The sequence below is a fragment of the Leptodactylus fuscus genome, unplaced genomic scaffold (genome assembly GCF_031893055.1).
Source record: "Leptodactylus fuscus isolate aLepFus1 unplaced genomic scaffold, aLepFus1.hap2 HAP2_SCAFFOLD_854, whole genome shotgun sequence".
Taxonomy (NCBI): Eukaryota; Metazoa; Chordata; class Amphibia; order Anura; family Leptodactylidae; genus Leptodactylus; species Leptodactylus fuscus.
The window spans coordinates 1-53735 of NW_027440898.1; the positions used below are offsets into that span (position 1 = coordinate 1).

General features: G+C 48.8%; 1 protein-coding gene across 2 annotated transcripts; it reads right to left on the reverse strand.

Moving 5' to 3' along the window:
* Positions 1-7: 7 nt before the first annotated feature.
* LOC142188917 (thialysine N-epsilon-acetyltransferase-like) lies at positions 8-33017 on the reverse strand. 2 transcript variants are annotated; one of them, XM_075262061.1, is made up of 7 exons: positions 32943-33017; positions 26499-26571; positions 26359-26410; positions 26199-26282; positions 24521-24622; positions 590-630; positions 8-416 (listed from the first exon to the last, which is right to left on the reverse strand). In XM_075262061.1, the coding sequence occupies exons 2-7, from the start codon at positions 26559-26561 to the stop codon at positions 240-242; spliced, it is 519 nt and encodes a 172-aa protein (XP_075118162.1). In that variant the 5' UTR covers positions 26562-26571; positions 32943-33017; the 3' UTR covers positions 8-239. The 2 variants fall into 2 exon arrangements, with proteins under 2 accessions (XP_075118162.1, XP_075118161.1); XM_075262060.1 differs by having other exon boundaries at positions 32924-32953.
* Positions 33018-53735: the final 20718 nt, after the last annotated feature.

Genomic DNA, 53735 nt, shown 5'->3' on the forward strand with positions numbered 1-53735 from the left:
TGCTCCGCCCCTGCGCTGGTCTCCAGAAGCTCCGCCCCTGCACTGGTCTCCAGAAGCTCCGCCCCTGCGCCGGTCTCCAGAAGCTCCGCCCCTGCGCTGGTCTCCAGAAGCTCCGCCCCTGCGCTGGTCTCCAAAAGCTCCGCCCCTGTGCTGTTTTTCTTTTTTCTGGGTGGTTTAATTGTGAGGGGGATTCGGCATTGATCACACACCCCCATGTCTATCAGTGGTCCAGCCCAAGGTCACTGGGGATCCTCGATTGCCATGTTCCTCAGTGCTTCCTCTGGGAAGATCATGACTTGGTAGCCGGGCTCTTCTGTCAGGTTCTCGGCCCCCAGGGAATGGTACAGGCTGATGGCCGGAGTGTTCCACTTCAGCACAGAGAGGTGGATATGAGAGCAGCCGGAACGCACACCTTCCTGAAAAGTCACATGGGAAAAAGTCATTACATTGTGGTCAGCACCAACCTCCCCCCACCCCTGAGACAGATGGATCATCCCCCTGTGAACATCATATAAGTATAGCCAATAACCAGATACATCGTCCACCACTGGAATATACCATCAGATACCACAATAAGACCGCTACTCGCCTGCGCCACCTTCTTCATCAGTCGCCGCCCCAAACCGTGACCTACAATAGAAGATACCAAACAATCACCACATCAATCCACGAAAACCTCATTAGTCAGCGACTAACAAGTACAGGACCTAGGGACAAGAACTGCACACGGACACCACTGTGTAGTGAGGGGTGTTACCGGGGAGTATTGTACAGTATAGTGAGGGGTGTTACCGGGGAGTATTGTACGGTATAGTGAGGGGTGTTACCGGGGAGTATTGTACAGTATAGTGAGAGGTGTTACCGGGGGGTATTGTACAGTATAGTGAGGGGTGTTACCGGGGGGTATTGTACAGTATAGTGAGGGGTGTTACCGGGGAGTATTGTACGGTATAGTGAGGGGTGTTACCGGGGAGTATTGTACAGTATAGTGAGGGGTGTTACCGGGGAGTATTGTACAGTATAGTGAGAGGTGTTACCGGGGAGTATTGTACAGTATAGTGAGGGGTGTTACCGGGGAGTATTGTACAGTATAGTGAGAGGTGTTACCGGAGAGTATTGTACAGTATAGTGAGGGGTGTTACCGGGGGGTATTGTACAGTATAGTGAGGGGTGTTACCGGAGAGTATTGTACGGTATAGTGAGGGGTGTTACCGGAGAGTATTATACAGTATAGTGAGAGGTGTTACCGGGGAGTATTGTACAGTATAGTGAGGGGTGTTACCGGGGAGTATTGTACAGTATAGTGAGGGGTGTTACCGGGGGGTATTGTACAGTATAGTGAGGGGTGTTACCGGGGGGTATTGTACAGTATAGTGAGGGGTGTTACCGGGGAGTATTGTACGGTATAGTGAGGGGTGTTACCGGGGGGTATTGTACAGTATAGTGAGGGGTGTTACCGGGGAGTATTGTACGGTATAGTGAGGGGTGTTACCGGGGGGTATTGTACAGTATAGTGAGGGGTGTTACCGGGGAGTATTGTACAGTATAGTGAGAGGTGTTACCGGGGAGTATTGTACAGTATAGTGAGAGGTGTTACCGGGGGGTATTGTACAGTATAGTGAGGGGTGTTACCGGGGAGTATTGTACAGTATAGTGAGAGGTGTTACCGGAGAGTATTGTACGGTATAGTGAGGGGTGTTACCGGGGAGTATTGTACGGTATAGTGAGGGGTGTTACCGGGGAGTATTGTACAGTATAGTGAGGGGTGTTACCGGGGAGTATTGTACAGTATAGTGAGGGGTGTTACCGGGGGGTATTGTACAGTATAGTGCGGGGTGTTACCGGGGAGTATTGTACGGTATAGTGAGAGGTGTTACCGGGGAGTATTGTACAGTATAGTGAGGGGTGTTACCGGGGAGTATTGTACAGTATAGTGAGGGGTGTTACCGGGGAGTATTGTACAGTATAGTGAGGGGTGTTACCGGGGAGTATTGTACAGTATAGTGAGGGGTGTTACCGGGGAGTATTGTACGGTATAGTGAAGAGGTGTTACCGGGGAGTATTGTACGGTATAGTGAGAGGTGTTACCGGAGAGTATTGTACGGTATAGTGAGGGGTGTTACCGGGGAGTATTGTACGGTATAGTGAGGGGTGTTACCGGGGAGTATTGTACAGTATAGTGAGGGGTGTTACCGGGGAGTATTGTACGGTATAGTGAGGGGTGTTACCGGGGAGTATTGTACAGTATAGTGAGGGGTGTTACCGGGGAGTATTGTACAGTATAGTGAGGGGTGTTACCGGGGAGTATTATACAGTATAGTGAGGGGTGTTACCGGGGAGTATTGTACAGTATAGTGAGGGGTGTTACCGGGGAGTATTGTACAGTATAGTGAGAGGTGTTACCGGGGAGTATTGTACAGTATAGTGAGGGGTGTTACCGGGGAGTATTGTACAGTATAGTGAGGGGTGTTACCGGGGAGTATTGTACGGTATAGTGAGGGGTGTTACCGGGGAGTATTGTACGGTATAGTGAGGGGTGTTACCGGGGAGTATTGTACGGTATAGTGAGGGGTGTTACCGGGGAGTATTGTACGGTATAGTGAGAGGTGTTACCGGAGAGTATTGTACGGTATAGTGAGGGGTGTTACCGGGGAGTATTGTACGGTATAGTGAGAGGTGTTACCGGGGAGTATTGTACGGTATAGTGAGAGGTGTTACCGGGGAGTATTGTACGGTATAGTGAGGGGTGTTACCGGGGAGTATTGTACAGTATAGTGAGGGGTGTTACCGGGGAGTATTGTACAGTATAGTGAGGGGTGTTACCGGGGAGTATTGTACAGTATAGTGAGGGGTGTTACCGGGGGGTATTGTACAGTATAGTGAGAGGTGTTACCGGAGAGTATTGTACAGTATAGTGAGGGGTGTTACCGGGGAGTATTGTACAGTATAGTGAGGGGTGTTACCGGGGAGTATTGTACAGTATAGTGAGGGGTGTTACCGGGGAGTATTGTACGGTATAGTGAGGGGTGTTACCGGGGAGTATTGTACAGTATAGTGAGGGGTGTTACCGGGGGGTATTGTACAGTATAGTGAGGGGTGTTACCGGGGAGTATTGTACGGTATAGTGAGAGGTGTTACCGGGGAGTATTGTACGGTATAGTGCGGGGTGTTACCGGGGAGTATTGTACAGTATAGTGAGGGGTGTTACCGGGGGGTATTGTACAGTATAGTGAGGGGTGTTACCGGAGGGTATTGTACAGTATAGTGAGGGGTGTTACCGGGGGGTATTGTACAGTATAGTGAGGGGTGTTACCGGAGAGTATTGTACAGTATAGTGAGAAGTGTTACCGGAGAGTATTGTACAGTATAGTGAGGGGTGTTACCGGGGAGTATTGTACGGTATAGTGAGGGGTGTTACCGGGGGGTATTGTACGGTATAGTGAGGGGTGTTACCGGAGAGTATTGTACAGTATAGTGAGGGGTGTTACCGGAGAGTATTGTACAGTATAGTGAGGGGTGTTACCGGAGAGTATTGTACAGTATAGTGAGGGGTGTTACCGGGGAGTATTGTACAGTATAGTGAGGGGTGTTACCGGGGAGTATTGTACAGTATAGTGAGGGGTGTTACCGGAGAGTATTGTACAGTATAGTGAGGGGTGTTACCGGGGAGTATTGTACAGTATAGTGAGGGGTGTTACCGGGGAGTATTGTACAGTATAGTGAGGGGTGTTACCGGAGAGTATTGTACGGTATAGTGAGGGGTGTTACCGGGGAGTATTGTACAGTATAGTGAGGGGTGTTACCGGGGAGTATTGTACAGTATAGTGAGAGGTGTTACCGGGGAGTATTGTACAGTATAGTGAGGGGTGTTACCGGGGAGTATTGTACAGTATAGTGAGGGGTGTTACCGGGGGGTATTGTACAGTATAGTGCGGGGTGTTACCGGGGAGTATTGTACGGTATAGTGAGAGGTGTTACCGGGGAGTATTGTACAGTATAGTGAGAGGTGTTACCGGGGAGTATTGTACAGTATAGTGAGGGGTGTTACCGGGGAGTATTGTACAGTATAGTGAGAGGTGTTACCGGGGAGTATTGTACAGTATAGTGAGGGGTGTTACCGGGGAGTATTGTACAGTATAGTGAGGGGTGTTACCGGGGAGTATTGTACGGTATAGTGAGGGGTGTTACCGGGGAGTATTGTACAGTATAGTGAGGGGTGTTACCGGGGGGTATTGTACAGTATAGTGAGAGGTGTTACCGGAGAGTATTGTACAGTATAGTGAGGGGTGTTACCGGGGAGTATTGTACGGTATAGTGAGAGGTGTTACCGGGGAGTATTGTACAGTATAGTGAGGGGTGTTACCGGGGAGTATTGTACGGTATAGTGAGGGGTGTTACCGGGGAGTATTGTACGGTATAGTGAGGGGTGTTACCGGGGAGTATTGTACGGTATAGTGAGAGGTGTTACCGGGGAGTATTGTACGGTATAGTGAGGGGTGTTACCGGGGAGTATTGTACAGTATAGTGAGGGGTGTTACCGGGGAGTATTGTACAGTATAGTGAGGGGTGTTACCGGGGAGTATTGTACAGTATAGTGAGGGGTGTTACCGGGGGGTATTGTACAGTATAGTGAGAGGTGTTACCGGAGAGTATTGTACAGTATAGTGAGGGGTGTTACCGGGGAGTATTGTACAGTATAGTGAGGGGTGTTACCGGGGAGTATTGTACAGTATAGTGAGGGGTGTTACCGGGGAGTATTGTACGGTATAGTGAGGGGTGTTACCGGGGAGTATTGTACAGTATAGTGAGGGGTGTTACCGGGGGGTATTGTACAGTATAGTGAGGGGTGTTACCGGGGAGTATTGTACGGTATAGTGAGAGGTGTTACCGGGGAGTATTGTACGGTATAGTGCGGGGTGTTACCGGGGAGTATTGTACAGTATAGTGAGGGGTGTTACCGGGGGGTATTGTACAGTATAGTGAGGGGTGTTACCGGAGGGTATTGTACAGTATAGTGAGGGGTGTTACCGGGGGGTATTGTACAGTATAGTGAGGGGTGTTACCGGAGAGTATTGTACAGTATAGTGAGAAGTGTTACCGGAGAGTATTGTACAGTATAGTGAGGGGTGTTACCGGGGAGTATTGTACGGTATAGTGAGGGGTGTTACCGGGGGGTATTGTACGGTATAGTGAGGGGTGTTACCGGAGAGTATTGTACAGTATAGTGAGGGGTGTTACCGGAGAGTATTGTACAGTATAGTGAGGGGTGTTACCGGAGAGTATTGTACAGTATAGTGAGGGGTGTTACCGGGGAGTATTGTACAGTATAGTGAGGGGTGTTACCGGGGAGTATTGTACAGTATAGTGAGGGGTGTTACCGGGGAGTATTGTACAGTATAGTGAGGGGTGTTACCGGAGAGTATTGTACGGTATAGTGAGGGGTGTTACCGGGGAGTATTGTACAGTATAGTGAGGGGTGTTACCGGGGAGTATTGTACAGTATAGTGAGAGGTGTTACCGGGGAGTATTGTACAGTATAGTGAGGGGTGTTACCGGGGAGTATTGTACAGTATAGTGAGGGGTGTTACCGGGGAGTATTGTACAGTATAGTGAGGGGTGTTACCGGGGAGTATTGTACGGTATAGTGAGGGGTGTTACCGGAGAGTATTGTACAGTATAGTGAGGGGTGTTACCGGGGAGTATTGTACAGTATAGTGCGGGGTGTTACCGGGGAGTATTGTACAGTATAGTGCGGGGTGTTACCGGAGAGTATTGTACAGTATAGTGAGGGGTGTTACCGGGGAGTATTGTACAGTATAGTGAGGGGTGTTACCGGGGAGTATTGTACAGTATAGTGAGGGGTGTTACCGGGGAGTATTGTACAGTATAGTGAGGGGTGTTACCGGGGAGTATTGTACAGTATAGTGAGGGGTGTTACCGGGGAGTATTGTACAGTATAGTGAGGGGTGTTACCGGGGAGTATTGTACAGTATAGTGAGGGGTGTTACCGGAGAGTATTGTACCGTATAGTGAGGGATGTTACCGGGGAGTATTGTACAGTATAGTGAGGGGTGTTACCGGGGAGTATTGTACAGTATAGTGAGGGGTGTTACCGGGGAGTATTGTACAGTATAGTGAGGGGTGTTACCGGGGAGTATTGTACCGTATAGTGAGAGGTGTTACCGGGGAGTATTGTACAGTATAGTGAGGGGTGTTACCGGAGAGTATTGTACAGTATAGTGAGGGGTGTTACCGGGGAGTATTGTACAGTATAGTGAGGGGTGTTACCGGGGAGTATTGTACAGTATAGTGCGGGGTGTTACCGGAGAGTATTGTACAGTATAGTGAGGGGTGTTACCGGGGAGTATTGTACAGTATAGTGAGGGGTGTTACCGGGGAGTATTGTACAGTATAGTGAGGGGTGTTACCGGGGAGTATTGTACAGTATAGTGAGGGATGTTACCGGGGAGTATTGTACAGTATAGTGAGGGGTGTTACCGGGGAGTATTGTACAGTATAGTGAGGGGTGTTACCGGGGAGTATTGTACAGTATAGTGAGGGGTGTTACCGGGGAGTATTGTACCGTATAGTGAGAGGGTGTTACCGGGGAGTATTGTACAGTATAGTGAGGGGTGTTACCGGGGAGTATTGTACAGTATAGTGAGGGGTGTTACCGGGGAGTATTGTACGGTATAGTGAGAGGGTGTTACCGGGGAGTATTGTACGGTATAGTGAGGGGTGTTACCGGGGAGTATTGTACAGTATAGTGAGGGGTGTTACCGGGGAGTATTGTACGGTATAGTGAGAGGTGTTATCGGGGAGTATTGTACAGTATAGTGAGAGGTGTTACCGGGGAGTATTGTACGGTATAGTGAGGGGTGTTACCGGGGAGTATTGTACAGTATAGTGAGAGGTGTTATCGGGGAGTATTGTACAGTATAGTGAGAGGTGTTACCGGGGAGTATTGTACAGTATAGTGAGGGGTGTTACCGGGGAGTATTGTACAGTATAGTGAGGGGTGTTACCGGGGAGTATTGTCGGTATAGTGAGAGGTGTTACCGGGGTTATTGTACGGTATAGTGAGAGGTGTTACCGGGAGTATTGTACGTATAGTGAGGGGTGTGTACCGGGAGTATTGTACAGTATAGTGAGGGGTGTTACCGGGGAGTATTGTACAGTATAGTGAGGGGTGTTACCGGGGAGTATTGTACAGTATAGTGAGGGGTGTTACCGGGGAGTATTGTACAGTAGTGAGGGTGTTACCGGGAGTATTGTACAGTATAGTGAGGGGTGTTACCGGGGAGTATTGTACAGTATAGTGAGGGGTGTTACCGGGGAGTATTGTACAGTATAGTGAGGGGTTACCGTTGTACAGTAGTGAGGGTGTTACCGGGAGTATTGTACAGTATAGTGAGGGGTGTTACCGGGAGTATTGTACAGTATAGTGAGGGGTGTTACCGGGGAGTATTGTACAGTATAGTGAGGGTGTTACCGGGGAGTATTGTACAGTATAGTGAGGGTGTTACCGGGAGTATTGTACAGTATAGTGAGGGTGTTACCGGGAGTATTGTACAGTATAGTGAGGGGTGTTACCGGGAGTATTGTACAGTGAGTGTACCGGGTAGTTACCGGGAGTGAGGGGTTACCGATTGTACAGTATAGTGAGGGGTGTTACCGGAGAGTATTGTACGAGTATACAGTATAGTGAGGGTGTTACCGGGGAGTATTGTACAGTAGTGACGGGTTGTTACCGGGGAGTATTGTACAGTATAGTGAGGGTGTTACCGGGGAGTATTGTACAGTATAGTGAGGGGTGTTACCGGGGAGTATTGTACAGTATAGTGAGGGGTGTTACCGGGGAGTATTGTACAGTATAGTGAGGGGTGTTACCGGGAGTATTGTACGGTATAGTGAGGGGTGTTACCGGGGAGTATTGTACGGTATAGTGAGGGGTGTTACCGGGGAGTATTGTACGGTATAGTGAGGGGTGTTACCGGGGAGTATTGTACGGTATAGTGAGGGGTGTTACCGGGGAGTATTGTACAGTATAGTGAGGGGTGTTACCGGGGAGTATTGTACAGTATAGTGAGGGGTGTTACCGGGGAGTATTGTACAGTATAGTGAGGGGTGTTACCGGGGAGTATTGTACAGTATAGTGAGGGGTGTTACCGTGGAGTATTGTACAGTATAGTGAGGGGTGTTACCGGAGAGTATTGTACAGTATAGTGAGGGGTGTTACCGGGGAGTATTGTACAGTATAGTGAGGGGTGTTACCGGGGAGTATTGTACAGTATAGTGAGGGGTGTTACCGGGGAGTATTGTACAGTATAGTGAGGGGTGTTACCGGGGGGTATTGTACGGTATAGTGAGGGGTGTTACCGGGGGGTATTGTACGGTATAGTGAGGGGTGTTACCGGGGAGTATTGTACGGTATAGTGAGGGGTGTTACCGGGGAGTATTGTACGGTATAGTGAGGGGTGTTACCGGGGAGTATTGTACGGTATAGTGAGGGGTGTTACCGGGGAGTATTGTACGGTATAGTGAGAGGTGTTACCGGAGAGTATTGTACGGTATAGTGAGGGGTGTTACCGGGGAGTATTGTACGGTATAGTGAGAGGTGTTACCGGGGAGTATTGTACGGTATAGTGAGAGGTGTTACCGGGGAGTATTGTACGGTATAGTGAGAGGTGTTACCGGGGAGTATTGTACAGTATAGTGAGGGGTGTTACCGGGGAGTATTGTACAGTATAGTGAGGGGTGTTACCGGGGAGTATTGTACAGTATAGTGAGGGGTGTTACCGGGGAGTATTGTACAGTATAGTGAGGGGTGTTACCGGGGAGTATTGTACGGTATAGTGAGAGGTGTTACCGGGGAGTATTGTACGGTATAGTGAGGGGTGTTACCGGGGAGTATTGTACGGTATAGTGAGGGGTGTTACCCGGGGAGTATTGTACGGTATAGTGAGAGGTGTTACCGGGGAGTATTGTACGGTATAGTGAGGGGTGTTACCGGGGGGTATTGTACGGTATAGTGAGGGGTGTTACCGGGGGAGTATTGTACGGTATAGTGAGGGGTGTTACCGGGGGAGTATTGTACGGTATAGTGAGGGGTGTTACCGGGGAGTATTGTACGGTATAGTGAGAGGTGTTACCGGGGAGTATTGTACAGTATAGTGAGGGGTGTTACCGGGGAGTATTGTACAGTATAGTGAGGGGTGTTACCGGGGAGTATTGTACAGTATAGTGAGAGGTGTTACCGGGGAGTATTGTACAGTATAGTGAGAGGTGTTACCGGGGAGTATTGTACAGTATAGTGAGGGGTGTTACCGGGGGGTATTGTACAGTATAGTGAGAGGTGTTACCCGGGGAGTATTGTACAGTATAGTGAGGGGTGTTACCGGGGAGTATTGTACAGTATAGTGAGAGGTGTTACCGGGGAGTATTGTACGGTATAGTGAGGGGTGTTACCGGAGAGTATTGTACAGTATAGTGAGAGGTGTTACCGGGGAGTATTGTACAGTATAGTGAGGGGTGTTACCGGGGAGTATTGTACAGTATAGTGAGGGGTGTTACCGGGGAGTATTGTACGGTATAGTGAGAGGTGTTACCGGGGAGTATTGTACGGTATAGTGAGGGGTGTTACCGGGGGGTATTGTACGGTATAGTGAGGGGTGTTACCGGGGAGTATTGTACGGTATAGTGAGAGGTGTTACCGGGGAGTATTGTACGGTATAGTGAGAGGTGTTACCGGAGAGTATTGTACAGTATAGTGAGGGGTGTTACCGGGGAGTATTGTACAGTATAGTGAGGGGTGTTACCGGAGAGTATTGTACAGTATAGTGAGGGGTGTTACCGGGGAGTATTGTACAGTATAGTGAGGGGTGTTACCGGAGAGTATTGTACAGTATAGTGAGGGGTGTTACCGGGGAGTATTGTACAGTATAGTGAGGGGTGTTACCGGGGAGTATTGTACAGTATAGTGAGGGGTGTTACCGGAGAGTATTGTACAGTATAGTGAGGGGTGTTACCGGGAGTATTGTACAGTATAGTGAGGGGTGTTACCGGGGAGTATTGTACAGTATAGTGAGAGGTGTTACCGGGGAGTATTGTACAGTATAGTGAGGGGTGTTACCGGGGAGTATTGTACAGTATAGTGAGAGGTGTTACCGGGGAGTATTGTACAGTATAGTGAGGGGTGTTACCGGGGAGTATTGTACGGTATAGTGAGGGGTGTTACCGGGGAGTATTGTACGGTATAGTGAGAGGTGTTACCGGAGAGTATTGTACAGTATAGTGAGGGGTGTTACCGGGGAGTATTGTACAGTATAGTGAGGGGTGTTACCGGGGAGTATTGTACAGTATAGTGCGGGGTGTTACCGGGGAGTATTGTACAGTATAGTGAGAGGTTACCGGAGGGTATTGTACAGTATAGTGCGGGGTGTTACCGGGGAGTATTGTACAGTATAGTGAGAGGTGTTACCGGGGAGTATTGTACAGTATAGTGCGGGGTGTTACCGGGGAGTATTGTACAGTATAGTGAGAGGTTACCGGAGGGTATTGTACAGTATAGTGCGGGGTATTACCGGGGGGTATTGTACAGTATAGTGAGGGGTGTTACCGGGGAGTATTGTACAGTATAGTGAGGGGTGTTACCGGGGAGTATTGTACAGTATAGTGAGAGGTGTTACCGGGGAGTATTGTACAGTATAGTGAGGGGTGTTACCGGGGAGTATTGTACAGTATAGTGCGGGGTGTTACCGGGGAGTATTGTACAGTATAGTGAGGGGTGTTACCGGGGAGTATTGTACAGTATAGTGAGGGGTGTTACCGGAGAGTATTGTACAGTATAGTGAGGGGTGTTACCGGGGGGTATTGTACAGTATAGTGAGGGGTGTTACCGGAGGGTATTGTACAGTATAGTGAGAGGTGTTACCGGGGAGTATTGTACAGTATAGTGAGGGGTGTTACCGGGGGGTATTGTACAGTATAGTGAGGGGTGTTACCGGGGAGTATTGTACAGTATAGTGAGAGGTGTTACCGGGGAGTATTGTACAGTATAGTGAGAGGTGTTACCGGGGGGTATTGTACAGTATAGTGAGAGGTGTTACCGGGGAGTATTGTACAGTATAGTGAGAGGTGTTACCGGGGAGTATTGTACAGTATAGTGAGAGGTGTTACCGGGGAGTATTGTACGGTATAGTGAGAGGTGTTACCGGGGAGTATTGTACGGTATAGTGAGGGGTGTTACCGGGGAGTATTGTACGGTATAGTGAGGGGTGTTACCGGAGAGTATTGTACAGTATAGTGAGGGGTGTTACCGGGGAGTATTGTACGGTATAGTGAGAGGTGTTACCGGGGAGTATTGTACGGTATAGTGAGGGGTGTTACCGGGGAGTATTGTACGGTATAGTGAGGGGTGTTACCGGAGAGTATTGTACAGTATAGTGAGGGGTGTTACCGGGGAGTATTGTACAGTATAGTGAGGGGTGTTACCGGGGAGTATTGTACGGTATAGTGAGAGGTGTTACCGGGGAGTATTGTACAGTATAGTGAGGGGTGTTACCGGGGAGTATTGTACGGTATAGTGAGAGGTGTTACCGGGGAGTATTGTACAGTATAGTGAGGGGTGTTACCGGGGAGTATTGTACGGTATAGTGAGGGGTGTTACCGGGGGGTATTGTACAGTATAGTGAGGGGTGTTACCGTGGAGTATTGTACAGTATAGTGAGGGGTGTTACCGGGGGGTATTGTACGGTATAGTGAGGGGTGTTACCGGGGGGTATTGTACGGTATAGTGAGGGGTGTTACCGGGGAGTATTGTACGGTATAGTGAGAGGTGTTACCGGGGAGTATTGTACGGTATAGTGAGAGGTGTTACCGGAGAGTATTGTACGGTATAGTGAGGGGTGTTACCGGGGGGTATTGTACAGTATAGTGAGGGGTGTTACCGGGGGGTATTGTACGGTATAGTGAGAGGTGTTACCGGGGAGTATTGTACGGTATAGTGAGGGGTGTTACCGGGGAGTATTGTACGGTATAGTGAGGGGTGTTACCGGGGAGTATTGTACGGTATAGTGAGGGGTGTTACCGGAGAGTATTGTACGGTATAGTGAGAGGTGTTACCGGAGAGTATTGTACAGTATAGTGAGGGGTGTTACCGGGGGGTATTGTACAGTATAGTGAGGGGTGTTACCGGGGAGTATTGTACAGTATAGTGAGGGGTGTTACCGGGGAGTATTGTACAGTATAGTGAGGGGTGTTACCGGGGAGTATTGTACAGTATAGTGAGAGGTGTTACCGGGGAGTATTGTACAGTATAGTGAGGGGTGTTACCGGGGAGTATTGTACAGTATAGTGAGGGGTGTTACCGGGGGGTATTGTACAGTATAGTGAGGGGTGTTACCGGGGAGTATTGTACAGTATAGTGAGGGGTGTTACCGGGGAGTATTGTACGGTATAGTGAGAGGTGTTACCGGGGAGTATTGTACGGTATAGTGAGGGGTGTTACCGGGGGGTATTGTACGGTATAGTGAGGGGTGTTACCGGGGAGTATTGTACGGTATAGTGAGAGGTGTTACCGGGGAGTATTGTACGGTATAGTGAGAGGTGTTACCGGAGAGTATTGTACGGTATAGTGAGGGGTGTTACCGGGGAGTATTGTACGGTATAGTGAGGGGTGTTACCGGGGAGTATTGTACGGTATAGTGAGGGGTGTTACCGGGGAGTATTGTACGGTATAGTGAGGGGTGTTACCGGGGAGTATTGTACGGTATAGTGAGGGGTGTTACCGGGGAGTATTGTACGGTATAGTGAGAGGTGTTACCGGAGAGTATTGTACAGTATAGTGAGGGGTGTTACCGGGGAGTATTGTACAGTATAGTGAGGGGTGTTACCGGGGAGTATTGTACAGTATAGTGAGAGGTGTTACCGGGGGGTATTGTACAGTATAGTGAGAGGTGTTACCGGGGAGTATTGTACGGTATAGTGAGAGGTGTTACCGGGGAGTATTGTACGGTATAGTGAGAGGTGTTACCGGAGAGTATTGTACAGTATAGTGAGGGGTGTTACCGGGGAGTATTGTACGGTATAGTGAGAGGTGTTACCGGGGAGTATTGTACGGTATAGTGAGGGGTGTTACCGGGGAGTATTGTACAGTATAGTGAGGGGTGTTACCGGGGAGTATTGTACAGTATAGTGAGAGGTGTTACCGGGGAGTATTGTACGGTATAGTGAGGGGTGTTACCGGGGAGTATTGTACGGTATAGTGAGAGGTGTTACCGGGGAGTATTGTACGGTATAGTGAGGGGTGTTACCGGGGAGTATTGTACGGTATAGTGAGGGGTGTTACCGGGGAGTATTGTACGGTATAGTGAGGGGTGTTACCGGGGAGTATTGTACGGTATAGTGAGGGGTGTTACCGGGGAGTATTGTACGGTATAGTGAGGGGTGTTACCGGGGAGTATTGTACGGTATAGTGAGAGGTGTTACCGGAGAGTATTGTACGGTATAGTGAGGGGTGTTACCGGGGAGTATTGTACAGTATAGTGAGGGGTGTTACCGGAGAGTATTGTACAGTATAGTGAGGGGTGTTACCGGGGAGTATTGTACGGTATAGTGAGAGGTGTTACCGGGGAGTATTGTACAGTATAGTGAGAGGTGTTACCGGGGAGTATTGTACAGTATAGTGAGGGGTGTTACCGGAGAGTATTGTACAGTATAGTGAGAGGTGTTACCGGGGAGTATTGTACAGTATAGTGAGAGGTGTTACCGGAGAGTATTGTACGGTATAGTGAGGGGTGTTACCGGGGAGTATTGTACGGTATAGTGAGAGGTGTTACCGGAGGGTATTGTACAGTATAGTGAGGGGTGTTACCGGGGGGTATTGTACAGTATAGTGAGAGGTGTTACCGGGGAGTATTGTACAGTATAGTGAGGGGTGTTACCGGGGGGTATTGTACGGTATAGTGAGAGGTGTTACCGGGGGGTATTGTACGGTATAGTGAGAGGTGTTACCGGAGAGTATTGTACAGTATAGTGAGGGGTGATACCGGGGAGTATTGTACAGTATAGTGAGGGGTGTTACCGGGGAGTATTGTACCGTATAGTGAGGGGTGTTACCGGGGAGTATTGTACAGTATAGTGAGGGGTGTTACCGGGGGGTATTGTACCGTATAGTGAGAGGTGTTACCGGAGAGTATTGTACAGTATAGTGAGGGGTGTTACCGGGGAGTATTGTACAGTATAGTGAGAGGTGTTACCGGGGAGTATTGTACGGTATAGTGAGGGGTGTTACCGGGGAGTATTGTACGGTATAGTGAGAGGTGTTACCGGGGAGTATTGTACGGTATAGTGAGGGGTGTTACCGGAGAGTATTGTACAGTATAGTGAGGGGTGTTACCGGAGGGTATTGTACAGTATAGTGAGGGGTGTTACCGGGAGTATTATACAGTATAGTGAGAGGTGTTACCGGAGGGTATTGTACAGTATAGTGAGGGGTGTTACCGGGGAGTATTATACAGTATAGTGAGAGGTGTTACCGGGGAGTATTGTACAGTATAGTGAGGGGTGTTACCGGGGAGTATTGTACAGTATAGTGAGGGGTGTTACCGGAGAGTATTGTACGGTATAGTGAGGGGTGTTACCGGAGAGTATTGTACGGTATAGTGAGGGGTGTTACCGGAGAGTATTGTACGGTATAGTGAGAGGTGTTACCGGGGAGTATTATACGGTATAGTGAGGGGTGTTACCGGGGAGTATTGTACGGTATAGTGAGGGGTGTTACCGGAGGGTATTGTACAGTATAGTGAGGGGTGTTACCGGGGAGTATTGTACAGTATAGTGAGGGGTGTTACCGGGGAGTATTGTACAGTATAGTGAGGGGTGTTACCGGGGAGTATTGTACAGTATAGTGAGGGGTGTTACCGGGGAGTATTGTACAGTATAGTGAGGGGTGTTACCGGGGAGTATTGTACGGTATAGTGAGGGGTGTTACCGGGGAGTATTGTACGGTATAGTGAGGGGTGTTACCGGGGGGTATTGTACAGTATAGTGAGAGGTGTTACCGGGGAGTATTGTACCGTATAGTGAGGGGTGTTACCGGGGAGTATTGTACCGTATAGTGAGGGGTGTTACCGGGGAGTATTGTACAGTATAGTGAGGGGTGTTACCGGGGAGTATTGTACAGTATAGTGAGGGGTGTTACCGGGGGGTATTGTACAGTATAGTGAGAGGTGTTACCGGGGAGTATTGTACCGTATAGTGAGGGGTGTTACCGGAGAGTATTGTACAGTATAGTGAGGGGTGTTACCGGGGAGTATTGTACAGTATAGTGAGGGGTGTTACCGGGGAGTATTGTACAGTATAGTGAGGGGTGATACCGGGGAGTATTGTACAGTATAGTGAGGGGTGTTACCGGGGAGTATTGTACAGTATAGTGAGGGGTGTTACCGGGGAGTATTGTACAGTATAGTGAGGGGTGTTACCGGGGAGTATTGTACAGTATAGTGAGGGGTGTTACCGGGGAGTATTGTACAGTATAGTGAGGGGTGATACCGGGGAGTATTGTACAGTATAGTGAGGGGTGTTACCGGGGAGTATTGTACAGTATAGTGAGGGGTGTTACCGGGGAGTATTGTACGGTATAGTGAGAGGTGTTACCGGGGAGTATTGTACGGTATAGTGAGGGGTGTTACCGGGGAGTATTGTACGGTATAGTGAGGGGTGTTACCGGGGAGTATTGTACGGTATAGTGAGAGGTGTTACCGGGGAGTATTGTACGGTATAGTGAGGGGTGTTACCGGGGAGTATTGTACGGTATAGTGAGAGGTGTTACCGGGGAGTATTGTACGGTATAGTGAGGGGTGTTACCGGGGAGTATTGTACGGTATAGTGAGGGGTGTTACCGGGGAGTATTGTACGGTATAGTGAGGGGTGTTACCGGAGGGTATTGTACAGTATAGTGAGAGGTGTTACCGGGGAGTATTGTACAGTATAGTGAGGGGTGTTACCGGGGAGTATTGTACAGTATAGTGAGGGGTGTTACCGGGGAGTATTGTACAGTATAGTGAGGGGTGTTACCGGAGGGTATTGTACAGTATAGTGAGGGGTGTTACCGGAGAGTATTGTACAGTATAGTGAGAGGTGTTACCGGGGAGTATTGTACAGTATAGTGAGAGGTGTTACCGGGGAGTATTGTACAGTATAGTGAGGGGTGTTACCGGGGAGTATTGTACAGTATAGTGAGAGGTGTTACCGGGGAGTATTGTACAGTATAGTGAGAGGTGTTACCGGGGAGTATTGTACAGTATAGTGAGAGGTGTTACCGGGGAGTATTGTACAGTATAGTGAGGGGTGTTACCGGAGGGTATTGTACAGTATAGTGAGGGGTGTTACCGGAGAGTATTGTACAGTATAGTGAGGGGTGTTACCGGGGAGTATTGTACAGTATAGTGAGGGGTGTTACCGGGGGGTATTGTACAGTATAGTGAGGGGTGTTACCGGGGAGTATTGTACAGTATAGTGAGGGGTGTTACCGGGGGGTATTGTACGGTATAGTGAGGGGTGTTACCGGGGAGTATTGTACAGTATAGTGAGGGGTGTTACCGGGGAGTATTGTACAGTATAGTGAGGGGTGTTACCGGGGAGTATTGTACAGTATAGTGAGGGGTGTTACCGGGGAGTATTGTACAGTATAGTGAGAGGTGTTACCGGGGAGTATTGTACAGTATAGTGAGAGGTGTTACCGGAGAGTATTGTACAGTATAGTGAGGGGTGTTACCGGGGAGTATTGTACAGTATAGTGAGGGGTGTTAACGGGGAGTATTGTACAGTATAGTGAGAGGTGTTACCGGGGAGTATTGTACGGTATAGTGAGGGGTGTTACCGGGGAGTATTGTACGGTATAGTGAGAGGTGTTACCGGAGAGTATTGTACGGTATAGTGAGGGGTGTTACCGGGGAGTATTGTACGGTATAGTGAGGGGTGTTACCGGGGAGTATTGTACGGTATAGTGAGGGGTGTTACCGGGGAGTATTGTACGGTATAGTGAGGGGTGTTACCGGAGGGTATTGTACAGTATAGTGAGAGGTGTTACCGGAGAGTATTGTACAGTATAGTGAGGGGTGATACCGGGGAGTATTGTACAGTATAGTGAGAGGTGTTACCGGGGAGTATTGTACAGTATAGTGAGGAGTGTTACCGGGGAGTATTGTACAGTATAGTGAGGGGTGTTACCGGGGAGTATTGTACGGTATAGTGAGAGGTGTTACCGGGGAGTATTGTACAGTATAGTGAGGGGTGTTACCGGAGGGTATTTTACAGTATAGTGCGGGGTGTTACCGGGGAGTATTGTACAGTATAGTGAGGGGTGATACCGGGGAGTATTGTACAGTATAGTGAGAGGTGTTACCGGGGAGTATTGTACAGTATAGTGAGAGGTGTTACCGGGGAGTATTGTACAGTATAGTGAGAGGTGTTACCGGGGAGTATTGTACAGTATAGTGAGGGGTGTTACCGGGGAGTATTGTACAGTATAGTGAGGGGTGTTACCGGGGAGTATTGTACAGTATAGTGAGGGGTGTTACCGGGGGGTATTGTACCGTATAGTGAGAGGTGTTACCGGAGGGTATTGTACAGTATAGTGAGGGGTGTTACCGGGGAGTATTGTACAGTATAGTGAGAGGTGTTACCGGGGAGTATTGTACGGTATAGTGAGGGGTGTTACCGGGGAGTATTGTACACTATAGTGAGGGGTGATACCGGGGAGTATTGTACAGTATAGTGAGGGGTGTTACCGGGGAGTATTGTACCGTATAGTGAGGGGTGTTACCGGGGAGTATTGTACAGTATAGTGAGGGGTGTTACCGGAGAGTATTGTACAGTATAGTGAGGGGTGTTACCGGAGAGTATTGTACAGTATAGTGAGGGGTGTTACCGGGGAGTATTGTACAGTATAGTGAGAGGTGTTACCGGAGAGTATTGTACAGTATAGTGAGGGGTGTTACCGGGGAGTATTGTACGGTATAGTGAGAGGTGTTACCGGGGAGTATTGTACGGTATAGTGAGGGGTGTTACCGGGGAGTATTGTACGGTATAGTGAGGGGTGTTACCGGGGAGTATTGTACGGTATAGTGAGGGGTGTTACCGGGGAGTATTGTACAGTATAGTGAGGGGTGTTACCGGGGAGTATTGTACAGTATAGTGAGGGGTGTTACCGGGGAGTATTGTACAGTATAGTGAGGGGTGTTACCGGGGAGTATTGTACAGTATAGTGAGGGGTGTTACCGGGGAGTATTGTACAGTATAGTGAGGGGTGTTACCGGGGAGTATTGTACGGTATAGTGAGGGGTGTTACCGGGGAGTATTGTACAGTATAGTGAGAGGTGTTACCGGGGAGTATTGTACGGTATAGTGAGAGGTGTTACCGGGGAGTATTGTACGGTATAGTGAGGGGTGTTACCGGGGAGTATTGTACAGTATAGTGAGGGGTGTTACCGGGGAGTATTGTACAGTATAGTGAGGGGTGTTACCGGGGAGTATTGTACAGTATAGTGAGGGGTGTTACCGGGGAGTATTGTACAGTATAGTGAGGGGTGTTACCGGGGAGTATTGTACAGTATAGTGAGAGGTGTTACCGGGGAGTATTGTACGGTATAGTGAGGGGTGTTACCGGGGAGTATTGTACAGTATAGTGAGAGGTGTTACCGGGGAGTATTGTACGGTATAGTGAGGGGTGTTACCGGGGAGTATTGTACAGTATAGTGAGAGGTGTTACCGGGGAGTATTGTACAGTATAGTGAGAGGTGTTACCGGGGAGTATTGTACGGTATAGTGAGGGGTGTTACCGGGGAGTATTGTACACTATAGTGAGGGGTGATACCGGGGAGTATTGTACAGTATAGTGAGGGGTGTTACCGGGGAGTATTGTACAGTATAGTGAGGGGTGTTACCGGGGAGTATTGTACAGTATAGTGAGAGGTGTTACCGGGGAGTATTGTACGGTATAGTGAGGGGTGTTACCGGGGAGTATTGTACACTATAGTGAGGGGTGATACCGGGGAGTATTGTACAGTATAGTGAGGGGTGTTACCGGGGAGTATTGTACGGTATAGTGAGAGGTGTTACCGGGGAGTATTGTACAGTATAGTGAGAGGTGTTACCGGGGGGTATTGTACAGTATAGTGAGGGGTGTTACCGGGGAGTATTGTACCGTATAGTGAGGGGTGTTACCGGGGAGTATTGTACAGTATAGTGAGGGGTGTTACCGGAGAGTATTGTACAGTATAGTGAGAGGTGTTACCGGGGAGTATTATACAGTATAGTGAGGGGTGTTACCGGGGAGTATTGTACAGTATAGTGAGGGGTGTTACCGGAGAGTATTGTACAGTATAGTGAGGGGTGTTACCGGGGAGTATTGTACGGTATAGTGAGGGGTGTTACCGGGGGGTATTGTACAGTATAGTGAGGGGTGTTACCGGGGGGTATTGTACAGTATAGTGAGAGGTGTTACCGGGGGGTATTGTACAGTATAGTGAGGGGTGTTACCGGGGAGTATTGTACAGTATAGTGAGGGGTGTTACCGGGGAGTATTGTACAGTATAGTGAGGGGTGTTACCGGGGAGTATTGTACGGTATAGTGAGAGGTGTTACCGGGGAGTATTGTACGGTATAGTGAGGGGTGTTACCGGGAGTATTGTACGGTATAGTGAGGGGTGTTACCGGAGAGTATTGTACAGTATAGTGAGAGGTGTTACCGGGGAGTATTGTACAGTATAGTGAGGGGTGTTACCGGAGAGTATTATACAGTATAGTGAGAGGTGTTACCGGGGAGTATTGTACAGTATAGTGAGGGGTGTTACCGGGGAGTATTGTACAGTATAGTGAGGGGTGTTACCGGAGAGTATTATACAGTATAGTGAGAGGTGTTACCGGGGAGTATTGTACAGTATAGTGAGAGGTGTTACCGGGGAGTATTGTACAGTATAGTGAGAGGTGTTACCGGGAGTATTGTACAGTATAGTGAGAGGTGTTACCGGGGAGTATTGTACAGTATAGTGAGGGGTGTTACCGGGGAGTATTGTACAGTATAGTGAGAGGTGTTACCGGGGAGTATTGTACGGTATAGTGAGGGGTGTTACCGGGGAGTATTGTACAGTATAGTGAGGGGTGTTACCGGGGAGTATTGTACAGTATAGTGAGGGGTGTTACCGGGGAGTATTGTACAGTATAGTGAGAGGTGTTACCGGGGAGTATTGTACAGTATAGTGAGGGGTGTTACCGGGGAGTATTGTACAGTATAGTGAGGGGTGTTACCGGGGAGTATTGTACAGTATAGTGAGAGGTGTTATCGGGGAGTATTGTACGGTATAGTGAGGGGTGTTACCGGGGAGTATTGTACAGTATAGTGAGGGGTGTTACCGGGGAGTATTGTACAGTATAGTGAGGGGTGTTACCGGGGAGTATTGTACAGTATAGTGAGGGGTGTTACCGGGGAGTATTGTACAGTATAGTGAGGGGTGTTACCGGGGGGTATTGTACGGTATAGTGAGGGGTGTTACCGGGGAGTATTGTACAGTATAGTGAGGGGTGTTACCGGGGGGTATTGTACGGTATAGTGAGAGGTGTTACCGGAGAGTATTATACAGTATAGTGAGAGGTGTTACCGGGGGGTATTGTACAGTATAGTGAGGGGTGTTACCGGGGAGTATTGTACAGTATAGTGAGGGGTGTTACCGGGGAGTATTGTACAGTATAGTGAGAGGTGTTACCGGGGAGTATTGTACGGTATAGTGAGGGGTGTTACCGGGGAGTATTGTACAGTATAGTGAGGGGTGTTACCGGGGGGTATTGTACAGTATAGTGAGAGGTGTTATCGGGGAGTATTGTACAGTATAGTGAGGGGTGTTATCGGGGAGTATTGTACAGTATAGTGAGGGGTGTTACCGGGGGGTATTGTACAGTATAGTGAGAGGTGTTATCGGGGAGTATTGTACAGTATAGTGAGGGGTGTTACCGGGGAGTATTGTACAGTATAGTGAGGGGTGTTACCGGGGAGTATTGTACAGTATAGTGAGAGGTGTTATCGGGGAGTATTGTACAGTATAGTGAGGGGTGTTACCGGGGAGTATTGTACAGTATAGTGAGGGGTGTTACCGGGGAGTATTGTACAGTATAGTGAGGGGTGTTACCGGGGGGTATTGTACAGTATAGTGAGGGGTGTTACCGGGGAGTATTGTACAGTATAGTGAGGGGTGTTACCGGGGAGTATTGTACAGTATAGTGAGGGGTGTTACCGGGGAGTATTGTACAGTATAGTGAGGGGTGTTACCGGAGAGTATTGTACAGTATAGTGAGGGGTGTTACCGGGGAGTATTGTACAGTATAGTGAGAGGTGTTACCGGGGGGTATTGTACAGTATAGTGAGGGGTGTTACCGGGGGGTATTGTACAGTATAGTGAGGGGTGTTACCGGGGAGTATTGTACAGTATAGTGAGAGGTGTTACCGGGGGGTATTGTACAGTATAGTGAGGGGTGTTACCGGGGAGTATTGTACAGTATAGTGAGGGGTGTTACCGGGGAGTATTGTACAGTATAGTGAGAGGTGTTACCGGGGAGTATTGTACAGTATAGTGAGAGGTGTTACCGGAGAGTATTGTACAGTATAGTGAGGGGTGTTACCGGGGGGTATTGTACGGTATAGTGAGAGGTGTTACCGGGGAGTATTGTACAGTATAGTGAGAGGTGTTACCGGGGGGTATTGTACAGTATAGTGAGGGGTGTTACCGGGGAGTATTGTACAGTATAGTGAGAGGTGTTACCGGGGAGTATTGTACAGTATAGTGAGAGGTGTTACCGGGGAGTATTGTACAGTATAGTGAGAGGTGTTACCGGGGAGTATTGTACAGTATAGTGAGGGGTGTTACCGGGGAGTATTGTACAGTATAGTGAGAGGTGTTACCGGGGAGTATTGTACAGTATAGTGAGGGGTGTTACCGGGGAGTATTGTACAGTATAGTGAGAGGTGTTACCGGGGAGTATTGTACAGTATAGTGAGAGGTGTTATCGGGGAGTATTGTACAGTATAGTGAGGGGTGTTACCGGGGAGTATTGTACGGTATAGTGAGAGGTGTTACCGGGGAGTATTGTACAGTATAGTGAGAGGTGTTACCGGGGAGTATTGTACAGTATAGTGAGGGGTGTTACCGGGGAGTATTGTACAGTATAGTGAGAGGTGTTACCGGGGAGTATTGTACAGTATAGTGAGGGGTGTTACCGGGGAGTATTGTACAGTATAGTGAGGGGTGTTACCGGGGAGTATTGTACAGTATAGTGAGAGGTGTTACCGGGGAGTATTGTACAGTATAGTGAGGGGTGTTACCGGGGAGTATTGTACAGTATAGTGAGAGGTGTTACCGGGGAGTATTGTACAGTATAGTGAGGGGTGTTACCGGAGAGTATTGTACAGTATAGTGAGGGGTGTTACCGGGGAGTATTGTACAGTATAGTGAGGGGTGTTACCGGGGAGTATTGTACAGTATAGTGAGGGGTGTTACCGGGGGGTATTGTACAGTATAGTGAGGGGTGTTACCGGGGAGTATTGTACAGTATAGTGAGAGGTGTTATCGGGGAGTATTGTACAGTATAGTGAGGGGTGTTACCGGGGAGTATTGTACGGTATAGTGAGGGGTGTTACCGGGGAGTATTGTACAGTATAGTGAGGGGTGTTACCGGGGAGTATTGTACAGTATAGTGAGGGGTGTTACCGGGGAGTATTGTACGGTATAGTGAGGGGTGTTACCGGGGGGTATTGTACGGTATAGTGAGGGGTGTTACCGGAGAGTATTGTACAGTATAGTGAGGGGTGTTACCGGGGGGTATTGTACAGTATAGTGAGAGGTGTTACCGGGGAGTATTGTACAGTATAGTGAGGGGTGTTACCGGGGAGTATTGTACAGTATAGTGAGGGGTGTTACCGGGGGGTATTGTACAGTATAGTGAGGGGTGTTACCGGGGGGTATTGTACAGTATAGTGAGGGGTGTTACCGGGGGGTATTGTACAGTATAGTGAGGGGTGTTACCGGAGAGTATTGTACGGTATAGTGAGAGGTGTTACCGGGGAGTATTGTACAGTATAGTGAGGGGTGTTACCGGGGAGTATTGTACAGTATAGTGAGAGGTGTTACCGGGGAGTATTGTACAGTATAGTGAGAGGTGTTACCGGAGAGTATTGTACAGTATAGTGAGGGGTGTTACCGGGGAGTATTGTACGGTATAGTGAGGGGTGTTACCGGGGAGTATTGTACGGTATAGTGAGAGGTGTTACCGGGGAGTATTGTACAGTATAGTGAGGGGTGTTACCGGGGAGTATTGTACAGTATAGTGAGGGGTGTTACCGGGGAGTATTGTACAGTATAGTGAGGGGTGTTACCGGGGAGTATTGTACAGTATAGTGAGAGGTGTTACCGGAGAGTATTGTACAGTATAGTGAGAGGTGTTACCGGAGAGTATTGTACAGTATAGTGAGGGGTGTTACCGGGGAGTATTGTACAGTATAGTGAGGAGTGTTACCGGGGAGTATTGTACAGTATAGTGAGGGGTGTTACCGGGGAGTATTGTACAGTATAGTGAGGGGTGTTACCGGGGAGTATTGTACAGTATAGTGAGGGGTGTTACCGGGGAGTATTGTACAGTATAGTGAGGGGTGTTACCGGAGAGTATTGTACAGTATAGTGAGAGGTGTTACCGGGGAGTATTGTACAGTATAGTGAGGGGTGTTACCGGGGAGTATTGTACAGTATAGTGAGGGGTGTTACCGGGGAGTATTGTACAGTATAGTGAGAGGTGTTACCGGGGAGTATTGTACAGTATAGTGAGAGGTGTTACCGGGGAGTATTGTACAGTATAGTGAGGGGTGTTACCGGGGGGTATTGTACAGTATAGTGAGAGGTGTTACCGGGGAGTATTGTACGGTATAGTGAGAGGTGTTACCGGAGAGTATTGTACAGTATAGTGAGGGGTGTTACCGGGGAGTATTGTACAGTATAGTGAGGGGTGTTACCGGGGAGTATTGTACAGTATAGTGAGGGGTGTTACGGGGGAGTATTGTACAGTATAGTGAGGGGTGTTACCGGGGGGTATTGTACAGTATAGTGAGAGGTGTTACCGGGGGGTATTGTACAGTATAGTGAGAGGTGTTACCGGGGAGTATTGTACAGTATAGTGAGAGGTGTTACCGGAGAGTATTGTACAGTATAGTGAGGGGTGTTACCGGGGAGTATTGTACAGTATAGTGAGGGGTGTTACCGGGGAGTATTGTACAGTATAGTGAGGGGTGTTACCGGGGAGTATTGTACAGTATAGTGAGGGGTGTTACCGGGGAGTATTGTACAGTATAGTGAGAGGTGTTACCGGGGAGTATTGTACAGTATAGTGAGGGGTGTTACCGGGGAGTATTGTACGGTATATTGACCCCCATTAGTGTACGCTATTACATATGTGATACAAGATGGCTCCCATCACTGACCTCTGAACTTTGGGGACACGTAGAGGTCCTCCAGGTGCAGGGTCCGGCCTGTCCAGCTGCTGTAACTGTTCACAAACAAGGCATAACCAGCAAATGGGACCCCTGAGGTAGAAGATGGAGGATCAGGGTGAGGGGAGATACAAGTGCACATATACAACACGTACAGGCGAGAAAGTGATGGGGCCACAGGCAAAGGGGGCCCTGGAATAATCCATTCACTAATATAGGAGGTCACCATGCCGACAGCACCATAGATGTAAATGGAGTCATAGCCACACATCACACCGTACCTGACCCTACACCGTACCCCCTATCTGTGTAACCACTACCACATCACACCGTATCTGACCCTACACCGTACCCCCTATCTGTGTAACCACTACCACATCACACCGTACCTGACCCTACACCGTACCCCCTATCTGTGTAACCACTACCACATCACACCGTACCTGACCCTACACCGTACCCCCTATCTGTGTAACCACTACCACATCACACCGTACCTGACCCTACACCGTACCCCCTATCTGTGTAACCACTACCACATCACACCGTACCTGACCCTACACCGTACCCCCTATCTGTGTAACCACTACCACATCACACCGTACCTGACCCTACACCGTACCCCCTATCTGTGTAACCACTACCATATCACACCGTACCTGACCCTACACCGTACCCCCTATCTGTGTAACCACTACCACATCACACCGTACCTGACCCTACACCGTACCCCCTATCTGTGTAACCACTACCATATCACACCGTACCTGACCCTACACCGTATCCCCTATCTGTGTAACCACTACCACATCACACCGTACCTGACCCTACACCGTACCCCCCATCTGTGTAACCACTACCACATCACACCGTACCTGACCCTACACCGTACCCCCCATCTGTGTAACCACTACCACATCACACCGTACCTGACCCTACACCGTACCCCCCATCTGTGTAACCACTACCATATCACACCGTACCTGACCCTACACCGTATCCCCTATCTGTGTAACCACTACCACATCACACCGTACCTGACCCTACACCGTACCCCCCATCTGTGTAACCACTACCACATCACACCGTACCTGACCCTACACCGTACCCCCTATCTGTGTAACCACTACCACATCACACCGTACCTGACCCTACACCGTACCCCCCATCTGTGTAACCACTACCACATCACACCGTACCTGACCCTACACCGTACCCCCTATCTGTGTAACCACTACCACATCACACCGTACCTGACCCTACACCGTACCCCCCATCTGTGTAACCACTACCACATCACACCGTACCTGACCCTACACCGTACCCCCCATCTGTGTAACCACTACCACATCACACCGTACCTGACCCTACACCGTACCCCCTATCTGTGTAACCACTACCACATCACACCGTACCTGACCCTACACCGTACCCCCTATCTGTGTAACCACTACCACATCACACCGTACCTGACCCTACACCGTACCCCCCATCTGTGTAACCACTACCACATCACACCGTACCTGACCCTACACCGTACCCCCTATCTGTGTAACCACTACCACATCACACCGTACCTGACCCTACACCGTACCCCCTGTATCCTGTCCTGTCCGGGGTCCTGGGCACACTGGACGTCTCTGGGGTCAGATAGTTTTTGGTCACTCACCGGCCTCGCTCTTCGATTTCTCCGGCAGCTCGGCCACCACACAGCGAAACCAGGGCGTCTCCCCAAATCCATCCCGGTGTAATACTGTAATGGTGTAGAACAGTCATCCCCCGCACTCCTGCCCCCAGACCCCCCACCCCATGTCTACTGCCCCTCGTACCTTCCTCGGTCAGCTTCATGAAGTGTGGGATCTTCTCGTATTCGGCCAGCTCCTATGTGATAGTAACAGAGCGGTTACATCGGGGGAGGGGAGGGTGTAGTATAGCGGGATTATATTATTGGGGTCAGGGATCACTGTACCCGGATCATCCGCATGATATGGGGTGAGTCTCCAGCTTCGGCAGGACGGAGGGTGCAGTCCATGTCGGGGTCCCTGTATACAGGGGGTACAGGATGTAGTTACAGCGCACCAGTCACCGCCAGAACTATTTACCCCACAGACCCCCTCCCCCATCACCCCGCCCCTGATCCTACACTTCTGGGGTCTCCCCCGGTCTCCCCTCTTGGTCCATTCTGACACAGAAACATGAGATAGGACAGCGCAACGATGGGGACGGGATGAGGGGTCGGCGTATACGAGGAGGGTGTGATTACATATGCAGTGTATATTAGGAGGGGGGTGAGTACATACGCAGTGTATATTAGGAGGGGGGTGAGTACATACGCAGTGTATATTAGGAGGGGGGTGAGTACATACGCAGTGTATATTAGGAGGGGGGTGAGTACATACGCAGTGTATATTAGGAGGGGGGTGAGTACATACGCAGTGTATATTAGGAGGGGGGTGAGTACATACGCAGTGTATATTAGGAGGGGGTGAGTACATACGCAGTGTATATTGGGGGGGGTGAGTACATACGCAGTGTATATTAGGAGGGGGTGAGTACATACGCAGTGTATATTAGGAGGGGGTGAGTACATACGCAGTGTATATTAGGAGGGGGTGAGTACATACGCAGTGTATATTAGGAGGGGGGTGATTACATACGCAGTGTATATTAGGAGGGGGGTGATTACATACGCAGTGTATATTAGGAGGGGGGTGAGTACATACGCAGTGTATATTAGGAGGGGGTGAGTACATACGCAGTGTATATTAGGGGGGGTGAGTACATACGCAGTGTATATTAGGGGGGGTGAGTACATACGCAGTGTATATTAGGGGGGGTGAGTACATACGCAGTGTATATTAGGAGGGGGGTGATTACATACGCAGTGTATATTAGGAGGGGGGTGAGTACATACGCAGTGTATATTAGGGGGGGTGAGTACATACGCAGTGTATATTAGGAGGGGGTGAGTACATACGCAGTGTATATTAGGGGGGGTGAGTACATACGCAGTGTATATTAGGAGGGGGTGAGTACATACGCAGTGTATATTAGGAGGGGGGTGATTACATACGCAGTGTATATTAGGGGGGGTGAGTACATACGCAGTGTATATTAGGAGGGGGGTGAGTACATACGCAGTGTATATTAGGAGGGGGGTGAGTACATACGCAGTGTATATTAGGGGGGGTGAGTACATACGCAGTGTATATTAGGAGGGGGGTGAGTACATACGCAGTGTATATTAGGAGGGGGGTGAGTACATACGCAGTGTATATTAGGGGGGGTGAGTACATACGCAGTGTATATTAGGGGGGGTGAGTACATACGCAGTGTATATTAGGAGGGGGGTGAGTACATACGCAGTGTATATTAGGAGGGGGTGAGTACATACGCAGTGTATATTAGGAGGGGGTGAGTACATACGCAGTGTATATTAGGGGGGGGTGAGTACATACGCAGTGTATATTAGGAGGGGGGTGAGTACATACGCAGTGTATATTGGGGGGGTGAGTACATACGCAGTGTATATTAGGAGGGGGTGAGTACATACGCAGTGTATATTAGGAGGGGGTGAGTACATACGCAGTGTATATTAGGGGGGGTGAGTACATACGCAGTGTATATTAGGAGGGGGGTGAGTACATACGCAGTGTATATTAGGAGGGGGGTGAGTACATACGCAGTGTATATTAGGGGGGGGTGAGTACATACGCAGTGTATATTAGGAGGGGGGTGATTACATACGCAGTGTATATTAGGAGGGGGGTGAGTACATACGCAGTGTATATTAGGGGGGGGGGGGTGAGTACATACGCAGTGTATATTAGGGGGGGGGGTGAGTACATACGCAGTGTATATTAGGAGGGGGTGAGTATATACGCAGTGTATATTAGGAGGGGGTGAGTACATACGCAGTGTATATTAGGAGGGGGTGAGTACATACGCAGTGTATATTAGGGGGGGTGATTACATACGCAGTGTATATTAGGAGGGGGTGAGTACATACGCAGTGTATATTAGGGGGGGTGAGTACATACGCAGTGTATATTAGGAGGGGGGTGAGTACATACGCAGTGTATATTAGGAGGGGGTGATTACATACGCAGTGTATATTAGGAGGGGGTGAGTACATACGCAGTGTATATTAGGGGGGGTGAGTACATACGCAGTGTATATTAGGAGGGGGTGAGTACATACGCAAGTATATTAGGAGGGGGTGATTACATACGCAGTGTATATTAGGGGGGGGTGAGTACATACGCAGTGTATATTAGGGGGGGTGAATACATACGCAGTGTATATTAGGAGGGGGGTGAGTACATACGCAGTGTATATTAGGGGGGGTGAGTACATACGCAGTGTATATTAGGAGGGGGTGAGTACATACGCAGTGTATATTAGGAGGGGGTGAGTACATACGCAGTGTATATTAGGAGGGGGTGAGTATATACGCAGTGTATATTAGGAGGGGGTGAGTACATACGCAGTGTATATTAGGGGGGGTGAGTACATACGCAGTGTATATTAGGAGGGGGGTGAGTACATACGCAGTGTATATTAGGAGGGGGGTGAGTACATACGCAGTGTATATTAGGAGGGGGGTGAGTACATACGCAGTGTATATTAGGAGGGGGGTGAGTACATACGCAGTGTATATTAGGGGGGGGGTGAGTACATACGCAGTGTATATTAGGAGGGGGTGAGTACATACGCAGTGTATATTAGGGGGGGTGAGTACATACGCAGTGTATATTAGGAGGGGGGTGAGTACATACGCAGTGTATATTAGGGGGGGTGAGTACATACGCAGTGTATATTAGGGGGGGTGAGTACATACGCAGTGTATATTAGGAGGGGGTGAGTACATACGCAGTGTATATTAGGAGGGGGTGAGTACATACGCAGTGTATAATAGGAGGGGGGTGAGTACATACGCAGTGTATATTAGGAGGGGGGTGAGTACATACGCAGTGTATATTAGGAGGGGGGTGATTACATACGCAGTGTATATTACGAGGGGGGTGAGTACATACGCAGTGTATATTAGGAGGGGGGTGAGTACATACGCAGTGTATATTAGGGGGGGGGGTGAGTACATACGCAGTGTATATTAGGGGGGGGGGGGTGAGTACATACGCAGTGTATATTAGGGGGGGGGGTGAGTACATACGCAGTGTATATTAGGGGGGATGAGTACATACGCAGTGTATATTAGGGGGGGGGGTGAGTACATACGCAGTGTATATTAGGGGGGGTGAGTACATACGCAGTGTATATTAGGGGGGGTGAGTACATACGCAGTGTATATTAGGAGGGGGTGAGTACATACGCAGTGTATATTAGGGGGGGGTGAGTACATACGCAGTGTATATTAGGGGGGGTGAGTACATACGCAGTGTATATTAGGAGGGGGTGAGTACATACGCAGTGTATATTAGGAGGGGGGTGAGTACATACGCAGTGTATATTAGGAGGGGGGTGAGTACATACGCAGTGTATATTAGGGGGGGTGAGTACATACGCAGTGTATATTAGGAGGGGGGTGAGTACATACGCAGTGTATATTAGGAGGGGGGTGAGTACATACGCAGTGTATATTAGGAGGGGGGTGAGTACATACGCAGTGTATATTAGGGGGGGGTGAGTACATACGCAGTGTATATAAGGGGGGGGGTGAGTACATACGCAGTGTATATTAGGGGGGTGAGTACATACGCAGTGTATATTAGGAGGGGGGTGAGTACATACGCAGTGTATATTAGGAGGAGGTGAGTACATACGCAGTGTATATTAGGGGGGGTGAGTACATACGCAGTGTATATTAGGAGGGGGGTGAGTACATACGCAGTGTATATTAGGGGGGGGTGAGTACATACGCAGTGTATATAAGGGGGGGGGTGAGTACATACGCAGTGTATATTAGGGGGGTGAGTACATACGCAGTGTATATTAGGAGGGGGGTGAGTACATACGCAGTGTATATTAGGGGGGGTGAGTACATACGCAGTGTATATAAGGGGGGGGTGAGTACATACGCAGTGTATATTAGGGGGGTGAGTACATACGCAGTGTATATTAGGAGGGGGTGAGTACATACGCAGTGTATATTAGGGGGGTGAGTACATACGCAGTGTATATTAGGAGGGGGGTGAGTACATACGCAGTGTATATTAGGGGGGGTGAGTACATACGCAGTGTATATTAGGAGGGGGGTGAGTACATACGCAGTGTATATTAGGGGGGAGGTGAGTACATACGCAGTGTATATTAGGGGGGGTGAGTACATACGCAGTGTATATTAGGGGGGGTGAATACATACGGTGTATATTAGGGGGGGTGAGTACATACGCAGTGTATATTAGGGGGGGTGAGTACATACGCAGTGTATATTAGGGGGGGTGAGTACATACGCAGTGTATATTAGGGGGGGTGAGTACATACGCAGTGTATATTAGGGGGGGTGAGTACATACGCAGTGTATATTAGGGGGGGTGAGTACATACGCAGTGTATATTAGGGGGGTGAGTACATACGCAGTGTATATTAGGAGGGGGTGAATACTTACGCAGTGTATATTAGGGGGGGGTGAGTACATACGCAGTGTATAATAGGAGGGGGGTGAGTACATACGCCCAGTGTATATTAGGAGGGGGTGAGTACATACGCAGTGTATATTGGGGGGGGTGAGTACATACGCAGTGTATATTAGGAGGGGGGTGAGTACATACGCAGTGTATATTAGGAGGGGGTGAGTACATACGCAGTGTATATTAGGGGGGGGTGAGTATATACGCAGTGTATATTAGGAGGGGGTGAGTATATACGCAGTGTATATTAGGGGGGGTGAGTACATACGCAGTGTATATTAGGGGGGTGAGTACATACGCAGTGTATAATAGGAGGGGGGTGAGTACATACGCAGTGTATATTAGGAGGGGGTGAGTACATACGCAGTGTATATTAGGGGGGGTGAGTACATACGCAGTGTATATTAGGAGGGGGTGAGTACATACGCAGTGTATATTAGGGGGGGGTGAGTACATACGCAGTGTATAATAGGAGGGGGGTGAGTACATACGCAGTGTATATTAGGAGGGGGTGAGTACATACGCAGTGTATATTAGGGGGGGTGAGTACATACGCAGTGTATATTAGGAGGGGGTGAGTACATACGCAGTGTATATTAGGGGGGGGTGAGTATATACGCAGTGTATATTAGGGGGGGTGAGTACATACGCAGTGTATATTAGGGGGGGGGGTGAGTACATACGCAGTGTATATTAGGGGGGGGTGAGTACATACGCAGTGTATATTAGGAGGGGGTGAGTATATACGCAGTGTATATTAGGAGGGGGTGAGTACATACGCAGTGTATATTAGGGGGGGTGAGTACATACGCAGTGTATATTAGGAGGGGGTGAGTATATACGCAGTGTATATTAGGAGGGGGTGAGTACATACGCAGTGTATATTAGGAGGGGGTGAGTATATACGCAGTGTATATTAGGAGGGGGTGAGTACATACGCAGTGTATATTAGGGGGGGGTGAATACTTACGCAGTGTATATTAGGGGGGTGAGTACATACGCAGTGTATATTAGGGGGGGTGAGTACATACGCAGTGTATATTAGGAGGGGGTGAGTACATACGCAGTGTATATTAGGAGGGGGTGAGTATATACGCAGTGTATATTAGGGGGGGTGAGTACATACGCAGTGTATATTAGGAGGGGGTGAGTACATACGCAGTGTATATTAGGGGGGGTGAATACATACGCAGTGTATATTAGGGGGGGTGAGTACATACGCAGTGTATATTAGGAGGGGGTGAGTACATACGCAGTGTATATTAGGGGGGGGTGAATACTTACGCAGTGTATATTAGGAGGGGGGTGAATACTTACGCAGTGTATATTAGGAGGGGGTGAGTACATACGCAGTGTATAATAGGAGGGGGTGAGTACTTACGCAGTGTATATTAGGGGGGGGTGAATACTTATGCAGTGTATATTAGGGGGGGTGAATACTTACGCAGTGTATATTAGGGGGGGTGAATACTTACGCAGTGTATATTAGGGGGGGTGAATACTTACGCAGTGTATATTAGGAGGGGGTGAATACTTAAGCAGTGTATATTAGGGGGGGGGGGTGAATACTTAAGCAGTGTATATTAGGGGGGGGGTGAATACTTACGCAGTGTATATTAGGAGGGGGTGAATACTTAAGCAGTGTATATTAGGGGGGGGGGTGAATACTTAAGCAGTGTATATTAGGGGGGGGGTGAATACTTAAGCAGTGTATATTAGGGGGGGGGTGAATACTTAAGCAGTGTATATTAGGGGGGGGGTGAATACTTAAGCAGTGTATATTAGGGGGGGGGTGAATACTTACGCATGCACATGTCTCTTACCGCTCTGTAGAATAAGATGGAGGAGACTCGGTGACCTGTGACCTGGACGTCAGTTGGAGCAGCTGCTGCGCAGGCAGGTGCAGTTCCCAGTAGCGCCAGTAGGTGGCAGTGGTGCAGCTGTGTCCTCTGTATCAAAGAAGCTTTATTGGCACCTCCAGGAGATATTTGGCAAAGCAGGAGAGTGGGGAGGGGGGAGGACACACCTACCCCAAACCACACCCCCACACCCGGCCCCGCCCCCTACCAGCCTTTGTTTTACCAACACCAAATATTTCTTCCAAGTCAAATCAAATCAAATCAAACAAAGCTTTATTGTCACGTCCGAATAGATACTTGGCATTGTCAAAGCTAGTAAAGGGGGGGAGGGGTGCGGGTATAACAGTATATATATATATATATATATATATATATATATACAAATACAAAGGAGCTTTAGTAGCGTTACCAAAGAATAAAACATTTGGTGTTGCCAAAGCAAGAAAGGAAGATGGGGGTGGTGGATGGGGACGGGGTCCGTGGGTTGGGGGTTTGAGTGTCTTGTTTGGGGTATGTGGGTATGGGATAGACAGGTGGTGGGGGGGCTTAGTGGTCCTTTGGGTGGTGGGTATGGGGGTTTGATAGTCCATGCGTCTCATCTTCCTCTTAGTTGGTGACCGCTATATGGGGAGGGGGGGGTGGGGTGGGTGTATTGGATAAATATAACAGTCCGTGGAGTCTCATCTTCCTCTTCGTTGGTGACTGCTATATGGGGAGGTGGGGGTGGGGCGGGTGTATTGGGATAAATATAACAGTCCGTGGAGTCTCATCTTCCTCTGGTTTGGTGACCGCTATATGTGGGGGTGGGGCGGGTGTATTGGGATAAATATAACAGTCCGTGGAGTCTCATCTTCCTCTGGTTTGGTGACTGCTATATGGGGAGGTGAGGTGGGGGTGGGGCGGGTGTATTGGGATAAATATAACAGTCCGTGGAGTCTCGTCTTCCTCTTAGTTGGTGGCCGCTATATGGGGAGGTGGGGTGGGGTGGGGAGGTGTATTGGGATAAATATAACAGTCTGTGGAGTCTCATCTTCCTCTTCGTTGGTGACTGCTATATGGGGAGGTGAGGTGGGGGTGGGGCGGGTGTATTGGGATAAATATAACAGTCCGTGGAGTCTCGTCTTCCTCTTAGTTGGTGGCCGCTATATGGGGAGGTGGGGGTGGGGCGGGTGTATTGGGATAAATATAACAGTCCGTGGAGTCTCATCTTCCTCTTAGTTGGTGACTGCTATATGGGGAGGTGGGGTGGGGGTGGGGCGGGTGTTTTGGGATAAATATAACAGTCCGTGGAGTCTCATCTTCCTCTTCGTTGGTGACCGCTATATGGGGGGTGGGGGTGGGGTGTATTGGGATAAATATAACAGTCCATGGAGTCTCATCTTCCTCTTCGTTGGTGACTGCTATATGGGGAGGTGGGGGTGGGTGGGGCGGGTGTATTGGGATAAATATAACAGTCCATGGAGTCTCATCTTCCTCTTCGTTGGTGACTGCTATATGGGGAGGTGGGGGTGGGGCGGGTGTATTGGGATAAATATAACAGTCCGTGGAGTCTCATCTTCCTCTTCGTTGGTGACTGCTATATGGGGAGGTGGGGGTGGGTGGGGCGGGTGTATTGGGATAAATATAACAGTCCGTGGAGTCTCATCTTCCTCTTCGTTGGTGACTGCTATATGGGGAGGTGGGGGTGGGGCGGGTGTATTGGGATAAATATAACAGTCCGTGGAGTCTCATCTTCCTCTTCGTTGGTGACTGCTATATGGGGAGGTGGGGGTGGGGTGGGTGTATTGGGATAAATATAACAGTCCGTGGAGTCTCATCTTCCTCTGGTTTGGTGACAGCTGGACACGTATTGGGCAGCGATCTCCACAGTGGCCTCTTCTTCTCCCAGTAGGATGTAGAGTTTCCTCTTCTCCCAGTCTGGGATGTGGGCAGAGAGTCTTTGGTAGTAGACGGCCCTCACAGCTGAGTATTTGGTGCAGTGTAGCAGGAAGCGGGTCTGGTCTTCTAGGGCCCCCTGGTCACAGTGCTGGCACAGTCTCTTCTCCCGTGGCTTGTACGTCTGTCTGTATCGCCCCGTCTCTATCTCTAGGTTGTGGGCGCTCAGTCTGTATCGGCTCAGGGTCTGTCTGTGTATTCTCTCCAGGTAGGTGGCCATGGTGTAGTCCCTTTGCAGTTGCGTTCAGTATTCTGTTTGGGGGTCCCTATGCAGATGTTGCCCTCTCTTCCTTGACCTTTGATAGAGGTCATCTTTGCTGTGGCAGTGCCCTTGTTGCAGGAGAGGGGTAACTACTGCCGCCATTCTCTCTCCTAAGCAGTTGCTTTCCTCCGCACCCCTCGGCAGCCGCACGACCCCCAGATCCGTGTGCATGTCATGCAGTCCCTGAGTAATGGGGGCCGGAGTCTCTTCTCTCTCCGCTCCTGCTGCTGAGCGCACCGCTGCCATGTTCTCCTAGACTTGCAGACCTCCCAACTTTTGAAGAACAAAAAAAGGGAAAAAATGTGCGGCGCGCGAATTTAGCCCCGCCCACTTTTGTGTTGACCACTCGTTAATTTTTCATGTGCCCGCACACAGTATAATCCTCCTACAGTCACCCGTAAATTATATGCCCCCCCTCCATCTCTGCCCCCAGATTCATGTCCCTCCATCTCTGCCCCCAGATTCATGTCCCCTCCATCTCTGCCCCCAGATTCATGTCCCCTCCATCTCTGCTCCCAGATTCATTTCCCTCCATCTCTGCCCCCAGATTCATGTTCCTCCATCTCTGCCCCCAGATTCATGTCCCTCCATCTCTGCCCCCAGATTCATGTCCCCTCCATCTCTGCCCCCAGATTCATGTCCCCTCCATCTCTGCTCCCAGATTCATTTCCCTCCATCTCTGCCCCCAGATTCATGTTCCTCCATCTCTGTCCCCAGATTCATATCCCCTCCATCTCTGCCCCCAGATTCATGTTGCCCCATCTCTGCCCCCAGATTCATGTCCCCCCTCCATCTCTGCCCCCAGATTCATGTCTCCACATCTCTGCCCCCAGATTCATGTCCCCCCTCCATCTCTGCCCCCAGATTCATGTCCCCTCCATCTCTGTCCCCAGATTCATGTCCCCTCCATCTCTGTCCCCAGATTCATGTCTTCACATCTCTGCCCCCAGATTCATGTCCCCTCCATCTCTGCCCCCAGATTCATGTCCCTCCATCTCTGCCCCCAGATTCATGTCCCCTCCATCTCTGCCCCCAGATTCATGTCCCCACATCTCTGCCCCCAGATTCATGTCCCCACATCTCTGCCCCCAGATTCATGTCCCCACATCTCTGCCCCCAGATTCATGTCCCCTCCAACTCTGCCCCCAGATTCATGTCCCCTCCATCTCTGTCCCCAGATTCATGTCTTCACATATCTGCCCCCAGATTCATGTCCCTCCATCTCTGCCCCCAGATTCATGTCCCTCCATCTCTGCCCCCAGATTCATGTCCCCCCATCTCTGCCCCCAGATTCATGTCCCTCCATCTCTGCCCCCAGATTTATGTCCCCTCCATCTCTGCCCCCAGATTCATGTCCCCTCCATCTCTGCCCCCAGATTCATGTCTCCTCCATCTCTGCCCCCAGATTCATGTCCCCTCCATCTCTGCCCCCACATTCATATCCCCTCCGTCTCTGCCCCCAGTTTCATGTCCCTCATCTCTGCTCCCAGATTCATTTCCCTCCATCTCTGCCCCCAGATTCATGTTCCTCCATCTCTGTCCCCAGATTCATATCCCCTCCATCTCTGCCCCCAGATTCATGTCCCCCATCTCTGCCCCCAGATTCATATCCCCTCCATCTCTGCCCCCAGATTCATGTCTCCACATCTCTGCCCCCAGATTCATGTCCCCCCTCCATCTCTGCCCCCAGATTCATGTCCCCTCCATCTCTGCCCCCAGATTCATGTCCCTCCATCTCTGTCCCCAGATTCATGTCCCCTCCATCTCTGTCCCCAGATTCATGTCTTCACATCTCTGCCCCCAGATTCATGTCCCCTCCATCTCTGCCCCCAGATTCATGTCCCCTCCATCTCTGCCCCCAGATTCATGTCCCCTCCATCTCTGCCCTCAGATTCATGTCCCTCCATTTCTGCCCCCAGATTCATGTCCCCTCCATCTCTGCCCCCAGATTCATGTCCCCTCCATCTCTGCCCCAGATTCATGTCCCCCCATCTCTGCCCCCAGATTCATGTCCCTCCATCTCTGCCCCCAGATTCATGTCCCCCCATCTCTGCCCCCAGATTCATGTCCCCTCCATCTCTGCCCCCAGATTCATGTCCCCCCTCCATCTCTGCCCCCAGATTCATATCCCCTCCATCTCTGTCCCCAAATTCATGTCCCCTCCATCTCTGTCCCCAGATTCATGTCCCCCATCTCTGCCCTCAGATTCATGTCCCCCATCTCTGCCCCCAGATTCATGTCTCCCCTCCATCTCTGCCCCCAGATTCATGTCCCCTCCATCTCTGCCCCCAGATTCATGTCCCCTCCATTTCTGCCCCCAGATTCATGTCCCTCCATCTCTGCCCCCAGCTTCATGTCTCCTCCATCTCTGCCCCCAGATTCATGTCCCCTCCATCTCTGCCCCCAGATTCATGTCCCCCATCTCTGTCCCCAGTTTCATGTCCTCTCCATCTCTGCCCCAGATTCATGTCCCTCCATCTCTGTCCCCAGATTCATGTCCCCCATCTCTGCCCCCAGATTCATGTCCCTCTATCTCTGCCCCAGATTCATGTCCCCTCCATCTCTGCCCCAGATTCATGTCCCCTCCATCTCTGCCCCCAGATTCATGTCCCTCCATCTCTGTCCCCAGATTCATGTCCCCTCCATCTCTGCCTCAGATTCATGTCCTCTCCATCTCTGCCCCCAGATTCATGTCTCCACATCTCTGCCCCAGATTCATGTCCCCTCCATCTCTGCCCCTAGCTTCATGTCCCCTCCATCTCTGCCCCAGATTCATGTCCCTCCATCTCTGCCCCAGATTCATGTCCTCTCCATCTCTGCCCCCAGATTCATGTCTCCACATCTCTGCCCCCAGATTCATGTCCCCTCCATCTCTGCCCCTAGCTTCATGTCCCTCCATCTCTGCCCCAGATTCATGTCCCTCCATCTCTGCCCCCAGATTCATGTCCCCTCCATCTTTGCCCCAGATTCATGTCCCCCCATCTCTGCCCCCAGATTCATGTCCCTCCTTCTCTGCCCCCAGATTCATGTCCCTCCATCTCTGCCCCCAGATTCATGTCCCCCCATCTCTGCCCCAGATTCATGTCCCCTCCATCTCTGCCCCCAGATTCATGTCCCCTCCATCTCTGTCCCCAGATTCATGTCCCCTCCATCTCTGTCCCCAGATTCATGTCCCCCATCTCTGCCCCCAGATTCATGTCCCCTCCATCTCTGTCCCCAGATTCATGTCCCCCCATCTCTGCCCTCAGATTCATGTCCCCCATCTCTGCCCCCAGATTCATGTCTCCCCTCCATCTCTTCCCCAGATTCATGTCCCCTCCATCTCTGCCCCAGATTCATGTCCCCTCCATTTCTGCCCCCAGATTCATGTCCCTCCATCTCTGCCCCCAGATTCATGTCTCCTCCATCTCTGCCCCCAGATTCATGTCCCCTCCATCTCTGCCCCCAGATTCATGTCCCCCATCTCTGTCCCCAGTTTCATGTCCTCTCCCATCTCTGCCCCAGATTCATGTCCCTCCATCTCTGTCCCAGATTCATGTCCCCCATCTCTGCCCCCAGATTCATGTCCCTCTATCTCTGCCCCAGATTCATGTCCCCTCCATCTCTGCCCCAGATTCATGTCCCCTCCATCTCTGCCCCCAGATTCATGTCCCTCCATCTCTGTCCCCAGATTCATGTCCCCTCCATCTCTGCCTCAGATTCATGTCCTCTCCATCTCTGCCCCCAGATTCATGTCTCCACATCTCTGCCCCCAGATTCATGTCCCCTCCATCTCTGCCCCTAGCTTCATGTCCCCTCCATCTCTGCCCCCAGATTCATGTCCCTCCATCTCTGCCCCAGATTCATGTCCTCTCCATCTCTGCCCCCAGATTCATGTCTCCACATCTCTGCCCCCAGATTCATGTCCCCTCCATCTCTGCCCCTAGCTTCATGTCCCCTCCATCTCTGCCCCCAGATTCATGTCCCTCCATCTCTGCCCCCAGATTCATGTCCCCTCCATCTTTGCCCCAGATTCATGTCCCCCCATCTCTGCCCCCAGATTCATGTCCCTCCATCTCTGCCCCCAGATTCATGTCCCTCCATCTCTGCCCTCAGATTCATGTCCCTCCATCTCTGCCCTCAGATTCATGTCCCTCCATCTCTGCCCCCAGATTCATGTCCCCTCCATCTCTGCCCCCAGATTCATGTCCCCTCCATTTCTGCCCCTAGATTCATGTCCCTCCATCTCTGCCCCCAGATTCATGTCTCCTCCATCTCTGCCCCCAGATTCATGTCCCCTCCATCTCTGCCCCCAGATTCATGTCCCCCATCTCTGTCCCCAGTTTCATGTCCTCTCCATCTCTGCCCCAGATTCATGTCCCTCCATCTCTGTCCCCAGATTCATGTCCCCCATCTCTGCCCCCAGATTCATGTCCCTCTATCTCTGCCCCAGATTCATGTCCCCTCCATCTCTGCCCCAGATTCATGTCCCCTCCATCTCTGCCCCCAGATTCATGTCCCTCCATCTCTGTCCCCAGATTCATGTCCTCTCCATCTCTGCCTCAGATTCATGTCCTCTCCATCTCTGCCCCCAGATTCATGTCCCCCATCTCTGTCCCCAGTTTCATGTCCTCTCCATCTCTGCCCCAGATTCATGTCCCTCCATCTCTGTCCCCAGATTCATGTCCCCCATCTCTGCCCCCAGATTCATGTCCCTCTATCTCTGCCCCAGATTCATGTCCCCTCCATCTCTGCCCCAGATTCATGTCCCCTCCATCTCTGCCCCCAGATTCATGTCCCTCCATCTCTGTCCCCAGATTCATGTCCTCTCCATCTCTGCCTCAGATTCATGTCCTCTCCATCTCTGCCCCCAGATTCATGTCTCCACATCTCTGCCCCCAGATTCATGTCCCCTCCATCTCTGCCCCTAGCTTCATGTCCCCTCCATCTCTGCCCCCAGATTCATGTCCCTCCATCTCTGCCCCAGATTCATGTCCTCTCCATCTCTGCCCCCAGATTCATGTCTCCACATCTCTGCCCCCAGATTCATGTCCCCTCCATCTCTGCCCCTAGCTTCATGTCCCCTCCATCTCTGCCCCCAGATTCATGTCCCTCCATCTCTGCCCCCAGATTCATGTCCCCTCCATCTTTGCCCCAGATTCATGTCCCTCCATCTCTGCCCCCAGATTCATGTCCCCCCATCTCTGCCCCCAGATTCATGTCCCCTCCATCTCTGCCCCCAGATTCATGTCCCCTCCATCTCTGTCCCCAGATTCATGTCCCCTCCATCTCTGTCCCCAGATTCGTGTCCCCTCATCTCTGCCCTCAGATTCATGTCCCCATCTCTGCCCCCAGATTCATGTCTCCACATCTCTGCCCCCAGATTCATGTCTCCCCTCCATCTCTGCCCCCAGATTCATGTCCCCTCCATCTCTGCCCCCAGATTCATGTCCCCCATCTCTGTCCCCAGTTTCATGTCCTCTCCATCTCTGCCCCAGATTCATGTCCCCTCCATCTCTGCCCCCAGATTCATGTCTCCACATCTCTGCCCCCAGATTCATGTCCCCTCCATCTCTGCCCCCAGATTCATGTCCCCTCCATCTCTGCCCCCAGATTCATGTCCCCTCCATCTCTGTCCCCAGATTCATGTCCCCCATCTCTGCCCCCAGATTCATGTCCCCTCCATCTCTGCCCCAGATTCATGTCCCCTCCATCTCTGCCCCCAGATTCATGTCCCTCCATCTGTCCCCAGATTCATGTCCCCTCCATCTCTGCCCCAGATTCATGTCCTCTCCATCTCTGCCCCCAGATTCATGTCTCCACATCTCTGCCCCCAGATTCATGTCCCCTCCATCTCTGCCCTCAGCTTCATGTCCCCTCCACCTCTGCCCCCAGATTCATGTCCCTCCATCTCTTCCCCCAGATTCATGTCCCTCCATCTCTGCCCTCAGATTCATGTCCCTCCATCTCTGCCCCCAGATTCATGTCCCCTCCATCTCTGCCCCCAGATTCATGTCCCCTCCATCTCTGCCCCAGATTCATGTCCCCCCATCTCTGCCCCAGATTCATGTCCCCTCCATCTCTGCCCCAGATTCATGTCCCCCCATCTCTGCCCCCAGATTCATGTCCCCCCATCTCTGCCCCCAGATTCATGTCCCTCCATCTCTGCCCCCAGATTCATGTCCCTCCATCTCTGCCCCCAGATTCATGTCCCCCCATCTCTGCCCCCAGATTCATGTCCCCTCCATCTCTGTCCCCAGATTCATGTCCCCCCTCCATCTCTGCCCCCAGATTCATATCCCATCCATCTCTGTCCCAAGATTCATGTCCCCCCATCTCCGCCCCCAGATTCATGTCCCCCCATCTCTGCCCCCAGATTCATGTCCCTCCATCTCTGTCTCCAGATTCATGTCTCCACATCTCTGCCCCCAGATTCATGTCCCTCCTCCATCTCTGCCCCCAGTTTCATGTCCTCTCCATCTCTGCCCCAGATTCATGTCCCACCATCTCTGCCCCCAGATTCATATCCCCTCCATCTCTGCCCCCAGATTCATGTCTCCACATCTCTGCCCCCAGATTCATGTCCCCCCATCTCTGCCCCCAGATTCATGTCCCTCCATCTCTGCCCCCAGATTCATGTCCCTCCATCTCTGCCCCCAGATTCATGTCCCCCCATCTCTGCCCCCAGATTCATGTCCCCTCCATCTCTGTCCCCAGATTCATGTCCCCCCTCCATCTCTGCCCCCAGATTCATATCCCATCCATCTCTGTCCCAAGATTCATGTCCCCCCATCTCTGCCCCCAGATTCATGTCCCCCCATCTCTGCCCCCAGATTCATGTCCCTCCATCTCTGTCTCCAGATTCATGTCTCCACATCTCTGCCCCCAGATTCATGTCCCTCCTCCATCTCTGCCCCCAGTTTCATGTCCTCTCCATCTCTGCCCCCAGATTCATGTCCCACCATCTCTGCCCCCAGATTCATATCCCCTCCATCTCTGCCCCCAGATTCATGTCTCCACATCTCTGCCCCCAGATTCATGTCCCTCCATCTCTGCCCCCATATTCATGTCCCATCCATCTCTGTCCCCAGATTCATGTCCCCCCATCTCTGCCCCCAGATTCATATCCCCTCCATCTCTGTCCCCAGATTCATGTCCCCTCCATCTCTGTCCCCAGATTCATGTCCCCCCTCCATCTCTGCCCCCAGATTCATGTCCCCTCCATCTCTGCCCCCAGATTCATGTCCCCTCCATCTCTGCCCCCAGATTCATGTCCCCTCCATCTCTGCCCCCAGATTCATGTCCCCCCTCCATCGCTGCCCCCAGATTCATGTCCCCTCCTTCTCTGCCCCCAGATTCATGTCCCTCCATCTCTGCCCCTAGATTCATGTCCCCCCTCCATCTCTGCCCCCAGATTCATGTCCCCCCTCCATCTCTGCCCCCAGATTCATGTCCCCTCCATCTCTGTCCCCAGATTCATGTCCCCTCCATCTCTGCCCCCAGATTCATGTCCCTCCATCTCTGCCCCCAGATTCATGTCTCCACATCTCTGCCCCCAGATTCATGTCCCCTCCATCTCTGCCCCCAGCTTCATGTCCCCACATCTCTGCCCTCAGTGTCATGCCGTCCTCTCCATCTCTGCCCCCAGTGTCATGCCGTACTCTCCTTCATCTGCCCCCAGTTTCACGTTCCGCCTCCACATTACACTTACCTTCTCCTCCGCTCCCTCGCCACTCTCTGCGCGCCTCTCTCGCTGACACATATGCAGCTGAAGCAAGGAGCTGACACAGGTCAGCTCCTTGCTTCAGCTGCATATGTGTTCAATTCAGATCTGAGTAATCCGGACGCAGATCTGAGTTGAAATCGGGACATACCTCCCTCCAACCGGGACCGTGGGACATGTCATCCAAATCGTGACTGTCCCGCGGAAATCGGGACGGTTGGGAGGTATGGACCTGGCCGGCTGTAACTTCACCATCTCCTCCGCTCTTCTTCCTCCAGCCTTTGGGAATGGACTTGGCGAACGACTTCCACAGTCCCACAACACAGGTGGACCAATAGCGCCCCCGCTGGCCTAGTGGTGATGGTTCCCCGGCAGGCTGTAGGGTTGGCAGTGGTGAACCCGGCCTCTCTGCTGCCCGAGGTGGATGATCAAAAGATTGTCCAGCTCAGGCAGCGGGGGGGGGGACGGGGGGACGGACGTCTCCCCACATTTCCCATCTCTTCCCTTTTGGGCCGCCATCACCACTTCTTCTATCTATCTATCTATCTATCTATCTATCTATCTATCTATCTATCTACATACCCCACAGCGGCCCCTGCAGCCTATAGACTATGGCACAATAGACTGTGGGCTATAATAGAGGTTACAGGGGCCGCTGTGGACCCTTCCAGCTCTATTATACCCCACAATGGCCCACTACCGCTATTATTATACTCTTATTCTCCTTCCAGCTCCCCCAGTATAATAATCAGAGCCCCAGGGGAGGTGAGGGGACATAATAATCACTGATACTCACCTCTCCGGGATCTGAGGTTACTCCTAGCAGGCTTCAGGCCTATATGGTAATGTGTCAGACGTCACGTGGTCTGGGAGATTACCATATAGGCCTGAAGCCTGTGCTAGTAGTAATAGCCTGTTACCATATAGGCCTGAAGCCTGTGCTAGTAGTAATAGCCTGTTACCATATAGGCCTGAAGCCTGTGCTAGTAGTAATAGCCTGTTACCATATAGGCCCGAAGCCTGTGCTAGTAGTAATAGCCTGTTTCCATATAGGCCCGAAGCCTGTGCTAGTAGTAATAGTCTGTTACCATATAGGCCCGAAGCCTGTGCTAGTAGTAATAGCCTGTTACCATATAGGCCCGAAGCCTGTGCTAGTAGTAATAGCCTGTTACCATATAGGCCTGAAGCCTGTGCTAGTAGTAATAGCCTGTTACCATATAGGCCCGAAGCCTGTGCTAGTAGTAATAGCCTGTTACCATATAGGCCAGAAGCCTGTGCTAGTAGTAATAGCCTGTTACCATATAGGCCTGAAGCCTGTGCTAGTAGTAATAGCCTGTTACCATATAGGCCTGAAGCCTGTGCTAGTAGTAATAGCCTGTTACCATATAGGCCCGAAGCCTGTGCTAGTAGTAATAGCCTGTTTCCATATAGGCCCGAAGCCTGTGCTAGTAGTAATAGCCTGTTACCATATAGGCCCGAAGCCTGTGCTAGTAGTAATAGCCTGTTACCATATAGGCCTGAAGCCTGTGCTAGTAGTAATAGCCTGTTACCATATAGGCCCGAAGCCTGTGCTAGTAGTAATAGCCTGTTACCATATAGGCCTGAAGCCTGTGCTAGTAGTAATAGCCTGTTACCATATAGGCCTGAAGCCTGTGCTAGTAGTAATAGCCTGTTACCATATAGGCCCGAAGCCTGTGCTAGTAGTAATAGCCTGTTACCATATAGGCCTGAAGCCTGTGCTAGTAGTAATAGCCTGTTACCATATAGGCCTGAAGCCTGTGCTAGTAGTAATAGCCTGTTACCATATAGGCCCGAAGCCTGTGCTAGTAGTAATAGTCTGTTACCATATAGGCCTGAAGCCTGTGCTAGTAGTAATAGCCTGTTACCATATAGGCCTGAAGCCTGTGCTAGTAGTAATAGCCTGTTACCATATAGGCCTGAAGCCTGTGCTAGTAGTAATAGCCTGTTACCATATAGGCCTGAAGCCTGTGCTAGTAGTAATAGCCTGTTACCATATAGGCCAGAAGCCTGTGCTAGTAGTAATAGCCTGTTACCATATAGGCCTGAAGCCTGTGCTAGTAGTAATAGCCTGTTACCATATAGGCCTGAAGCCTGTGCTAGTAGTAATAGCCTGTTACCATATAGGCCTGAAGCCTGTGCTAGTAGTAATACCCTGTTACCATATAGGCCTGAAGCCTGTGCTAGTAGTAATAGCCTGTTACCATATAGGCCTGAAGCCTGTGCTAGTAGTAATAGCCTGTTACCATATAGGCCTGAAGCCTGTGCTAGTAGTAATAGCCTGTTACCATATAGGCCAGAAGCCTGTGCTAGTAGGGGGACATGTAATAGATAATACTGCAGGCGGCACATGGGGGGTACACGGTGTAATATGGGGGCGCTGGGTCACCCCTCAGACAAGTAAGGGTTAATAAATAAAACATCACATGACCTGAAAAAACAATAGAAATGATTTATTAATTGAGCAGCAGAGACTCGGGGTCACCGGAATAATGTGCAGCACAACAAGGAGCAACGTGTGGGTGAGGTCACCCCAAAATCCCTGGGCGTGAGGGGTCCGTCACAGGGTGCTATAGCATCAGGGAAATGGGGTGTCTGGTGGGCGGTTAAAGCTGGCATCAAGGAAGATGGTGAGGGTGCCCAGAGTGGTGAAGGCGATGAAAGTCCAGAGGAAGAGGCGGTCAACGACCACTGGCCACGTACTGCCAGTCCTCCTTCAGCTGCCGAGGGAGAGAGAGGTGAGTATAACGTCACCCCAGGGATAATACTCACAGCACAGAGCGCTAATACTACTAATACTCACATCACAGAGATCTAATACTCACTAATACTCACAGCACAGAGCGCTAATACTACTAATACTCACAGCACAGAGCTCTAATACTACTAATACTCACAGAACAGAGCTCTAATACTACTAATACAGCACAGAGCGCTAATACTACTAATACTCACAGCACAGAGCTCTAATACTACTAATACTCACATCACAGAGATCTAATACTACTAATACTCACAGCACAGAGCGCTAATACTACTAATACTCACAAGCACAGAGCTCTAATACTACTAATACTCACAGAACAGAGCTCTAATACTACTAATACAGCACAGAGCGCTAATACTACTAATACTCACAGCACAGAGCTCTAATACTACTAATATAGCACAGAGCGCTAATACTACTAATACTCACAGCACAGAGCTCTAATACTACTAATACTCACAGCACAGAGCTCTAATACTACTAATACTCACAGCGCAGAGCTCTAATACTACTAATACTCACAGCACAAGCGCTCTAATACTACTAATACTCACAGCACAGAGCTCTAATACTACTAATACTCACAGCACAGAGCGCTAATACTACTAATACTCACAGAAACAGCGCTCTAATACTACTAATACTCACAGCACAGAGCTCTAATACTACTAATACTCACAGCACAGAGCTCTAATACTACTAATACTCACAGCGCAGAGCTCTAATACTACTAATACAGCACAGAGCGCTAATACTACTAATACAGCACAGAGCGCTAATACTACTAATACTCACAGCACAGAGCTCTAATACTACTAATACAGCACAGAGCGCTAATACTACTAATACTCACAGCACAGAGCTCTAATACTACTAATACTCACAGCACAGAGCGCTAATACTACTAATACTCACAGCACAGCGCTCTAATACTACTAATACTCACAGCACAGAGCTCTAATACTACTAATACTCACAAGCACAGAGATCTAATACTACTAATACTCACAGCACAGAGCGCTAATACTACTAATACTCACAGCACAGCGCTCTAATACTACTAATACTCACAGCACAGAGCTCTAATACTACTAATACTCACAGCACAGAGCTCTAATACTACTAATACTCACAGCGCAGAGCTCTAATACTACTAATACTCACCAGCACAGCGCTCTAATACTACTAATACTCACAGCTACAGAGCTCTAATACTACTAATACTCACAGCACAGAGATCTAATACTACGAATACTCACAGCACAGAGCTCTAATACTACTAATACTCACAGCACAGCGCTCTAATACTACTAATACTCACAGCACAGAGCTCTAATACTACTAATACTCACAGCGCAGAGCTCTAATACTATTAATACTCACAGCACAGAGCTCTAATACTATTAATACTCATAGCACAGCGCTCTAATACTACTAATACTAAGCGCAGAGCTCTAATACTAATAATACTCACAGCACAAACGCTCTAATACTACTAATACTCACAGCACAGCGCTCTAATACTACTAATACAGCACAGAGCGCTAATACTACTAATACTCACAGCACAGAGCTCTAATACTACTAATACTCACAGCACAGAGCGCTAATACTACTAATACTCACAGCACAGCGCTCTAATACTACTAATACTCACAGCACAGAGCTCTAATACTACTAATACTCACAGCACAGAATCTAATACTACTAATACTCACAACACAGAGCGCTAATACTACTAATACTCACAGCACAGCGCTCTAATACTACTAATACTCACAGCACAGAGCGCTAATACTAATACTCACAGCACAGCGCTCTAATACTACTAATACTCACAGCACAGAGCTCTACTACTACTAGTACTCACAGCGCAGAGCTCTAATACTAATAATACTCACAGCACAGCGCTCTAATACTACTAATACTCACAGCGCGGAGCTCTAATACTACTAATACTCACAAGCGCAGAGCTCTAATACTACTAATACTCACAGCGCAGAGCTCTAATACTACTAATACTCACAGCACAGCGCTCTAATACTAATAATACTCACAGCACAGCACTCTAATACTACTAATACAGCGCAGAACTGTAATACTAATACTCAGGCACAGCGCTCTAATGACTACTAATACAGCACAGAGCTCTAATACTACTAATACTCACAGCACAGAGCTCTAAATACTAATACAGCACAGAGCTCTAATAATACTACTAATACTCACAGCACAGAGATCTAATACTAGTAATACTCACAGCACAGAGCTCTAATACTACTAATACTCACAGCGCAGAGCTCTAATACTACTAATACTCACAGAACAGCGCTCTAATACTACTAGTACTCACAGCACAGAGCTTTAATACTACTAATACTCACAGCACAGAGCGCTAATACTACTAATACTCACAGCACAGCGCTCTAATACTACTAATACTCACAGCACAGAGATCTAATACTACTAATACTCACAACACAGAGCGCTAATACTACTAATACTCACAGCACAGCGCTCTAATACTACTAATACTCACAGCACAGAGCGCTAATACTAATACTCACAGCACAGCGCTCTAATACTACTAATACTCACAGCACAGAGCTCTACTACTACTAGTACTCACAGCGCAGAGCTCTAATACTAATAATACCTCACAGCACAGCGCTCTAATACTACTAATACTCACAGCGCAGAGCTCTAATACTACTAATACTCACAGCGCAGAGCTCTAATACTACTAATAGCTCACAGCGCAGAGCTCTAATACTACTAATACTCACAGCACAGAGCTCTAATACTAATAATACTCACAGCACAGCACTCTAATACTACTAATACAGCGCAGAACTGTAATACTAATACTCAGCACAGCGCTCTAATACTACTAATACTCACAGCACAGAGCTCTAATACTACTACATACTCACAGCACAGAGCTCTAATACTAATACAGCACAGAGCTCTAATACTACTAATACTCACAGCACAGAGATCTAATACTAGTAATACTCACAGCACAGAGCTCTAATACTACTAATACTCACAGAACAAGCGCTCTAATACTACTAGTACTCACAGCACAGAGCTTTAATACTACTAATACTCACAGCACAGAGCTCTAATACTACTAATACTCACAGCACAGAGCTCTAATACTAATACAGCACAGAGCTCTAATACTACTAATACTCACAGCACAGAGATCTAATACTAGTAATACTCCGCACGAGCGCAGAGCTCTAATACTACTAATACTCACAGCACAGAGCTCTAATACTACTAATACTCACAGCACAGAGATCTAATACTACTAATACTCACAACACAGAGCGCTAATACTACTAATACTCACAGCACAGCGCTCTAATACTACTAATACTCACAGCACAGAGCGCTAATACTAATACTCACAGCACAGCGCTCTAATACTACTAATACTCACAGCACAGAGCTCTACTACTACTAGTACTCACAGCGCAGAGCTCTAATACTAATAATACTCACAGCACAGCGCTCTAATACTACTAATACTCACAGCGCGGAGCTCTAATACTACTAATACTCACAGCGCAGAGCTCTAATACTACTAATACTCACAGCGCAGAGCTCTAATACTACTAATACTCACAGCACAGCGCTCTAATACTAATAATACTCACAGCACAGCACTCTAATACTACTAATACAGCGCAGAACTGTAATACTAATACTCAGCACAGCGCTCTAATACTACTAATACTCACAGCACAGAGCTCTAATACTACCTAATACTCACACAGCACAGAGCTCTAATACTAATACAGCACAGAGCTCTAATACTACTAATACTCACAGCACAGAGATCTAATACTAAGTAATACTCACAGCCACAGAGCTCTAATACTACTAATACTCACAGCGCAGAGCTCTAATACTACTAATACTCACAGAACAGCGCCTCTAATACTACTGAGTACTCACAGCACAGAGCTTTAATACTACTAATACTCACAGCACAGAGCGCTAATACTACTAATACTCACAGCACAGCGCTCTAATACTACTAATACTCACAGCACAGAGATCTAATACTACTAATACTCACAACACAGAGCGCTAATACTACTAATACTCACAGCACAGCGCTCTAATACTACTAATACTCACAGCACAGAGCGCTAATACTAATACTCACAGCACAGCGCTCTAATACTACTAATACTCACAGCACAGAGCTCTACTACTACTAGTACTCACAGCGCAGAGCTCTAATACTAATAATACTCACAGCACAGCGCTCTAATACTACTAATACTCACAGCGCAGAGCTCTAATACTACTAATACTCACAGCGCAGAGCTCTAATACTACTAATACTCACAGCGCAGAGCTCTAATACTACTAATACTCACAGCACAGCGCTCTAATACTAATAATACTCACAGCACAGCACTCTAATACTACTAATACAGCGCAGAACTGTAATACTAATACTCAGCACAGCGCTCTAATACTACTAATACTCACAGCACAGAGCTCTAATACTACTAATACTCACAGCACAGAGCTCTAATACTAATACAGCACAGAGCTCTAATACTACTAATACTCACAGCACAGAGATCTAATACTAGTAATACTCACAGCACAGAGCTCTAATACTACTAATACTCACAGAACAGCGCTCTAATACTACTAGTACTCACAGCACAGAGCTTTAATACTACTAATACTCACAGCACAGAGCTCTAATACTACTAATACTCACAGCACAGAGCTCTAATACTAATACAGCACAGAGCTCTAATACTACTAATACTCACAGCACAGAGATCTAATACTAGTAATACTCACAGCGCAGAGCTCTAATACTACTAATACTCACAGAACAGCGCTCTAATACTACTAGTACTCACAGCACAGAGCTTTAATACTACTAATACTCACAGCACAGAGCGCTAATACTACTAATACTCACAGCGCAGAGCTCTAATACTAATAATACTCACAGCACAGTGTTCTAATACTACTAATACTCACAGCACAGAGCGCTAATACTACTAATACTCACAGCACAGCGCTCTAATACTTTTAATACTCACAGCACAGAGCGCTATTACTACTAATACTCACAGCACAGAGCGCTAATACTACTAATACAGTGCAGAGCTCTAAAACTACTAATACTCACAGCACAGAGCTCTAATACTACTAATACTCACAGCGCAGAGCTCTAATACTACTAATACTCACAGCACAGAGCTCTAATACTCACAGTGCAGAGCTCTAACACTACTAATACTCACAGCGCAGAGCTCTAATACTACTAATACTCACAGCACAGAGCTCTAATACTACTAATACTCACAGCACAGAGTTCTAATACTCACAGCGCAGAGCTCTAATACTACTAATACTCATAGCACAGAGCTCTACTACTACTAATACTCTCAGCACAGCGCTCTAATACTACTAATACTCACAGCGCAGAGCTCTAATACTACTAATACTCACAACACAGAGCGCTAATACTACTAATACTCACAGCACAGAGCTCTAATACTACTAATACAGCGCAGAGCTCTAATACTAATAATACTCACAGCACAGAGCTCTAATACTACTAATACTCAGCGCAGAGCTCTAATACTACTAATACTCACAGCACAGAGCTCTAATACTCACAGCGCAGAGCTCTAATACTACTAATACTCACAGCACAGAGCTCTAATACTACTAATACTCACAGCGCAGAGCTCTAATACTACTAATACTCACAGCACAGAGCTCTAATACTACTAATACTCACAGCGCAGAGCTCTAATACTACTAATACTCACAGCACAGAGCTCTAATACTACTAATACTCAGCGCAGAGCTCTAATACTACTAATACTCACAGCACAGAGCTCTAATACTCACAGCGCAGAGCTCTAATACTACTAATACTCACAGCACAGAGCTCTAATACTACTAATACTCACAGCGCAGAGCTCTAATACTACTAATACTCACAGCACAGAGCTCTAATACTCACAGCACAGAGTTCTAATACTACTAATACTCACAGCGCAGAGCTCTAATACTACTAATACTCACAGCGCAGATCTCTAATACTACTAATACTCACAGCGCAGAGCTCTAATACTATTAATACTCACAGCGCAGAGCTCTAATACTACTAATACTCACAGCGCAGAGCTCTAATACTACTAATGCTCATAGCACAGAGCTCTACTACTACTAATACTCTCAGCACAGCGCTCTAATACTACTAATACTCACAGCGCAGAGCTCTAATACTACTAATACTCACAACACAGAGCGCTAATACTACTAATACTCACAGCGCAGAGCTGTAATACTACTAATACTCACAGCGCAGAGCTCTAATACTACTAATACAGCGCAGAGCTCTAATACTAATAATACTCACAGCACAGCGCTCTAATACTACTAATACTCACAGCGCAGAGCTCTAATACTACTAATACAGCGCAGAGCTCTAATACTACTAATACTCACAGAACAGCGCTCTAACACTACTAATACTCACAGCGCAGAGCTCTAATACTAATAATACTCACAGCACATAGCTCTAATACTACTAATACTCACAGCGCAGAGCTCTAATACTACTAATACTCACAGCACAGAGCTCTAATACTACTAATACTCACAGCGCAGAGATCTAATACTATTAATACTCACAGCGCAGAGCTCTAATACTACTAATACTCACAGCGCAGAGCTCTAATACTACTAATACTCACAGCACAGAGCGCTAATACTACTAATACAGCACAGAGCTCTAATACTACTAATACTCACAGCACAGAGATCTAATACTACTAATACTCACAGCGCAGAGCTCTAATACTACTAATACTCACAGCGCAGAGCTCTAATACTACTAATACTCACAGCGCAGAGCTGTAATACTACTAATACTCACAGCGCAGAGCTCTAATACTACTAATACTCACAGCACAGCGCTCTAATAATACTAATACAGAGCTCTAATACTACTAATACTCACAGCACAGCGCTCTAATACTACTAATACTTACAGCGCAGAGCTCTAACACTACTAATACTCACAGCGCAGAGCTCTAATACTACTAATACTCACAGCACAGAGTTCTAATACTACTAATACTCACAGCGCAGAGCTCTAATACTACTAATACTCACAGCACAGAGCTCTAATACTACTAATACTCACAGCACAGAGCTCTAATACTACTAATACTTACAGCGCAGAGCGCTAATACTACTAATACTCACAGCGCAGAGCTCTAATACTACTAATACTCACAGCACAGAGCTCTAATACTACTAATACTCACAGAACAGAGCTCTAATACTACTAATACTCACAGCACAGAGCTCTAATACTACTAATACTCACAGCGCAGAGCTCTAATACTACTAATACTCACAGCGCAGAGCTGTAATACTACTAATACTCACAGCGCAGAGCTCTAATACTACTAATACTCACAGCACAGCGCTCTAATAATACTAATACAGAGCTCTAATACTACTAATACTCACAGCACAGCGCTCTAATACTACTAATACTTACAGCGCAGAGCTCTAATACTACTAATACTCACAGCGCAGAGCTCTAATACTACTAATACTCACAGCACAGAGTTCTAATACTACTAATACTCACAGCGCAGAGCTCTAATACTACTAATACTCACAGCACAGAGCTCTAATACTACTAATACTCACAGCACAGAGCTCTAATACTACTAATACTTACAGCGCAGAGCGCTAATACTACTAATACTCACAGCGCAGAGCTCTAATACTACTAATACTCACAGCACAGAGCTCTAATACTACTAATACTCACAGAACAGAGCTCTAATACTACTAATACTCACAGCACAGAGCTCTAATACTACTAATACTCACAGCGCAGAGCTCTAATACTACTAATACTCACAGCGCAGAGCTCTAATACTACTAATACTCACAGCGCAGAGCTCTAATACTACTAATACTCACAGCACAGAGCGCTAATACTACTAATACAGCACAGAGCTCTAATACTACTAATACTCACAGCACAGA

Excerpts from the sequence above, each read along its gene's own strand:
- LOC142188917 (XM_075262061.1), bottom strand. The coding sequence starts at position 26,561 with ATGGACTGCACCCTCCGTCCTGCCGAAGCTGGAGACTCACCCCATATC. Across the intron at positions 26,411-26,498 it reads ATATCATGCGGATGATCCGG|GAGCTGGCCGAATACGAGAA; the intron begins GTACAGTGATCC and ends ACTATCACATAG. Across the intron at positions 417-589 it reads TGATGAAGAAGGTGGCGCAG|GAAGGTGTGCGTTCCGGCTG; the intron begins GCGAGTAGCGGT and ends GTGACTTTTCAG.